The sequence below is a fragment of the Panicum virgatum genome, chromosome 8N, assembly GCF_016808335.1.
Source record: "Panicum virgatum strain AP13 chromosome 8N, P.virgatum_v5, whole genome shotgun sequence".
Taxonomy (NCBI): Eukaryota; Viridiplantae; Streptophyta; class Magnoliopsida; order Poales; family Poaceae; genus Panicum; species Panicum virgatum.
Window position 1 is genome coordinate 1,833,860 of NC_053152.1, and position 72,089 is coordinate 1,905,948.

The window sequence follows — 72,089 nt, forward strand, 5'->3', positions numbered from 1 at the left end:
GTAGTAGTAGTAACATGTTTCTTATCTGTCGGCCCTTGTAGTAATGCTGCTCACTGCTCAGTTCAACTGACTAAATTATTCTTTGGCTAGCTTCCCTACTTTATGATCCTCTTGGTTGTCTTTTACTACTATGTTTAATTTTGTCGTATGTTGCATGGCGTCATATCTCCATAGTCTAGTTTCTATTGGGGAACAATCGATCCAAGTTTCTTATTTTTTGGAAGCCAAAAAATCCCCATAGTGCAAAGTATAAGAGTTTGTTCATAATTTCAGCAACCTATGTTCGTATTCAAGCCTGATGAGCTTACTATACCAATCATGGCCTGATTGATATTGTCCTGATTTCTGATGTGCTTGTGTTTTTTTTTTTTTTTTTGAGTTTGTGGTGTTAATTGTAAGGTGCAGTAGTGTTTTGTAGCAATGTCGGCAATAAACCTTCAGAGGGTGGTAGTCTAATATAGTGCAAAGTCTAGAATTATCTTATTTCTTTTGACTAATAATAATATAATCGTGAAAGTGTATTTGAGATTTTGGTAATATAATAAGATATACGTGTGGTAAAATATGTTAATTGTTCGTATAGCTAGTATTCTATAGGTATACACGATACGTAGCTTGATGCAAAACGATTGATAGATTTATATTTATAAATAGAAATATATTTTAATACCACTGGTGGGTAATTTATAAATATATATATGGGTATTTTAGGCTAATTTTTCGTAATGCACTACTAGAAAATGGGCCAAAGGTACCGGCTGCTGTTGCAACCGGTACTAATATCACGCATCAGTACCGGCTACAACAGCAGCTGGTACCTTTGGCCAGCGGCGCTCAAAGGTAAGGGTTTTGGTAGCGGGTTAAAGCATCACCCGGTACCAAAACCCCCATATAGGCACCGGTTAGTGCCACCCACCAGTACCAAAAGAACAAGGAGGAATAGGTACCGGATGACCAGAGGTATCCAGTGGATGATATCACCATGCCAATAGCGTGCGAGCTACATGTGCGATCAAAGAATATATCCATTCATGTAGCATACGTGTCAGCCCTGCCACTGAATCCTTGTACTAGAATTCATGGTAGGCCGATACCCCCAGGCTACACCTCCGTCACAGTTGAGCAGATAGTTGGAAACAATTAGGATCTTGATCTCGACTTCGTTGGAGGGGATGGAGAGAAGACATTGGGAGACGCACTGCATGGGGTCGTTCTATGGCGCAAGGCTGACATCAAACTTACTGCAAGCACAACGTCTCCGCGGCCTCCCTCACCGCCGTCCCCATAACCACCTCCCTCACCACCGTCTCCGCCGGGGCAAAGGGCCACGAGTACTCCAACTCCTCCTGCACCTGAAAAAGGAAAGAAAAAGACACCATCCCTTCCAGCGGCTGGATCCTCAAAGAAGAAGCAGAAAATGATCGAAAGAAAATTGACCTACGAGAAGACCGCTGAGGAGTTGGAAGAGGAGACTGCTCGATATATAAAAGAACAGTTGAAGCCTAAAGTCCCCCCGCCGAGGGAAAAGGTATCTCTAGAATTAGGGAAAAAGATTCTCGCAAACCTAGACAACCCACCAAAACCGAAAATCTTACCCTCAGACTATGATCGTACTCTGACAAAGGCACACAAGGTGAGAAATGTGAAGAAAAAATGTGGCAAGACCATTCCTCATCTTGGCACACAACAAAAAGAACTCGAGGCCCTTCGAGTGCCAGGGTTGCCAGTCCTACATCCGGCGGACGTACAACACAAGGCGGACCTACAGGCGGCGATATTTCTTTCTGAAACTGGATTAACGCTAGAGCAGGCAACGGTGCAACAGGAGGCAGATATCCCTGTCGCTCCCGTTCTTACTCCATTTGAGCATGGAAAACCTTTGTCACTGAGGAAGAGGAGAAAAGTCTAGGCACGCAGATGTTCAATTTGCATAGATGGTACCTGCAAATGTCGAATGACGAAGGGAAAATGTTTTTAGTCAAGTATCGTGACTATGATTTCTTCCGCACAGAGGACTACTTCTGGGTGTGCTTCAAAGATTTATATCGCATTTACCATCGACAAGCCCTCGACGCCTCTATTATCACTATTTGGGTTCTGTAAGTATCACTTACCTCTATATTAATACTTTTTGTTACCAAGAACGTAATTATCTGTGTGCATTATATAATTTCTATTGTATCATTTGGACAAGAGATTCAAAAAAGCCGAAAACATGGATGGCACCATCAGATCGGCTTCATGTCTCCGTTGCTAGTCAACTAGAAAATGCTCAACGAAAATTATAAGGACACGTGCCAAAACATGTACATTCGTTGACTAGGCAAAATTACAAATCCTATATATACATATCATACAACCATGGGTAAGTTTTAGTCGACTCAATCCTCTGTTATATTTCTAAATAAATACTAAGTCGTCTAATGCATGTATGTATATATCCTATCTATATCTGCAGTTATCATTGGATTTTACTCATACTTTTCATAGAGACCGGCAATCTTGTAGTCTTTGACTCAATGAGAAAACCAAAGTCCGCAATCCAACATATCATAGACCCTTTGAACAAGTAAGTTCAGTTTGCACAATCAAATCTTTTTTCTGTTAATAACAATTCTTGAATATCAAACTTAACTTTGAGCGCAGGGTTTGAAAAAAAATTGTGAAAACGAACAAAGGACGTGGTCAATGGAGCCCCGAACTGAATGTTAAAATGGATTATTCGGTATGTTGATTCACAAAGATTTGTCTAGTTAAGTAATCCCAAATTCTCCTAAATTGAGTAATTTATTTGTTTCTCCTTAAGTGTGAGAGACAAAAATAAGAAACTGATAGGTGCGGGTGCTACATATGCGACTTCTTGCACATCATGACTCCATGCGGGAAGCTTACTACGGAGGACATAAGAGTACGTACAAACCGTTCACTAGTATATTTTCATAATTATACTAACGCACATGATGTTAATATATCAGTCCTTTTTTCCTAAATGATAGATATCTCAAATGGGGGATGAATGTTATTCTACCAATCGGATCAACGCCGTGTGCGAGCAGCTCGCCGGATTCATTTTGAACGAGATCCTAGATCCTAGAGGTGAGTTCTACCATGACGGTCACATCCATAGAGGACTTCCATCGACGTCCTGAGGGGCCCAATAGTTGGACTACAAACATGACTTGTATATTTATAAATATTTCTAAACGTGATGACTTGATGTTTGTATATTTGTAAATATATTAGTTTATCTAATTAGCTTAATTATATGCTCGCATTTGACTTTTAGTTAGTTTCAAATATTCTGTGAAATCAAACACGTATGTACGACCAATGAACATATAGTACTGTAGAGCTCGAGTGCGCTTAGTAATTATAAAAGAATAAATAGTAATAAATAAAACAAGCAAAACTGGATTTGGGGAAAATAGTGGGAAACCACATTGGTACCGGTTGGAAAGACCAACCGGTACCAAAAGGGCTGCCAGCTTGTGTTGGCGTGGCAGCCTCGATACCAATGGATGCCTAAGGCACCGGGTGAAAAACCCGGGGTTTTAGGGTCACGCCATTGGTCTCGGTTTGGGAGAACCGATTAGAAAACCGGTGCCTAAGGCCGTTTCCAACCGGTTCCCATGGGCTGTTTTCTAGTAGTGATGGCAGTGGTGGGTAATTTTAATTTCTTTTTTCTCCGATTAATATGAAAATTTCTAAGCCTTGAGAGCAAACGTAGAGGCTCAGTTTATTGGCTAAATTATAAGATAATAAATTAGCTCGTGCGGGAACACGTGTTGATAGACTAGTAAATAAAAATAAAAATATGAAATATCACTGTCGCCTCAGCGTGCCAAGTCATTGTGCAAGCAGCACGGTGACAGCGCCACCCCATCGGCCGGCAACGGGACTGATCAGTTAGGCTAGCAGGCAGCTTGGCTGGCCAGTCGCTGCAGTTCGTCCCATAGCAGTTGTTAGTGGGTGATTGGCGAATAAATTTGTACGAAAAGCTTGGCTCCTCCGTGCTCGAACAACGACGAACGGCCTGCCTACTATTCGCCTTGATCGTCGTCTTCCGTCAGCAATGTTGGCGTACTACTCTGCCATTAGCAGCCACTTGCAGATTAGATTAAGCCGCCATCGTGTAGCGGAGACTTGTCAGGGCAGCTCAATCATTCATCCACGGCACAAGGTTAGAGTAAAATTTCTTTTAGAAAAATTTGAGTACAACCACCGCATCTATGGATCAATACGCGCCTCTTCCTTTTACACATCGAGCATATGCAACCACGGCATATTCTGTACCATTATTCTTCGGAACAACCAAACAATACATCGGCATCGTGAACAAATTATTTTATAGGAGTAAAAACATTGTTCACATGTCAATGAAGCATTATATAATAAGTTACTAGCCAAACAACCCATGCTCCTACACCGGCTAATTAAAGTTAATATAAATAAGACTTACAACTAATAATTATAATTATCTCTCACATCACTCTCATCTATTAAATATTCTAACACATATTCTAAAATACATATTTATTATTATCTAGTTTCAATAGATTTTATTTTGCATCACACGGCCTCTATGTGTGTTTAATATATATTTAATTATACCATCTGTTTATAAATTGATATTCTTATCTGCTTTATCATACATGAATACATGATGTCACATACCCCTTAGGCAATAGATCGAGCACCTTGAGGGCACTGCCCAAGGTGAGAACGAGGGGGTCTGTAACGGCTCGATCTGTGACTCCGGTGCGCGCGCGAGTCTGCTATGGCGGTACTGTGATGAAGAACAGGCGGCCCTAGGCTGTGGTGAGCGGGCGGCGCAAGGCGGCGGCGCTAGGGTTTGCTGCTCGTGGATCTGGAATGGGGGCACGGCACGGTGGAGTTGTAGTATGGTGGCGCGGCTGTGGCGGTGGAGCGGCAGCGGCGGCGCGGTGGTGCGGTAGCACAGCGGCGGCAGTGTGGAGGAGCGGCGGTGTAGGGGCGGTGGCGAGTTGGGCGGTGTACGGGTGCGAGAGGAGATGGAGAAGAAAACCGACCAGCGGGGCCCACGGAAAGAATAAACACAACTGACAGCCTGGGCCCGCGAATTTTGAACACGTCGGATAGTCCGACGTGGTGCAATTACGAGCTTCGGAGTGACGCACCGGATGAATGTTGACTGGAACTGACGTAGTCAAAACGCTCCGCTTCGGATAGACCGACTGAGGGGCGTCGGATAAACAGTTCAAAGAACTCGGAATATCCGACACTTGAGCTTAGAAGGGGTCGGACTAAGTTTGACTGAGAGCTCAGAACAGGAATTAGATGATGGGATCGGATGATCCGACGTGTGAGAGTGCAACCGGTCGGATAATCTGGTCCTAAGGAAAAAATTTCTGCTGAACTAAGCCTCTGCTTCTAATCCAAATCTCGAAAATCCAAAGCAATAAACACTCAATCTGGACCATTTTCAAGTGACAACCTCACCCCTCAAACACTCATACTTATAGGTGCTCAAAGAGCTTTTACATAACTTAGGCAAATTAAGATCCAAGCGATTAAGAGCTTAAAAACAGAAATATATGAGCCATTTACCTAAGAACTTAGAGATTGAACCTTTAAGTTCGCTAGGACATGACTCAATAGGCATGAAAGCGCAACATTTGTCTCATCACTCTTGTTGAGTTGTCAAAACATATTGAGTATGTATGACATTCTCTAAGCGTGATTTCTCCTTTGTGATGCCACTAACGCAATGCAATGCTATGCAAGACAAGAATTTAACATGAATGCAATCTATATGACAAGAAGAATGCATTGCAAGAAATTTAAATCTATCTTGTCAAGTTTGAACCCTCGGTAAGCTTCTTCATTATGAATCTTTCTTCATGCCATGAGCGAAACAAGAGATCCACCGGCTCATGCAAAACCCATGTTCATCACTATCTTGACAAGGTTAGACAAGCCTCTAATATGTACATATGAGATGCAACTATATGACAAGGCAATTACATGACGTTAGAAGCATCTAAAACGTTAAGCCCACTTCGCAACCTACAAAAGGTGCTCTCATCAAGGGGTTTTGTGAAGATATCCGCCAATTGATCTTTGGAATGAACATCACAAAGTGTAATGTCATTCCTTGCCACATGATCTCTTAGGAAATGATGGCGAATATCTATGTGCTTTGTGCGAGAGTGTTGAACTGGGTTGTTAGCAATTTTTACGGTACTCTCGTTATCACAAAGGAGAGGGATCATATCTAGTTCCAGACCATAGTTTAAGAGACTTTGCTTCATGTAGAGGATTTGAGCACAACAAACCCCGGCTGCAATGTATTCCTCCTCCACGGTGGACAAGGCCACGGAATTTTGCTTCTTTGGGGACCAAGGGACCAAAGAATGCCCTAGCAAGTGCCACCCACCCGAAGTACTCTTACGGTCAACCCGACATCCGGCAGAGTCCGAATCCGAGTACCCTAAGAAAGTAAAGCTAGCACCTTTGGGGTACCACAAACCTATGCTAGGTGTGTGCTTGAGATATCTAAGGATCCGCTTCACGGCACTAAGGTGTGACTCGTTGGGATTAGCTTGAAAGCGAGCGCACATACAAACGCTAAACATAATATCGGGCCTAGATGCGGTTAGGTAAAGAAGCGACTCAATCATAGAACAATAAAAGGTTTGGTCTACCGATTTACCTCCCTCATCAAGGTTTAGATGTCCAGTAGTTGGCATTGGAGTCTTGATCGGCTTGCAATCATCCATCTTGAACTTCTTGATAATGTCTCTTGTGTACTTTTCTTGATGGATGAAGGTTCCTTCCTTCAATTGCTTGACTTGAAAACCAAAGAAGAAGTTGAGCTCACCGATCATAGACATCTCGAATTCCCTAGCCATCATGTCTCCAAATTCTTTGTAAAGGGTAGGGTTAGTTGAACCAAATATGATATCATCAACATAAATTTGACATACGAAGAGTTCCTTATTGATGATCTTGGTGAAGAGAGTTGTATCCACACTCCCGATCTTGAAGCCCTTGTTGATGAGGAAGTCACGAAGGCATTCATATCAAGCCCTAGGTGCTTGCTTGAGCCTGTAGAGCGCCTTGTGCAACCTATAAACATGATTAGGATATCTAGGGTCTTCAAACTCGGGAGGTTGTTCAACATAAACCAACTCATTAATGAAGCCATTTAAGAACGCACTCTTCACATCCATTTGATAGAGTTTCATGTTGTGATGTGAAGCGTACGCTAAAAGGATACGGATGGCTTCAAGTCTTACAACGGGGGCAAATGTCTCTCCAAAGTCCAATCCTTCAACTTGAGCGAACCCCTTAGCCATAAGTCTTGTCTTGTTTCGAACCACCACTTCATGTTCATCTTGTTTGTTGCGGAAGACCCACTTGGTGCCGATGATGTTCTTGTCTTGAGGATGTTCTTCATGAACCCAAACTTCATTGCGGGTGAAGTAGTTGAGCTCTTCTTGCATTGCCATCACCCAATCCAGGTCCTCAAGAGCTTCATTTACATTAGAGGGCTCTAAACAAGAGACAAACGAGTAATGTTCACAAAAAAGAGGCATATTGACGTCTACGAGTTCTTGTACCACCCGTAGGATCACCCATGATCAAGTCAATGGGATGGTTCCTTGAAGTTCTTGTTGGCATCTCTTGTGGTTGAGTTGTTGAATCTTCTTGTGGTTCGATATTTTGTGCTTGAGCTTGGGCTTGTTCACTTGAGATGTGGATATAATCAAAGTGGAGTTGTTCTTGAACTACTTGCTCATCTTGGACATCTTGAGGAGGAGGTTGTGGAGCTTCATCTTCTTCATCGGATGACTCATCATGAATGATTGTTGGTGAAGCTCTTCTTCGGAGTCATCCTTGGAAGGGGCTCCATCTTGAGTAGATGGTGTGATGTTCACTTCATCCTCCTCCTTTGGCTTGACTTGTCTAATGGCAATGTTCTTCATAACTTCCCTTAGTGGTTCATCACCTACATCATTACAAGCAAAAACTTCCCCTTGGGAGCCATTAGTCTCATCAAACTCCACATCACAAGCTTCTTCAATCATGCGGGAGGCATTATTGAATACTCGATATACTTTGGAGTTTGATGAATAACCAACTAAGAAACCAACATCACACCTACTCTCGAACTTACCTAGGTGTTTCCTCTTCTTGTAGATGTAGCATTTGCACCCAAATACTCGGAAGTAGGAGATGTTGGGCTTCCTCTCAACAAGAAGTTCATACGGGGTCTTCTTCAAGAACTTGTGGAGATACACCCGGTTTGCCGCATGGCAAGCGGTGTTGATAGCTTCTGCCCAAAACCTTTGTGAAATCTCATAGTCATCAAGCATTGCTCTTGCAAGGGTAATTAAGGTCTTGTTCTTCCTCTCCATAATCTCATTTTGTTGAGGTGTATAGGTAGCAGAGAATTCATGCTTGATTCCAATTTCGTTGCATAGCTCCTAAACTTGAGTGTTCCGAAATTTGGAACTATTGTCACTTCTAACCCTGACTACACTTGACTCGAAATCGTTTTGGGTTTGCTTGATGAATATCTTGAAGATCCCGACAGTTTTGCTCTTATCCTCTAGAAAAATGTCCAAGCATATCTAGAGTAATCATCAACAATGACTAAGCAATAAAGATTACCTCCAAGGCTCTTGTAGGTGGTTGGTCCAAATAAGTCCGTGTGTAGCAACTCCAAGCACCTTGATGTAGATAGGTACGCTTTCATGGGATGTGGTGAAGCAAATTGCTTCCCGGCTTGACAAGCACTACACAATTTATTTTTGTCAAATATAACATCTTTAATTCCAACCACCATACCTCTTTTGAATGCCTTGTTTAGTTGACTCATCCCAATGTGAGCAATCCATCGATGCCATAGCCATCCCATAGAGTTCTTTGAAAAGAGACAAGTAGCCAAATTTGCATCGTTAGAGGAAAAATCCACAAGGTAAATATTACCGTGCCGGAAGCCTTTGAAGATCAAACTCTTGTCCTCCTTGCTTGTAACAACTACACCACTATCACTAAAGGTACAAATCAAACCAAGATCACAAAGTCGTGCAATTGAAAGCAAATTAAAGCTTACCGACTCCACAAGCAATATATTTGAAATAAAGAGATCTTTGGAGATAGTAACCTTACCTAAACCTACCACTTTCCCTTTAGAATTATCATCAAAGGTGACATGCTCGTGATCGCCCATTTCTTCATCTAGTGAGGTGAACATCTTTACATAGCCGGTCATGTGTTGTGTACATCCGCTATCAAGCACCCAATGCTTTCCACCGGCTTTGTAGTTCACCTACACACAAATGAATTAAGCTTGAGGTTTGGGAACCCAAGCAACTTTGGGTCCTTTGATGTGAGTAACTAAGACTTTGGAAACCCATAGTTGACGGGGTAGCTTCTTCTTCTCTTGTGTGCCAATGAACTTGGCCTTCACCTTGCCATTCTTAAGCTTGCTCAACAAAAAAGTGATGGTTATCAAATTGAGACTTATAGTAGCTTGCTCAACAAAAAGTGATGGTTATCAAATTGAGACTTATAGTTGAAAGGTAAGCTAGGAAGAGGGCTATTAGGAAGAGGACACTCCCTTGTGTGATGTCCAACATCTTAGCTATGTTGACAATAGGAGCCTACTTCCTTGTTAAAGCAATCTTTGAGCTCCGGAGACCTAGGAACATTCTCCGGTGGCTTTGGGAAGGATCCAAGACCCTTAGTACCAAAGTGCCTTGCATTGTTGAAGAGAATCTCCTTGTGCAAGTATTCTCCTCTCGTCACATTGAACATGCACTTGGTCAAGCTTTCAAGTTTCTCTTCAAGTTCCTTTTCTCTATCATAGTTAGTCTTGGAAGAACAAGGGACATCATGATTAGGGAAAGCTTTGGAAGACTCCACATGTGTTTCACAAGAAGTTTATGCATTGATGTTTTTAGTTTTTAGGGTTTCAAGTTCATCATCAATAGCATCAAAAGCAAACTCAAGTTCTTGAAATTTTGAATTAATATTAGCATAATCAAGCTTAAGCTTCTTGTTGGCCTCTTCAAGCGACTTGTTGAGCACAACTACTTCATCATATTTTTCAATTAGTTCATTATGCTTAACAAGTAATTTATCATGATCCTCTCTAAGTTGCTTACTAGATACAACACATTTTTCATGAGTCTCTATTACCTCATTGTGTTTAACAAGCAACTCATCATGTGAAGACTTAAGCTCAACATGCACATTTTTTAGACATTTGAGTTTGAACTTAAACTTCTTGATCATGTCATTATATTCATCTAGGAGCAACTTAAGATCACTAGGAGATAACCCATTATCGCTATCATCATCACTAGAGCATGAGTCATCGGAATTCACCTTGGAGTTACCTCTAGCCATGAGGCACATGGGTGGTGGAGATAGCGGTGGTTCATCATCATGGATGGCGATCCCCACAATGACGTTCTTGGAGTCATCATCATCATCGTCGTCGCTTGAAGTTTCGCCGTCGGTGATCCACTCACCAAGGAAAGCCTTGATCTTCTCTTTCTTCTTGAAAGACATCTTCTTCTTATACTCTTTCTTGTCATGGTCTTTCTTATGCCTTGATTGATTGTCCTCATCTTACTTCTTGTTGGATTCTTGAGGGCAATCATATGAGAGATGACCGTAATTGCCACAAACATAGCATATTTTCTTGAGTGTATCTTTGGGCTTCCTTGTACGGAACTTGTTTTTCTTGGGGTCGAAGTTGTACCCCTTCTTGTTCAACCTTGACATGAGCTTTTGAAGCGCCCCGACCCGAAGATCAAGGCTAAACCATGTATTAATTACCGAATAAGGTCTCCGGCATAATACATGTTACATCAAGTGGAGTCCAGAGTCATACAGAGCTTTATTCAACACGTACACAAGGGGTGAAGTGACAACACAACGCTACACAGAACAACCATAGGATAACGACTAGCATGACGGCATGGAGGACTAGCTCTTCATCCATCACGGCTCCACTCGATCAGCTTGGGTGCGGACACGATCTACTCGTAGTCTTCTGGCATAAAGTCAGGATCCTCTGGAGAAAAATCAACAGGGGTGAGTACAAAAGTACTCAGCAAGCTCCACCTCGCCCTACGGGAGGGGAAATAACATGCACGACGCACATTGAGCACAATGCATTAGCAATGCAACTAATGGTATGCAACCCCTTCCCGACACAACCCACAATAGGTAGCTCACTAGTTGTCAGGACCACAACGTAGCCTGCCCATACCGTGGGCACAGACCATTCGAATGGATTATACACTCTGTAGAGGTCGTACACTGTACCCACATGCTCGGCTGCCCGAACGGACAACCGACATAGCCGACACCCAGCTATGGTCCCGCCCCAGCCCGGCCGCACAAACCCTCGGGCCCTGACCCCAATGGTCTATACCCGTAAACCATCCCCGCGACTGTCAGGCTAACTAGTGGGATTAGGCTAAGTCCGGCCCATACCGGAACCTGTGGTCGTACTAAAGTAAGCTAGGTGAGATGTCAAAACAACTCGGTCCTTATGGTTCACCAAGGCAGCAACCATCCCTCAACATACCAACTCGAGCCTACCTCCACAGTAGCACTCACCCGCCAGTCTACCACCACGGTAGCGCCGGCTCCAGCACACCCTGCTGCCCTAGTCTCAGCCAGATCCCTTCGTATCCTAGTCTCAGCTCAAGATATGCATGACTACTCAGATGCATGCATGAGCACACTCAATCACTCAAGTACCGGTATATGTAATCGATCCTAGACCCAGGCTACAGCTAAACATCCTCACATGGATGCAACCGCTCACGTAGGGGTCGATGAAACTTGCCTTCACTTGCGTACGCGTCGGCGGCGGCGGCTTCCTGCTCGTGGTACGGGTCTTCTGGCTCCTTGGCAGGCTCCTCCTCGGTCACTCCGTGATCTACGGGCGAAAACGGCACAACCGGCAAACAAACACAAGCAAGCAATAAAATATGCTCAAATGGAGATGAAAATAGGAGGAATAGATAGTATATGATTTGAGGAGAGTTAAGGAAAAAGAGTTACATGAAAATGAGTTGATATGAAGGAGATATTGAGTTTACAGTATTGATTGGTAGAATGATTTGGATTAAGTGCTCACGGCCTGGTGGGTGTTTTGGGCCTTCATTAGTGTTGTGGAGTTAATAGTCAGGGGAGCTGCCTGCCATCTCACCTTGGCGCGGAACAGCTCGAGGAAGAGGGCCAACTGTTGGAGCTTCGCCTCGTGAGTGAGCTGGGCTCGGGAGGAGTGGTTCAGCTTGCGGAGCGAAGCGGCTCGGTGTGCTTGGGCTGGTGACGGGGCTCGTCACGGCCTCGCTCCTTTTATAGGCGAGGAGAGTAGCAGCGGCGTTGCGCAAGGACGGGCGATGGCGTGGGCTGCCGCAGCTCGTCGTCAACGCGAACAGTGGCAGCGCTGAAGGCGCGAGCGCCGAGGCGGCAAAGCCGCGCGAGGACGCTGCTGCGGCGTGGGCGAGGTGGGGACGCGGAGGTGGGCTGCACGGCGAGGTGGGGACGCGGAGGCGTGGCGCCGGCGGCAGTGCGCGGTCCCGTCGTGGGGCCGGCGTGTCGCGCGTGCGCAAGCGAGAGCGAGCGGGTGAGGACGGCAGAGGGGGGGGGCGTCGGCTTCTAGGAAATGGAGTGAGTGCTGCCATGATGGGTCATTTCAAGGTTAATGGTGTGAGTACTCTGTGTCTTCCAAGGGATGATGAAGTTATGGCGAAGGAGGTAGGCGCTGCCATGATTGTCTGGGAATTATGGCGTGGTACGTTGCCGTCGAGGCGTGAGTAATAGCGAGTAGGTGCTGCCATCGGTTTACTGTGAGTTATGGTGTGGTACGGTGACTCAAGAGGCTTCTACGGAAAGAGACGAGATGATTTTTGTCGTAGGTGCAAGCATGCGTATGCTGGTTACTGGAGGAAACGAATGTACTAACGCAATGCAAGAGTATAAAATAATTTACCTAGTAGTTATGTAATACCTCGTATAACGTTAGTATTATTTTACGTTACTAGTTTAATTGCAATATGAGTTTTATTTTAGTGATTGTTGGAAATTGAGGTGGCCCTACTAAGTTGAGGATCTACACCAACTCACTTCAGAGTCGGTCAGCTTCTAGTTACTTAGTGTACCGGGTCCTTTTGACGGCAGAGCCGCCTTTTGCTTCCGGGAGGCAGAGCCTACCAACAGATAAAGCTGGCTTCCGGGTGGCAGAGCCAACCTTCGATGAAGCCCAGACCCTATTGTGATCCCGGGTGACAGAGCCAACCTTCGATGGATCACAACTTATACACTAAGTACTAAGCTTAACCGGGAGACTAACACTTATAAAGACGCTTACCTTATTGGAGCAACAAAGGAACACACAACTTGCACACTCTACCTAAGCTCACTTCTACCATGCCCTTGGATGTATGTGGGATGGAGTGGAGTAGTATGACATGGCAAGGGGTGGCACCCTCCTTATATAGGCACCCATACCCTCTTGGATGAGTGACACATGTCACACTCTAGGAAGTTCCCTACAAATATCTATTTCTAGAAAATTCTAAATTTTACCATGACAAGAAAATATCCAAGCTTCATGTCTTCTTATGATTCTTGTGGAACATTCTAGAACCTTGTCATGGTGAACACAATTATGCCATGGTTTATCCTTATTTTTATAGAACCTTCTAGGAGTTTGCATTATATATTTCAACACTCCCCCTTAATCGTGATGAAAATTGGGATGTTACAGCTTTGTGGTCTTCCTCATGAGGAGAGCAAGCTTGGTGTCTTCATCACCATCCTCATCACTTGAGTCATCACTTGCTTCACTTGAACTTGACATAGGTGCCTTGCCCTTACTTTTCTTGCTTGATTTGTTCTCACCTTTAGCTTTGAGAGCAAGATCACCTTTGGCTTGAGGAGGATCAATTTCACCCAAGAGAAACATCTCATGTGACCGAATCTTCTCAACCACTTCACTCACTTACAATGTTGAAAGGTCTTTCTCATAGAGCAAAGATGTCACAATGTTGTACTTGGGCTTGTGCAATGAGTGAAGAATCTTCCGGATGATATCACTAGAAGACAAAGGAGAAATTTCAAGTGCATTAATGTCTTCAACAAAAACATTCAACCTAGCATACATTTGTTCAACTAGTTCGCTAGGATGCATCTTGAATTCATTGAGTTTTTCCTTAAGCACTTGGTACTTCTCCTCACGGAGCTTCTTAGACCCAACATGAATGTTCTCAAGTTCTTTCCACACTTCATGAGCGGTTTTCTTGCTATGCACACGTGCAAAGATATCTTAGCTAATAGCATCAAACATAGCATTTTTAGCTTTAGCATTCCATTTTGTTTGGTCCTCATCCATAACACCCATAGCTTTGTCAGTAACCTCCCAAGCAAAAGGGTTAAGAGCCTCAAGGTAACCCGCCATGCGGGCTTTTCAATAGTTATAGTTTCGCCCATCAAACTTGGGTGGTACACTACTCTCCGGGGTCATTTCTCTAGGTTGTTAGACCCTAAAAAGAGAGCCTACGCTCTGATACCTTGAAAGGATCGCGGCCCAAAAAGAGGGGTTAAATTGGGACTTTTTAAAATTCCTACCAAGTCCTTAGCCTATCACTAGTGTTGCCCAAGCCTATAGCTCAAAGACCTAAAGTCTAGAGCACACTAACATGATGAAACTAAGTAGGTAACCACACTAACAAAGCCATTTTTCTAGGATGATCACACTATCATGCAAAGGCTAGCCCAAAGGAAGCAAACTAACAAGTGCAAGTCCTAGTCTCAAACAAACAAGCAAAAAACAAGAACTGAAAAAAAAACTAAGTAAATTGCTTGAAAGTAAATGAGAATGGACAAGAGACAACCGAATTTTTTCCCGTGGTATCGAGGAGTTGACGCCCCCCCTAGTCCACGTTGGAGCACCCACAAAGGGTATCACTCCCTTGCATCACGAAGAGCAAGTATCCAGTAAGAATACCCTTTCTCCATCTCCGGAATGGCGGGCTTCAAACCGTGTACAACTTCTTCTTCTTGGGGCTCCCACAACCTCCAAGAGCTCACCAAGAGCCTCCGATCACTAAGACCGGATAGGTGTCGTCAAACACCAAGAGTAACAAGCTCTAAGCCTTCACTTGACCATCACTCAGTTGGCCCTCAGGTTCTAGCACACTTGCACTCTTGCAATGTATTGATTTCTTGTTGAATTGCTTGATCTCAAGTTGTGGATGTGTTCTCTCAGCTCATGGGGTGGCCTCTGATGTCCAAGGGTTCAAAAGGCAGTGAAGAGACCCGAGGTACCCCCTTAAATAGGCTTAAGATCACCAAGTGGCCGTTGCAAACTTTCTAAAAAGCTGATCAGGTCGGATAATGCGAACTGGTAGGGTCGGATCATCCGAACCCACTGGTATTTCTATTTTAGCCATTAGGGTTTAAACTCCTGCTGATGTCATCCCTCCGAGTGTTTATCCGACCCAGTCTTGATCAAAGCGTCGGATAATCCGGCCTCATTTGATCAAAGCGTCTTGAGCAAGTGTGCATGAAAACTAAGGCCAACTCTTGAACAGTCAAGCTACTCACTTAGAACCCCCCCTTAATAGTATGGCCATAAACTAAAAACTATAAAATCTAAACTAAATCAAGTGTCCTTCATCTCCTTGTGACACTTGAATCTAGAAAGATCTTTAATCTTGTGAATTTGAGTCCATGACTTTGAATGTTGATTTTGAGGGTCTCCTTTCATTTGCGACTTTAACGGTTAAACGATAAGTGCTACAAAACACATGTTAGTCACAAACGTCGTCACTAATCACCGTTAAACGATAAGTGCTACAAAACACATGTTAGTCACAAACGTCGTCACTAATCACCGAAAGTTACCGTGTAGCATCTACGAGCCTAGATGATTTTATCACGTCAAACATTATTGCGTGTATATTATTATTTTTCTAATCCACCTTGTCTCGTACTTGAGAAGCCCGCCGACTGGAACATATAAATTTGCGAGATTTCTTTTTCTCCTTCAGCTTTCCATTATTTTAGAAAATCGAGATGTGCTTGGCAGAGGTAGCCATGTGCGTCAAGAATCAAGGCATTTGAATATTCATGTACCAGATCTTGGTAACGTGGAGGAGTGGATCTCTAGTTTGACCATTTGTTCCTATGCACCCAACGAGCATCTAACGAAGCAAGCAAGAGAAACAGAGAGTGAGGAGAGGGTCGAGCGGAGCATGGAGCTCGCCTTGGGGGCCATGGCCGGCCTGGCCCCCAAGCTGGGCGACCTGCTCGTGGCCGAGTACGTCGTGCAGAAGGGCCTCAAGCCCGACATCGTGTCCCTCTCCGATGAGCTTGTGATGATGCACGCCGCCCTCGTCGATGCGTCTCGGATCCCACCGGACCAGCTCACTGAGGTACAAAAGCTCTGGGCACGAAAGCTCCGGGAGCTATCGCTCGACACGGAGGATGCCGTCGACGACTTCGTCCTGCGCGTGGCCTGCGGCAACTCTGCAGCCGCGGACACCGACGCCAATGTCTTCAAGAAGATCCTTGGCAAGGCCACCGCCCCGATGAAGAAGTTCAAGGATCGGCGCCAGATCTCCGACAGGGTCAAAGACATCAAGAAGCTCTCCAACGAGTTAGCTGAGCTTCGTGACAAGTACACAGTTAGAGGCCCGGGAGCTGATCTTGCCGCGAGCACTGGCATCGACCCCCGTGTCATCAATCTGTACAAGAAAGAGTCAGATCTCGTTGGCATCGAGGAGTCAAGGGACAAACTAATCAGGATGTTGTCAATAGGGACCAAAGATGATGATGCCATCCAGAGGCTAAAGATAGTGTCTGTTGTTGGGGTAGGAGGACTGGGTAAGACTACTCTAGCCAAAACGGTGCATGACATGCTTAAGAAACAATTCAGCTGTTCTGCTTTTATTTCTGTTGGTAGGACTCCTAATCTGAATAGGACATTTGAGAAGATGCTAGTGGAACTCGATCATCAAAAGTATAGCCAAGTCGACATGGCAAGATGGGATGCAGAGCAATTCTCGAATGAACTGCATAAATTCTTGGAGGACAAGAGGTATAGTCCATGTCATTCTCTGTTCAGTTTAGTTCGATGTTTTCTCTTCGCTAGCAAAGTGTGAGAGGTTTATACATTCCTATTCTACGCCGAGCCCCTGGGTTTTTGACTTATTTGCATTGGCTGTGCCAACGCGCCTGACGTAGCAAAAGAAGGTATCAAGCTACATATGTTGGCGTAGCAAGATCTTTCATATTGAACAATGTTCTACCCGTCGAAAATCTAGCAGTAGTGTTTTGTCGCGTCAACAGAACGATGTGACAAGACTCGGAAATTATGAATTGAGTTTTTATCATTTGAAGTGGTTAGGATACTAAAAAAATAATATAAAGTTTCAGAAGTATAATAATTGTGTATAAGTGTTTGTCATAGTAGAAAAGTAATGTATGTCCTCCTTATATTATGTCAGATGAATATACGTTTTATATGAATCTTATAGCTTTTAATGAGATATAGAACTTTATAGTTTTTAAGCTTTAAGTTTTTTCGTGTATATATGGTGTCTAAAAATAATATAAATTTTCAATGATATATTAATGACGTACTAGGGCTTGTGGCCTCTTAAAATTCATATCTTTCTTGCATTGTGTCAAATTAAGATACTTTTCTGTCAGCGTCATAGCTATTGATCACACCTACAACTTTTGATTTATAAGATATTTTATCTGAGATAGTTAAAATGCTCATATAAATTTTAAAGAGATATAAATCACGTGCCATAGCATGTCTTTTAAAAAAATTATACCTTTCTTATATGATGTCAAATATCTTAGAAAAATCATATCTTTCTTATATGATGTCAAATATCTTTATCCGACATCATAGGCGAAAGATGATGTTTTCTAAAAAGACAAGCCCTAATACACCACTAATATGCTCCTTAAAGTTTATATTATATTTTGCGCATCTTAATGATCTCAAATCAAAGACCTCAAAAACAAGAAAGTTGCATATCTCATCATTTGCTACAACTTTAGTATAAAAGGTATCTTATTTTTACACCATACAAGAAAAAACTTAAAACTAGAAAAGACAAATCGAGTTGAAGATGTCAAACGAAAGACCCAGTAGCATATGTAGCTTAGGCCCATTAGAGGGCAAAATCCTACCACAACTCATCCATCCTCGGCTAGCCGCCGCCACTTGTATCCCTCCTAGCCCTAAAATTAGTGCGCTCGCCCACTAAATCTCCCTCCATGTCGGCTCATGCGCCTTAGTGACGGATCTAGGATTGAAGTTCAGGAGGATTAAAAGTTCAATTTTAACCTCCAGCCTCTCTCATATTCAAAACAATCATTGCAAAAAAAACTTGGAGGGACTCTGGGGGGCTCCATGGGTTCGTGAAGGTAGCAGAGGCTTGAGCCCCGCCCGTCTCACTGCCGGATCGATCCCTAACATACCTAGATGCTCGTTAGACCACTCCCCCACTTAACAACTCTCCTAGACCATTATCAATAGGGAGCTCAAATTCATGATATAGGTACCAAGATTTAATTTATGTTGCTAACTGTGACAATAGATTTCATCTGGATAAACCTTTCTCTATTTCTCTTCATAATTAATCTACCAACGCAACAGATTTGTTAATGTGTCATAATAACAAAATAGAAATGAAACTCCTTTGAAACTCAGTGGTCCTCACTACAATCATGGAGCCCGCGAAGGTGAGCCTCCACCGAGGTTTCCCCTGCAACAAAAAGCCCTCAACGATGGACGACAACATCACCATCCAATCTTGGAGAAGCCCGTGGCCTGCCAATTCCCTAAGTAGATCCAGCAACGAGGGACAATTTATGTTGATTTGTGCTTCATCCATCTAATTTTTCTGTATATACAAGAATAAAAGTTTGGTTTTGACTTTTTTAACAGCGTGTTAGAACTAATAATTACCTTATTTCTTTCTTTTATAGTTCTTTTTGTGTATGATGATGCATTTATTTCTTCCATGATTTGTGTAAGTATATTTTCCTTTTTTATTTTAAGTGCTTATTTCTTCCTTTTCTTATTGTTGTTGATTTTCCCACTTTATTATGTCCAATGTCCTCTCATCGTGTTTCAATTTTTCCTTTGTTTCCTAATATTTTGTGATTTTGTCATAAATTGTTAATGCACAATGCTTAATATCTCCTGCTTCTTACCTAAAACATTTGTTCGCATGATGCAGAGCATCTTATCCTAAACATGGAACAATTATATTTTAAATGCAGAACAATCTTATTTTAATATATAACAATTTTCTTATATACCTAGAAATGCACGATGGCATGAGATAATAGAAAGGATATATGCATGTGCTCAAATGTTGGGCCTCTTTTTTTCTTAATTCAGCAGCCTTTTTCACGTATGTAGATAGATAGACACTAATTAAGGGGTTAATGAACCCATAACCAACACTACCCCAGACAGGTTTTTCCATGACGGCAGATTCCGTCAGGGAAAGTACCCCAAATTCTTAACCCGATCATGTGCAAATTAAAGCGAACAAACTTAAAGCGAGATCTCGTCTAGATTGACTTTTTTTAGATAGTTATGTGGCTCAATATATAGATTACCCTCATCTCATGCGCAAATGGTACTTGTAGACTATAATAATGTGCTTCACTGTAACACCTTGAAATATCTCTGGAATTTCAAAACTAATAGATTAGATCTTTAAATTGTAGAATATTAAATTAGCAAATAGTTGCTAAGATGACTTGAACAACTACCCTTGAGTGCTAGACTTATGAAATATAGAATAAAGTAATGAGATGTAAACGTTTTTATCTTGCCATGCATTTGGTTTATATGGATACTCCACACAGATTTGCCAATTTATTCATAGCTTACATTCTTGTTTGATTATAGGTATTTCGTCGTTGTTGATGACATATGGGATAAAGGATCATGGGAAGCAATAAGATATGCTTTGAAGGACAATAGTTGTGGAAGTAGAATAATCATGACTACTCGGAATTCTGAGGTTGTCACCAAAGCAGAAGAGCTGTATCTACAAAAACATCTTTCTGATGAAAACTCAAAGAAATTATTCTACAAAAGAATACAGTGTGAGGAAGGAGAAAGTCTTGATGTATCAGGTGAATTGTCTAGAAAAATCATAAATAAATGCTGCGGCATACCATTGGCTATCATTGCAATAGCCAGTTTATTGGTTGAAAGACCACGTGAGGAGTGGTCAAAGATATATGACTCAATTGGTTTTGGGAATGGAGACAATACAACAAGGATACTGGCATATAGCTACTATGATCTACCTTCTTATCTAAAGCCATGTCTCCTGCATCTAAGCATATTTGGAGAAGACTACGTCCTTGAGACAAAGAGTATAATATGGATGTGGATAGGTGAAGGTTTTGTCCATCTTGAGAAAGAGGAGGGTAGCCTATTTGAGGCTGGAGAAAGATACTTCAATGAGCTTGTCAATAGAAGCATGATCCAACCAATGGGTTACTCAGATAATCCGTTAGCACAACATTTCCGTATTCATGATATTGTGTTTGATCTCATCAACAAGTTGTCGAGAGATGAAAACTTTGTTACGTTTTTGGGCAGCAAGGAGCAACATGCATCTCCAGATAGATTAAGAAGAGAGAAGAAAACCAGCATGCCTCATTCGGACAGCAAGGTACGCCGGCTGGCTGTCCGAGATCACCACGTGCAGCGCTTCCCTGAAGACACCATGGACATGCCAAAGGTATTGAGGTCACTAAACATTATGTATAGTGAGATTGAGATTATGACCCCACTTTATATCTTCAGATTTTGTCGTGTGCTATATATACAAGACAGCTATAATAACCGGCCGATCAGTCTAAAGCATCTAGGGAGGTTGTTGCACCTTAAGTATATAGAGATAACTAACACACTTGTTGATGAGCTTCCTAAGGATATTGGGCGTCTCAAGTCTCTCCATACACTGATATTAGTGAAAATAGGGGTAGACGAGCTGCCACCGGCTGTTTGTTCTCTTACACAGCTGATGTGCCTGGCAGCTATTGCGTTTAGAAGGTTGCCATCTGACAGGATGGGGAACCTAACATCCCTACAGCAGCTGGAGTTGGATACCGTAGTTGGCCGGAGTGCCGCGAAGGACCTTGTCGTAGAGCTACGCAAGCTGACGAGATTGAGGACGATCGCGATCACTTTCTCCGAAGAACTAGAGGAGACCTTGCAAAAAGCTCTGGTGCAGTCTCTGTGCAATCTACCGGAACTCCACGGACTACTGCTTAGATCTTCTCCAGGACTATTCCAAAAGGGAGCCACTGTGTGGGAAGACTGGGAGCCACCAATGCAGATCCGACGCCTGCTTATAGTAGGCATCCGCTTCTTGCAGCTGCCTGGGTGGATCAACCGCTCCCGCCTGCCACACCTCTGCTTCTTATCTCAAGCCGTGTACGTTGTTGGAGTACATGACCTAGATAACCTAGCGAGATTGCCAGAGCTGAGCTACCTCGAGCTAGGCAGTGCCAGCTGGCCTCCAGGTTATACCGTTGGTACAGACGGCTTCAGGAATCTGAGGGTCTGCGCTGTGGGCACAACGCTCAAGTTTCAGATGGGCGCCATGCCAAGGCTTGAAGAGCTGCAGTTTACAGTTTATGCAGGGTATTGGAGCTGGGTAGACGATGGTGTGCTGTTGGAGCAGTTGCCAACAAAGGAAGGAATCGAAGATCTTGACTTGGGTCTGGATAACCTCCTTTCACTTGAGCAAGTCACCGTCACAGTCGACTGCTCGGGTGCTACTGCCGCAGAAGTGCAGGAAGTGGAGGCTATGGTCACGTGTGCTGTGGAAAATCATCCCAACCGTCCAACCGTAAAAATGGATCGAGTATGTGAAGGAAGTATCTTATCTGATGAAGACAAGGTGGCTCTAGTGAGTGCTGTCTCTTCCAGTCCGTTAAGAAACATTTAATTATATGTTCTTGGGTACTACTTACTGACATCTATGTTGTGTTTGTGTATACTGCATCCTGCAATTCTCAGCTTCAGCGACACATTGAAGAACGTGTCAGTGTGCTCGAGTGCAAGGATGAACCTGATGCTCAGTTCATCAGCTTCCTGCGGAGGCGCCGACGTCTTCAGAAAGCCATTTTTTCCATCGACTGTGCGGGTGCCAGCATGTGTGAGGTGGAGAAAGTGGAAGCAGCTCTCAGACGTGCAGCCGAGGTTCATCGTAACCATCCGACTATCCAACTGATCAGAACAAACACCGATGAAATAGTCTCCTCATCTGACCGTCCCGATACAGAGGTAGCTGCCTGCCATGGACTAATTGTTTTTCCTCAGCAGTGAATGGAAACCTCAGCTTTGATTGAGTGTATATATAACTTACCACCAGCGCTTATTTTTCCTTCCCAACTCCAGCTGGACGACGATCATGATGATTCACCAGAAAATTTGCTTTGCAAACTCCAGATCAAGCATTGATAGCTCTGTGCACCCCTTCGAACCCAGAAGGTACGTGCATGCCAATGTGCGTTTATAAATACTCCAAATTTCATTACTTTTCTAGTTATATCATGATTCACTGTCATGTATACGTGTCAGTATGTATGAAGGATGTGTTTTTACATGTGCATGCATGGTTCATACATACATGTTTTCAGTTTACTTATTGTGTTGTTTTTTTGCTCGTTTTTTTATCTTAAATTCTTAAACGCATGCCTCTCCTTAATGAAAAAGAACGTGCTCAGCAAGTTCTCTAAAAGGAAATTTTAGGCATCACCATTCCGGAACATAATCGCCAACAACTTTTTTGGTACAGGCTCTATGAGTTTTCGGTTGCTGGATGTATGCTTAATTTCCTTCTTTTTTCAAACAAAGTTTGGTACAAAAGCTGATTCATAGATTACTTTCACTGAATAACTAGCCAATTGAAACGCACCACGTATGCTAATCAAATCAACTTCCTTGTGGTAGCCCTGATAAAAAGTGTGTTAATACCTGGAAAATAAATGTTAACGGGTTAAATGAAATGATCTAATCAAAGCACCATGGGAACAAATATATTATGTATCTGGATGGCGGTTCATGTTTTAATCTTGTATTAGTGTTTTTGCTGAATTGAATTGTTTTGGATTAGGCGTATTCCTTGGCAAACCCAACTTATCTTATTACGCTTTGCTTAAAGAAATTCTGCGATAACATTATTCTTTACGTGGTTGCTCCATCGTCCTTTGCTTTTCAACTTATTTCTATATATGCAAATCAATATTTCAGGTAAATGTGAGTTGTTGTACTGAAGAGACAAGTCCCATTCAGCAAGATGATTCCAAGCATTTGCAGGGCTTGTTAGATTTGTGTGGTCCTTAGTTTAAAATCACATTGAAGAGACAGATGAACCACAGATGATGCAATTTATGTGTGATCTATATTTGTCTCAATTTTAATAAGATAGGCCATATATTTCCTAGAGAGTGATATTGATTGATTTTGTGTGTGAAGCGTATTTTTAGTGACATGGGTCATGTATTTCCTTGGAAACGTCCATGAGAGTTTGTATGTGAGCTATATTTTTAAATTTTCTTTTCTAAGATGGATTGTGTTTTTTTTAAGACAAGGATGATATAATTTCCTTGAAAATAATCATGAGGGCATTTGAACTCTAGTTTCTTAAATAAAGTGATCACCCTATATGTATGTGTTTCGCCAGAAAAATCACTTGGGAGGCGAAGGGGCTTTAGCTCGGTTGGTAGCACGCCGTGTTGGGAAGCTACCGCTCAAGGGTTCAACTCCCGCTTCGCGCAAAAAAAACCTCCTCGCTCGTCCCATGTCCAAAGCACAGTTGGGTTCTGGCTCAGGCAATGGGCCACAGTTGTGGACCGGTCTTGCCCCTGTATACGGGTGGGGTGGGGGTTCAGAGGTTTTCTCGATATGTGTGAGAAAAGTTTCTTCTTAATACAATACCGTGGGGACGGTCTAACCCCCCGTAGGTCGAGTTTTTTTTTAAATCACTTGGGAGAACTCCCCGTGTTTCGTGGGTCGTACGTACTATTGAGTACTAATAATGGGACACAGGGTGTGCCGTATACATCCGTATACAAAATTAAGTAAATGTGCAATAAAACACAAGGAACAAAAGTTCGTGGAAATATCACTTTATTCATTCATTAGAGTATTACAAAGTACAATTTCTCACTTTAATATATTTTTGCGTCGAGTTCCATCTTACAATCAGAGAATTGTGTGACTTCGTGATCCTAGGACCTCTACTAGAGGTCTCAAGTTAATTACATCCATAGCGTTGGGCTGTAGAACACCTCGCTGTCGTCTCCAAATAAACTAGGTAGAACTAGGTGGACTACCGCGCATTTGCGCGGATAGATAGTATATAAGGTTACATCCTTTATTTTGTATTTTAACTTTGTGCCTTTTAAGCTTTTAGTACAAACTATATTTTTTACATGTATTTTTTTAATATTAAATTGTTTTGACATTTTGTAGATAAAAGTAGTATACAAAATTGTTTATTAAGGGTATGTGGAAACTCTGAAATGTTAATAAAATAGTGTGAACAGTTCACATGAGATAGAGAAATGATCTTAATAGCCTTATTAGCCTTATCTATTTCTCGTTCGTAAAATAGTATGGACAGTTCACATGAGATAGAGAAATGACCTTAATAACCTAATCAGCCTTATCTATTTCTCGTTCGATTTGTCCTTGTCTTCCATTACCTTAGGTTATCCGCACTCGTGGTACTCTATTTTCATCCTCTAAAAGAAATATTTCGTCCTGGTCATAGAGATTCTCTTCTCTATATCCAGTTCGACCGCACCCATCCATACTCTGTATTGTCCTCTATACCCACTACCCCATATTTTATTTAACTATCTCCAACTACCATATCCTTTCTTCCCCCCTCTTCTTTTTCTTTTCAGTATCTTTTCTCTTTTTTCTCCTTTTTCACTTTATTTTCTTTTCTTTTCCTATTTTCTACTCACCTCATTTCCTCTCCCCATCGCTCTCCTCTCCTCTCATTTTCTCCTCCCTTGCTTTCTTCTCATCTCCCTCTTCACCCAGTCCATCCCCGGCGATAGCTCTAGGCGTCATGGGTGCGGCGTCGGAGGCCGGCGGGTGGAGCTCCTCCCAGGATGTGGCGGCGGAGGACGAGACCCCGCCGGCGGCCAGGACGGGCCGTGCGGCCGGCCGCGGGGCGCGCCGTGCAATAAATAGATTAGCTCCTCTATGCCGCTACAGATAGAGAAATCGGAAAGTATGCCGCTGCAGCTCATTTTGCTCCAAATCTGCAGTAGCATCGATTTGTCCTTGTCTTCCAGTACCTTATCCCGTTGGCATCCCGTAGTCTCATTTCTGAATCTCACTCCGGCAACGCTAATGGCAGGCTGGTTTGCGGTCGAGAAGGCTTGTGTGGTGAGCGGGTGCTATAAAATGCGGCAACGGCCACAGCATGTGCGGCGAGGAAGTGCAGCAAGCAGGGGCAGGAAGCATGGCCGGGAGTCTGGATGCGGCAAGCAGGTGTGAGGACTGAGGACTTAGATTTCTGAATTTTTTTAACCACCAGCAATCTTGTTCATGTCCCTTAGCTGTCCCAATTGATACCCCTTGTTTTTTTTTTGCAATGGTAGTCGTTGAATTTCCTGAAGTGTAGTTAGCCTCGTCTATATTGGGAATATGAGAGGAAGAGCCTATTTATCTCACCACTTTACCAGTCTATTGTAACATCGTACCCTTCAAGATGTTTTAAATACGGAAGGTGCTTCGGTTTGCAAAGAATTTATAACATAATATATTACAAATTATTTATTAATGGAATCCATGCGTGGCTACACAAAAAATGAAGTTCATAGTTTAATTGGGGAAAGAAATGATTTACTCTATTTTCAAATATTGTTTTATGCTCTGCCTTCGTTTGGACTTTGTGAGCTGACGATGGGCCCCTTCAATTCATGACTAATAAGATAAGGGATATTTTTGACTAATTTTATTATAATAGCAGTGATTAGTAATTTAAATTTATCTTGTTTTCTCCGATTAACGTGAGAATTTCTAGGCTTTGAGAACGAATGTGGAGTAGATAAGAGTTGAAAAAAAATCCACCCATGTGTTTCGGGGGCGATCTGTGTTTCTGGCGCGATTCCGCCGGTCCCTTCCGTCTCCGGCGGCCGGGTAGGCGCCGGAGAGGGCGGTGGACCGGGCAATCGGCGCTCAGATGTGTATAGGTTAGTTTACCTAGGGTTTGCTCGCTGTCTCTTTTGATGGTGGAGCTAGGTTTCCGGCGTGCGGCGGCGGTGCTGTTGCTCAGTCGGCGAATAAATCTTCTTCTGCTGGTTGCTGCGGTTGGTGGCCCAGTGGAGTGGAGCATCTTTTGTCTCCGCTGCTTCTTCTCCGGCGGTCGGGGGGATGGCTGCTGCTTCGATGGTGCATGCGTCCCTTTGGTCTACGGTCAAGACAGTGTGAGTGTCTTTCTCCTGTTCCTTTGCGAAAGGGTGGGAGTTTGCAGTATCCCCATGGGTGGATGGCTTGTCTGGGTTGCTCGGCGACACCGGACTTCTCTTCCGGTCGTTGGCCTTTTGGCTGGCGACGGCGGAACTGGTGTTCCTCTTCTGTTTTGTCAAGGTGGTCTATCTTCCTACGAAGGGGATGGATCTGATTTGCTCCCCCGTGAGCTTTTTCTTCTGCGTTGGCGGCTCTGTCGTCGGCGCCCGACTCCTGTTCCGGTCACTGGTGTCATCATCAGTGATGGCGGATCGCTTGCTGCTCTTCCTCGACCTCAACGATAATGGCCGATGTGCTTGGGAGGCCGTTTACTCGGCATCGATGCCTGGCAGTAAGTCCTCCTCTGCGGTTTCTTCCACAAGCTGGGGGTCTCGTCAGGTGGCTTGGGTGAGCTGCTCTTTTGGACGGTGTGCTTCTTCCCCGACGCCGGCGGATTCTGAAGAGGTGCGATGTCCAGGAGCTATGCGTGAAGATCCAAGGACTTTATTCTTAAATTTGAATGGTTTGAGGGTCTTGTACGCAAATCTGCATCTCTGGAGAATGGGGATGACAGACTTTATTGTAAATTTCTTTTCCTCCAGGGTACTCGTTGTAAAAGCCGGGCTTTTATAATATGGATTCCAGGCCCCTTCGCAAAAAAAAAAAAAGAAAATGGTGAAGCGCTACAACCTCGTCGGCCTCTAGCAAGTTTCTACTCCATCCGTTCCAAATTGTAGGTCATTTGACTTTTTCAACTCCAAGTTTGATCACTCGTCTTATTCAAAAATTTGTACAAAATATCACTTCTTTTGTTGTGGCTTGCTTTATTAATACAAGTTTTTGAAGAATGGTCATAAATTTTTTTAAATAAAACGAGAGGTCAAACTTTGTGTAAAAAAAATCAAAACGCCTTAAATTTGGAACGGAGGGAGTACATGAACACCGTGGTTGACCTTGCCCGCATGTGACTGCCACGTGAGATCGGGTCGCAAGTTTTGGCATCCGCTGATCCGCATATGCTCTCTCTTCCGTGGCCGCCAATCTACTACAGAGACCAGAACACGGGGTCCACAAGAAACCTGCCTGAGGAAACAACGGAAATAAAGAGAAGTATGTCTGGCTTACAAACGGGCCCTCTAAAAGGATGTCCCCACTTTCATCGTAACAGGTACGCGCGGGTAACGTGTCTCGGACAGCCGCCCAACCTCGCCTCTCCCTCCCCTCGTGGAAGACGAACCACGAGCACAACTCTCTCCAGACCCAAATCCCCAATCCCGCCCCCGAAGACAATCGCATCCGCCGCCGCCGCCGCCCCACCATCCACTCGCCGACAGCCAATCCTCCGTCCTCCGACGCCCAACCCGACCTCGCCTCCACCTGCCCTGCGCTGCCTCTTCTCTCGCGCGCTCGGCACCGCCGGCGGCCGCATCGACAGGCGCAGCAGCTCGAGACCGAGGTCGTGCGAGGGTTCAGCCATGGCGAGCGCGGATTTGCTGCGGAGGGAGGAGGAGTTCTACTCCTCCCTCTTCGATTCAGCTAAAGGTAACCCCTTTATTTATTACCAGAAAAGCCCTCAAAGATGGCGATGCTGATTTTGCCCCCAAATTGGCCAAATGTGGGATTTTTTTCCTGAAATTCTAGTGGATTGGACGCAGGCGACGGCGTTGGGTTGCGCTCACAGCTCATTGAGAGGAAGATTGAAGCCCTCGAGGATATGGCCACCAAGGTGAGAAAGCTGTTCCTGATTGCTGTTGCGTGGATGGTTAGGTCAAATTGTTGTGCACTTGTGCACGAATGTGATGAGAAATAAAGATGAGTGTGCTGAAACAGCGAAGTTTTTTTTTTTATTCTAACCCGGCATGCGTGCAGGTAAGGAACATGGTATGTTGTGTATTAGGGATCTGCAGGTTGATGGTTCACATGTTATTACAATGTTACACAGGTCAGTAACAGGAGATCACGTAGATGGTTGAATGATCGCTTGCTGATTGAACTTGTTCCACGCCTTCATGTTGAAGAAATCAAAGGCCTCTTCGCTCCTCCGCCATGGGGTAAGCTCCAAGTGCTGCTTGAAAAGCTCCAGTCTGTGTTGACCGAAACATAAAGCGAGGGTTCCCCCCCCCCCCCCCCCCTTGAACATGCCCATTTTATATGTTCAGAAGTACTATAGCACTGAGAAACTGTACGTAAATCACATTCTATCATCCGAATGCTTATGTGAACTTGCTCTTCCATTCACCATGGGCATTACAGGCACGATTTTTCCCAGTTTATATTATGGAAAAGCTCATCTCTATGTTATTATAATGATTTTTTAGGTGAGGAACTGCCCTTGTCAGCATTCTGCAGGACAAGTGTTGGTGAATGGGATGCCTTCAGGAGCATTGACATGGATGCTGAGGTAGGTAGCACATTATTGCCTACCTTGTTACCCACATGATGTACATGATTGGCTGACAATATGATTAAGTGAAATGTAAAAAGGAAAATAAGATTTATGTATCACACAATCTTGGCATTCATTTGTTTATGGATCAGTTACAGTTCCAACTTTTTCTTATTTTTAGGCAAGATTGATGCAACGCATGAAAAGTTCATCAGAAAAACAGAGGACTCATATGGATGAAGATGAATTGGTCGCGCTGAATTCTTGGCGTCGTATAGATCGCCAAACAAGAGAAGCTATAAAGAGAAATTTTCTTCCCGACCTGCTTGAAATATATGAAGTACTGTCTTATCTCCTCCAGTTTAACTCAACTTTTTCCCCCAAAAAAATGATTCTATATTTTTTCCTGCTCCAAAAAGCAATCATCTTTCGAGTTTGTTATTGAAACAATTATAATCACTTCAGATACTAGTTAGTTTTTCTTGTAAAGATGACATATATCAGTTGTTGATTATGTAGTTTTATGTCTGTGTCTACTATAGTTTGTGCGGATAATTCATCATATCCATACCACATCTAACTGTTTGCTATTTATACTTTCACGACTCAAAAGGTTAAGTGAGCATATAAACAAAATATTTAATAGCTGTTTAATAATTGTTGAGTTTCTAATATCAACAAATATCAGTTTAGCATCTTGCTTGTAAAAACAATCTTGTTACTTCTGTAACCCTTTCTATTGTTCTTTGGGATTTGTTACAAAAGAAAAACGCAGGAGAAAGATGTTTTGCTGTGGAGTTTTTTTCCGGAGCCCAGTAACTATTTGTTGAACATTTTGCGTAAATACATTTACAGGCTTCAAAGGTTGTCTAGAGTCCTAGACTCCTAGATAACTAAAGTTCTTATCTGCCATCAGAATCCAGAGCAGAGTTATTTTCACTTAGAATCATGATTTTCTTTGCTTTACTATGCCATTTCTACCAAATTTTCTTCAAGCAGATTTGTTTCAGCTTGTCAGTTGCTTACATTGCTGCTTCTGCTTTTTTATGTTTTCAGGAACGAGTTAGGACCTTCATTGAAGATACTAATGACAAAGATGTGCTTGTGCTGAATATCCAGGACCCATTTCAGAGGTTGCTTCTGCATGGTGTTTGTGAGGTCAATATGTTCCTAAAGTCGAATATAATCCAACAGTTTCCTCTGGAAGAATTTGGTTTCTCGGATTAATTGCTGTAGTCTTGATCATGGCTTGCTTGTATGCAGTTCTACAATGTAACATCAACAACCATGACTAGTGTAAGAGATGGGAAGCCGTGGAAGACCACCACCATCAAGAAGAGGCAGGGCACGGGCGTCCCCTCCAGAATCACATTAGTTAGCTTCCTGAGGATGAAGAAGAATGGGTCCCTGTAACATATAGTTGCAGGAGGACCTGAAGCTCCTGCACTCATCTCTCCTGGGTGTGTCCTGAAGCATCTTAATGTTGCTTAAGATGACAACCTTTGTCACTTTATGTTCCATTTAGGATGTAGGCAGATGTAAATTATCCATGTATTCGTTTGAAACACATTCAAGTGATGGGTCAGGGTCACGGGCAACCATGCTCCAATTTCGCATTAACAGGTTGTACAATTTGAATCCATGACGTAACTTCAGGTTCAGTTGAAAGGCAAACATTTATTCTGAAGGCTTCCCAGTTGCATTGTTTGTCTTTGTTGTTTTACCAAACTAGTGTAAAGTTGCATTCTGAAGGCAAACTTTGTTGTTTTACCAAAGTTCAGAATGCGTTGCTTTCAGAATGGACCTTTCTGTTACAGTGTAAAGTGTGGACAAACAAAAACTATTACAGTATTAGCTACTCTAAAACAAGAATTAGTTCAATCAGGCATAATTTCAATTTAGCTGGTTCTAGCGAGAATAAACACTCCTCATGAGCTCTCACAAATTACCTCTGTCGTGGGGGGGGGGGGGGGGGGGGGGGGGGGGGGGTCTGCGGACTTTAGCCTCAATGCAACACTTGCCTTTTATGAATAACCTTTTGATGAGTCCTTATTAAAATCCTCCAGCTCAATGAAGTTCACTGATCCTTTCTTAGGATGTTTTTTGCTTCTACACGAACGACATTATACATATAATTTGAACGCCATCCTGATCCTTTCTTAGGATGTTTTTTTAGAAAAACCCTTAGATTTTAATTAAATCAAACTGCAACCCGTTACATCTGTTACGTGTACACGAACAACATTATACATACAATTTGAACACCAAAACATGTTGGAATCAAAAGGTGCTCAACATAGACATTGATCAAGACTTCAAAAACTACAACTTAATTATAGAGTAAATTTTAAAGTTCAAAATGTTTTCACAATTCCTTTGCACAAACGCTTTCATGCAACCCGTTGTACCTACAATTTGAACACCAAAGCATTTTCAAATAAAAAAATGATGGACACAAAAGTTGCCTACAATTTCAAAATCTAAAAACTTTACTATATAGCAAAATTTTGTAAATTCAAATTGTTTTCATAATTCATTGAACATAACATCTTATTTTGTTAAACATATAATATCGTACCACCGTTTTTATGGCTTCTCATGCTACCTCCATATTAACGCCTCATATTTTAATATAACCACTACTTTCTTAATAATAACACATCTATTAATTGCAATATGATTTCGCAAATACTTTAAGTTTCTGACTAATTGTGCTCCGCCCTCCCTAATAAATTATTTTACCCCTTCTTTCACCACAATAAAATACTGCTACAAATGTCATAGCTCTATTTCAATACCCAAAATAATATACTACTTAAACAATGAAACGATAGATTTATATTAACTACATTGCTTAAAAAAACTACTACATGCATCAATTAAAGTTCGCTTCCATTACAATCCTACGGCGCGAGATACGGACCTCGCGCGGCAAAGCCGCGGGCTTTTCTAGTCTAAATGGAGTCATGGAAACAAACTTATTAGGGTAGTACCAAAAATTCCCTGCATGCCACCAGGATAAATTATAGTGACCCCTTGTGTGCCTCTAAAATTCCAATCCTATTTATTTGCCCTTCCCTGCCATTTCTGTTGTTGAACTGTTAGATTGATGTTGTGTTTGTATGAAAAGACCCTTCTGCCACTCTAAAAGTTACATACCACTCCGTATTCATATGTCAAAACAAGAAACTGTGCCGTTTTTTCAAAAAAAAAAATACAGCACGTTCAGCACACAGAACTACGCCACGCCTTTATACTTTTTTTTTTTTGCAAAGACATGTGATAAAATCTGAATAACCACGAAATCATTAGGTATAGCCATGTGGTTTCATCACAGAACTTATTACAAATGGCTCATAGAAAGATGAGACTACGCCGTCGTCGTGTTGCAAGCAGCAGCATCAAGCCAACATATATTAACACCGTACCATGATCGCCCACCACAAGTGGCTCCATGTCTGTGGTTCCAGTGTACCCAATGATAGTAGATTCCAGTGTGGATTTTTAGATTTCAACTCTTCAAAAAAAATTCAGATTTCAGATTAGTTTCGGCTGGGAGATGGTAGGCGTCTATTTCTCGCTCGCGCGAGTGTGAGCCGACCAATCGCGGACGCCTCTTGTCCCCACCGGCGGCCACCGCCCATCAATTGTCCAGTCTCGTCCAGCAGCGCCGCCTCAACTCCACCGCCGGCCGAACAGTTTCCACGTCGGACCGTCACCGCAGACCTCCTCCTCTAGAGCCGGTGGCTATTGGAGCTCCAAAAATCTGACACCCAAAGCTCGGCCGCCTGGACAACCACTGGCCGCCGCCGGCCGCTCCCCCACCTCTCACCCGGCTGACCTCTCCCACCTCCCACGTCTCGCCGGCGCAATCGTCTCCGCAAGGAAGATAATCACGTGCAGCGAGCCTCTCGGAATCTTCTGCGACAGCCTCGCGCGCAGCGCACCCGAGGAATAGAATTCCCTGATTGAAGGGAGATATGCTTTGGAATTCAAGTAATGCCAACCATCCATGACCTGTAGATTGTCCTGGTCTTTGCACCGGAGGACACAATGACATCACTGTAGCTATAGCACAGACCATGCATGCGTATCTGCCATAACGGACTGTAGCCACAAAATCAATGTAGTCCCGTTTGGTTTGTGGACTCTTGGTGGATACTCTTATATTTGTGTGAGTTCATTGTCAGGGCTGCAAAGATATACAAAAGATTTTCCTTTTTTAGCAGTAAAAAATGGCATCAGTCCTTTTTAAAAACCAAAATGACACCACTCTAGCAATAGCAGGCCATGCATGACAATCATATCTCTAGCGGAAGCAATGCAATGAATTATTGCAGGAAAAAATGAATGTGGTGGTTTTTGGGTTGGAAAATCTCTAGATATACGTATTAAATTACCTATAAACATATACAAATAGTAGAACTATATATATATATATGACGAACCTCTCTTTCTCTAGATTGTCGTTTTTAGCACTTAAAATGACATCATTCTAGCTATAGCAGACCATTGACCATGCATATTTAATTGAATGATTGAATGCAGTAGCTGTAAGCATATAAAAATACTAAAACTACTTTATGAACCTCTCTTTCTCTAGATCGTCATTTTTAGCACTTAATAAAATGACATCATCTTAGCTACAGCAGACCATGCATGCATGCATGCATATCTCTAGCTGTGGCAATAAATTGCTAAAAAAATTAATGCATTGGTTGTGAAAATCCTCACAGATATTTGTATGCTTGCATGAATGAAATGCCAAATCTGCAAAGATTTTTTCATATCAGCACTAATATGTAAACCTCATATTTTAAGATATGAATTAATGTCTTCCAGAGCACATACATATCTTCTAATATGACAAAGCAACACATAATTGCAACCAGCAGTGACGTGTATCTGTTCTGTTCGTGAATTTTCGGCTCCTTTCGTGCCTTGCTCCCGTTGTCACTAGGGAAACACTCTTGACACCCCTCGCCGTCAAAGCGATCAAAAAAGTTTAAAACAGACGTTGGACGTATTTGCAGGAACCTAAACACAATGCTTGTCAGTGTGAGGTGAACTTAAACGGAGTACAAGAAAAGGAGTTATTTGCCAGCTAAAAGACACTAACAAACCAACAGAAAAAAGGCAGGAGTTGTCTATCTCTAGTAGACCATGCATGTCTATCTCTAGCGGCCACAATGGACTGTAGCCACAAAATCAATGCAGCTGTGTTTGGTTTGTGAACTCTTGGTGGATACTCTTATATTTGCATGAGTTAAATGACATCTGTTTATAAGATATGCAGAAAGATATGCAGCACTAGTGCTCCATATATAAGATCTGCTTATTTAGATATCCTTTTATTTAGCACTTGAATATATTTTGGCATATCTGTAACGTTGGCAATGAATAGTATAAAAAAATAATGCATTGGTTGTGAAAATCTTCATAGATATCTGTATGCTTGCATGAATTAAATGGCAAATCTGCAAAGATATGCTCATACTATCACTACCATGTAAACCTCTGTGTTTTCAAGATATGAATTATATTGGTGCCTTCCATAGCCCATACGTTTCTAATATGACACGCAACACATAATTGCCTAGAAAAAAATCTTGATACCCCTCAACACCTAATCAATCAGACGTTATTAGTATGAACCTAGACACAATGCCTGTCAGTGTAAGGTTTAACTTAAACAGAGCAGGAGAAAAAAGAGAATTACTTGTAGCTAAAAGACACTAACCAACAAATAGAAAAAGGCTAGCAAAGCTTAGGAGTTGTTGAATAAGAGTTACTTCTACTAGTAGAAGACATTAACAGACTAACAGAAAAAAGAGAGCAAAGTTTAGGCAGGAGCCTAAATCCAAAACACCATAATGGAGTGAGAATTAATGTTCCCAACTCATCACCACCCTCCTCTGGCTCACTAACTGACGCACAAGACATGCAGGCCGCCCGCTCCCGCGGGCTGCACCGGATGCTGTGGGAGGTCTGCACCGGCTGGACAAGGCCTGCATCCACCTCCACCATGGCACCACGCCAACCACGTCTCCAGGGACACAAGAGGACGATGATGGTTAGGGGGTGCTTGGACTGTAGCTAATTACCATGGGCTGCAGCTTCGTGCATCCATTCCCTAGCCTTTTGCACCCAGGCCCCTCGTTCCAAGATTATTCCTAAGCAGGTTTCTTGGTTAACCTATTCACTGGATACGGTTGGGGAAAAACCCTGGTTGACGGCATAAGCATGGGTAACGGTGTTTGGGAAACATAGCATGGTAGAACTACTGTTCGTATAGGAGCTTTGCCAAAAAAAAAATCCATGCCAAGAGAGACGCTTCCACCTCTTCCTGATCCATTTTCCATCAAATTTAAATACTTAATTGAATTGTTTTGAGAACATGCTAACGGGTATTTGTGTATTTTTCAATGATATGAGTTGGCAAATCTAACGCCATTGACCGCTTATTGTCGTGTACTAGATAAAATAATTCTTCTCAATGATTGTGTGTAACGACAATGGTGTGTCACACTTATGACTTTAAATCCATGATTTGGTTGTTTTCATGTATCGAGCCTATAGCGGGAGCGTGTAACGTATATGCTTTGCCAATTTTGGCAATTTTGCGGGACATATAGCTAGCATGTCTGACATATATTGTACGGGCACCTTGCATTGCTGCGATCATTAACCGAAGCATGCGATGATGACAACTAACTCGCCTCCACGTGCTCTCATCAAATAGGATTAGTAACGTAGCGAATTGAATGCGTTAATGCATCGAGCTTAACAAACTTGTCGATTACGTTATTATATTATTGGGTACTGTGCATTACATTGCATGTTTGCCGTGCAAAGATATAACGTCTTCCATAAAACGACACGACAAAATCCTACATGGCATTTATTTCCATGTAAGAGGCTTTTCACTAGACACGTACGTAGCGACACAGCATAATTATTACGTCGCATAGTTTTTTCCATGCAAGATATAATATTTTGCATGAAATGCATAACGACATTGCATGATCTCTACGTAGATGAATATCTATAGCTTGTGCTTACCTTATGGAACATAGAACCGTTGATATAGTTTTCCTACTAGAATAGTTTAGCCTGTGTGTGTTAGAATTTTAACACTATAATGCTACATTTTACTTTCTTTCTTTTTTTTTGAGTAGAAATAATAGTCACTGGTTGTTCCCATCAAATTTTCTTAACGGAATATTCCCTGTTGAACAGTTATTTGCAGAGCCCAAAAAAAATACTGACATGGTGTAAGTCACAGAGGGACTGATATATAAAATTGAAATTTTGAAAAGAGAACAAAGAAAAACTGACATTGGTAAGCGCAATACTTCACAAGTTCTACACCGACTAGCTAGTGGCATAGCCTATTTAAAGGCCCCTTGGGCTAGTCTTTTTTTCACAACACCGTTTCACAAATCTTCTGAAGAAGAAAGGCAAAGGCTTTAGCTTCCAGGGCCATAGGCTTCCTGAAGGGAAAAAAGGGGGGTAAGCATAGACTCCTCCATGTGCTTACCTTGCGTTGGTAGATATATAGAGATAGGGAGGGGATTTCTCTTCTTCCTCGTACCTCCATTTTTTTTTGGTCTCCGGACCAAACTGCAGGATCTTAATAACCTTGCTCGTGTTTTTCTGAAAATACAAACTCTAACGAGGTTGTATAGGTTGACTATGTGAAAGGACGGTATTTTGTTAGTAGATTTATTATTAGTGTGATTATGTGAATGTTCAGTATTTTGTTAGTAGATTTATTATTTGTGTGATTATATGAATGGTCAGTATTTTGTTGTCAGATTTATTATTTTTGTGATTATGTGAATAGACAGTATTTTGTTGCAAGCCCAAAGTCCTCTCTCTCTCTCTCTCTCTCTCTCTCTCTCTCTCTCTCTCTCTCTGACCGCTGTTTTCTCATAGCGGGGGTGAGAAATTTTTTCTGGCTGCTGCCGTTCTTGTTCTTCTCTTCCTGATTTGAGTGCTCCAACACCCGATCTGAAGCCTCTCTTATTTTGAAACACGTTGATCTGAAGCCTCTCTGGTGCTTTTATATTTTGGCGATTGCAGGCTGCGGCATTTTTGAGGTGGTCAGGATGATCCGGGACGACATCCTCAGGGTGAAGGTGAGTTTGTTCAAGCGTCTTCTCAACTCATGCAACGCACTGTCCATGTTCCTTCTTGTGTTCGATAGGCGATCTGATCTCATATCACCGATTCACCGTGCATGTCTCCTGCTGTCCTGCTGCCTTTTCTTCTCAATTCCAGTAACAACAATTTTTTCTTTTTGTTTCTGTTTGTTCCTAGGTCTGCGTGCTGAAGGTTGGGATTCACTGTGAAGGCTGCGCGAAGAAGGTTAGAAAGGTCCTCAACAAGATTGAAGGTAAGAAGTTAAAGAAAGCTTTTTTAAACGCAAACTGCTTGAATTTTTTTGTTTACGTTTTCACGGTCAGGTCTGTCTGTTCACGCTCTACTTTCTTTTTTTTCCCCCTAAGAGATGTGCTGGATTGATGTGCAGGTGTGTACCAAATCAGCATAGAGAAGCCGGAGGGGAAGGTGACGGTGACCGGCCAGATGGATCTGGAGACTGTCTTCACGAAGCTGAAAAAGGCCGGCAAGCCCGCGCTGCTGTGGGGCGCCACCGCCAACCCTGGAGTGCCAAGCCACCAGGTCCAGCAGCTCCAGCTCGGCGGCGGCGACGACCAGCAGCCGAAGGGTGGAGCGGGTGCTGCGAGCAGCAGCGGTGGAGGAGATGCAAAGATGGCGATGCCGCAAGCGACTCCGCAGCAGCTTCGCGAGCAACTGCAACAGCAGCTGATGCAAGGGATGAACCTTCCTCCGCAGCTTCTGGGCCTGGGCGGCAAGATGCCGCTCCCGGCGGCTGCGGCGCCGCCGGCGAACCCCAAGTCTGTCAAGTTCAACATTCCCAACGGCGGCAACTCCGGCGATGACGACGAGGAGGGTTTCGAGGATGACGGCGTCGACGACGACATGTACGCCGACGACACTAAGATGATGAAGCCTATGGCCATGCCGCTGGCCGCCGGTGGGGCCGGATGCAGCGGTGTCAAGAAAGGTGGCAAGGGAGGCGCCAACAACGGCGGCAAGCTGAACCTGGGTGGCGCCGACGGCAGCGGCAAGAACGGCAAGGGCGGCGCCCCAGGCGGTGCGAACCTGCTGCAGCCCGGACAGGCCAGGAAGGCCAGCGGCGCTGGTGGCCCGTCCGCTGGTGTCGGCGGGCCGATGATGGGCATGGGCGGCATGCAGCCGCCTCAGCAGGCGGCCATGACGACGAGGCCTCCGAACATGATGGGCGGCGCCGCCCGTTACCCCGGTGCGGGACAGATGGGCGGCATGCACCCCCACATGGCTGCCAAGGGCATGCAGCCGGGCGGTGTCAACGGCATGCAGCCAGCAGGCGGCGCCGGCATGCAGATGGTCCACCCCCACATGGCTGGCAATGGCATGCAGTCGGCAGGTGTCGCCGGCGGCATGCCGATGGGCCACCACAACATGGCTGGCAATGGCGTGCAGCCGGGAGCGGGAGGTGTCGCCGGCATGCCGGCCGGCGGCAGGCCGATGGGCCACCCCCACATGGGTGGCAACAACGGCATGCAGCCGGGAGGTGGCGCCGGCTCGACCCTTGCGCCTGGATTCTATCATGCCGGTCCTGCTGGCGGCGGCTATGGTGGTGGCATGCCTTACGGGTCGGAGATGATGCAGGCGGCCGGGAACCAGAATGTCTATGGCAGCAGCGGCGGGTACATGCCCATGATGCAGCAGCAGCCGCCACAGATGATGAATGGCTGCTATGGCGTCTCTCAGGGCTACTACGGCGACCATGTCCATGGCGGCGCCGGGTACTACCAGCAGCAGATGGGGTACGGGAGCAGCTCCGGGTACGGGTACGGCGGGCACCAGCAGCCGATGCCCTACCCGTCGTCCTACTACCCGCGCCACCCGCATGACAACATGTTCAGCGACGAGAACCCCAACAGCTACTGCTCGGTGATGTGAGGCAGCAAGGTGGTCGCCGCCGCCGCCGGCCAAGCTTTCTCCTGCTTCTGAAGCTTCACCAAAGTCAACCAGAAGGAAGAAGGAGGGGAGCCAGCTCAGGTCACAGGTGGTGGTCATCCTACTGCGTCGTCGTCAACGTGATCCAAGTAACAACCAGTAGTAGTCATATCAGTATGCAAGAGAAACCTTACCACCTATCGAACCCTAAACCCCCCCCCCCCCCACCCCACCACCCCCACCCTCATTTTAATTCGTATCCTAGCTTGTTTAATTTTCACCTCTTTATTTCGTTGGACAAAAAAAAACTTCCTTGACGAGGAAGGCAGCAGCTATCTGGTCGTGGTCGTAAGGTCGTGGTCGTAAGAAGTCTAAGTTTCAAGAGTCAAGAAGGTGATGCTCTGGTAGCTTCCCCTTCTTGCTCCGTACTGTGATGGGTAGAAGAATGCTTGTGCCTTTTCCATATCTGTAATCTGTGGATTTATATATGAATGAATAATGTTCTAGCTGCATATCTTTGCAATGCCTGTGGAATTAATGTTGTCAACTGAAAATGCAATACTGTATCTCTCCATGGTAAGGAGATGATGATGAAGCTGATGATGGCAACAATGGAGAGTGACGATCAAGATGGTGGTGGTGGTTTTAGAAAGAAAAAAAAAAGATATGAACTGGTTGTGAAACCTTCATAAGTAGTGTCTGTTTGCTTGCATGAATTAAATGCAGAACCTGCTGCACATATTATTAGGACTACCCTGGAAACATCTGTTTTTCTAAGACATGAATTAATGCCTTCCATAGATATCTTTTCTACAATACTATATGACAAGTAGAACATAATGGGAACGTATCCGGTGCAAACCAAGCATCTTGTGCAAACCCGTGCAAACCTACTAAAAAAGTTTCAAAAAATTCTGAAAAAAATCATGAATGTGCTTCTCAGCTTACCTCATCTATATATAAAATTTCATGGTCAAATTCGTCTTACTCTAGAAGTTACAAAAAAGACAAATTTTCTGACAACAATAATGGTTCAAATGCATCTCAAATTTGTCTTTTTGTAACTTCTAGAGTAAGACGAATTTGACCATGAAATTTTATATATTGATGACGTAACGTGAGAAGCACATTCATGATTTTTTTCAGAATTTTTTGAAATTTTGTTTAGTAGGTTTGCACGGGTTTGCACGAGGTCCTTGGTTTGCACTAGATACGTTGACGAACATAATTGCAAGCAGCAGGGACGTTTGACTGAAGTTTCGATCTACCAGCTTGTATGTGCATGGACAGACGACCGTTCGATCTCTGTATGTTTGCGCTTGATGGCGATGCGCTAGACTGGCTCAGGTGACATCACCGCGCGTCTCTAGCACAAGAGGACGATGATGGTTAGAGGTGCACTAGACTGTACGTGATCGATGGGGAAATCACCGCGCGTCTCATGCCTTGCTCGCCGGCCGGCCGCCGCCTTTACTGTCGCGAGCTCGACTGGTTGTCATCATCCGATCCGTCACTGTGTCTCTCGACGCCTGCAGATGCTGCACCGGCCATCCATGCCGACGGACGCCGGCGGCGAGGCGGCGAGCGCCGGAGCAACCAACCAGCCGAGGCAACGCAGCACGCCACGCCAGGCTACGGGCCTCCAACGAGGTCGATGGGCTCTCACGGAACTGGGCCTTCACTTCGCGCGGCCCAGCTAACTTTCCCGCTCCAGCCCGCGAGGATCGATCCCAGCTGCACAGGCCCCATCCTACGGCTGAAAATCACTAAAGGGCGGACGGTAAATGAAATAACCCCGCCCCTGGTCGGTCGGGGACGCCGTCGCACGCAGCCGGTCGCCGCGTTGCTGGCTAGGGCCGCCAGAGGCTCGGCCACCGCAACCGGTCGGCACGGCGCCGGTCCTCTGCTCGGGGGCCGGGGCTCGTCGCACGCCGTCGCCTATAGCTTGTATCTATAGGAAGCTAATGATGATGCCATGATCTAAGAGAAGTCTAGAAGTGTCAAGCTTATTTGCCAAGTCACGGCCCGAGTGAAGACCAAGGCCAAGACTACATAATAGCTGCTAGGCATATTCATAAACATCGAACAATCATAATTGAGAAATAGAAGAGGAAAAGAAAGAGCGTCTTCCTCCTCAGGTTATCGAGATCTTATTAGATTTTGTCTTGTGACTACTCACGTCCCGGAGTTGATCTCGCCGGTGGCTACGGGTTGTTACAATGGTATCAGATTCGGCGATTCTAGACGGGTGTTGGTTCCATCATCGGATTTTCTGGCGGAGATTGGGCGACGAGTCTGTGGCGGCATGTGGCGGCGGTAGACTCCGGCGTTTCTGGTGGCGAGAGGCGGCGGCAGACCGACTTCCTGTAGGCGGCGATTGGTTTGTACGGTGGCAGTACAATCCACTCCATTCCGTCTATCGATTTGGTTTGCGGCGTAGTGCTCTCGCATCCAGCGACCTGTTGTCCTGCCAGATCGAGCTTGGCGGCGGGCAGCGCAGGCGGTGACAGACTGGAATCTTTCGATTGGAGGTGCAAGCCACGGTAGACTAGGGTTTTCTGATGCTGGAAGTGATGCCGACGGCGACTGCGCAGGTGGCGGCGCGGCGTACTCTCTCTCAGATGGCGATGGCGAGGGATGGATTCTCTCCTGCGCTTAGCAGCTGGGGCGTGGCCACGGAAGCACCAGCTCTTCCAACGAAGTTTGGGCAGGGGATATTAAGCGTACTGTCTCATTCAGATAGGGAGGTGCTCACCAACTGTTCGATGAAGGAGCTCAACCATGATCGTGAAAAGAATCCAGATGGAAACTGTGACAGAACTGCCAAATTAAAACTTAAAATTAAGCGAAATGGCCATCATTTGAACACATCAAGCACATTTGGCTTAACGGTTTAATTTGACAGCCCTTTCGGAACTGACCTTCCGATCGAAACAAACACCAGTAATCTCACACGAAGGTGAGCGCAGGCACTACAAACATATCGAGTACATGCAAATACAACTACAATACAGAGTAAAGTGCATTAAGTTTTACAAATCTGGTTTACTTACATAAATAATATACAAGTGCACTACAATTTAAAACAAAGTTCGATACAGGAAACCTGACATCTATAATACATGAAGTGCAGAGTCGAATCACACACTCAGCCCACGGGTGTGTGATTCGGTAACTAACAGGGACTAAGCATCTGGTCCAGCCACCTCCCATCCATCCGCGTCAAGCCGGATGAATTTGGCACAACAAGGGCAGAAGTCTATCTCATTCTGACCTGAAATAGTTCGAGCCACAACCCTGAGTATACTAATACTCCGCAAGACTTACCCGACTATGGGTATACATAGCCCATTATCTAGACATACAAGACTTTCTGGCTGTGGATTATTTGCAGAAAAGCGTCTAAGGGTGCATCCTTACTTTCAATATTTTAGCTCAGATTCTATATAAATTAATATCCTCTAGGCATTTACAGAACCCTTTCTAAAACAAACATAATAGACGATCAATTAGTAATCTCAACATTTCCTTCAACATATACATTAATATTCCATCTCATTACTACGATGCGGTGCTGCGATCAAGGTGCTCATATCCGAGAGCGACTGACGGCGAATCGATCCGATTTAACCTTGCAAGGTGGACCTAACCAACATGGCACGTATTTGCCCCGTCGGACAATACGAACCAACCATTCCCCTCCCCGCCTCGAACTACAGAACCGCCCCACCTGCATATAGTGAACCGAGCCCTACGAGAGACCACCAAAAGTAAACATATGCATCCCAATTCTCCGCGGCCACTCGACTGCCCTAAGGGGTGGGTAGAAGTTTTGTACTTTCGAAACAAGGCAGTACTCGGCTTACCGGTTTCGACTACCTCCTACTCCCGGCATGCGGCTAGTACAATTCAAACTCGATCACAGGGCCAGACAACGAACGGACCTTAATCGACACAGACGGGGCTAGCCTTTCCCCGCCCGGTCTCCATTTTCTTTTCCTTCTCCAACCTATTCCAATATTCCATATGCTCAAAATAACGAGATATCCTATATCTCGCAAGTGACCAGAAATCACTCGACTTCTACCGAGATCTTATTAAGCATAACATTTCTATCGTCCTATACATACTAGTATAACTCCAGGGAACCTAGGGATCATGCAACTAGAGTTCCAAACAATTCCTAAACCTAATGCAAAAGTAATAGAACATATATATGTGTCATAAATTTAAAATAATAGGATGTGCACCGGGGCTTGCCTTCGGGCTGCTGCTCAGTGCTAGTGTCCTCTGGGCCTTGGGCCGGGTCGTCACGGAACTCCTGCGGGGCTTGCTCCGTCTGCTCCTGCGGCTCTGCGATCACCTCGTATACGACTTCCTCAGTCGCGGATTCTATATGTATGCATATGAGACAATGAGTAAATGCCAACACGACTTTGTAATTAGAAGATAAACATTAAACAAATTAAAATTTTACATAAAATGACGCAGGTATGGTGATAACAAACTCAAATCCCAAGTGCTAGGAACAATTAGATGACCTAAGTATCGAATTAGAGTATAAATAAATATAAAACATAATCTAAACAGTGGATACACTTTTAACATATTTCTCATAATCTTTACAGAATTTACATGTAACATTACTTACCCCTATTTAAGTACCTACTATAATCATGTAGTAAACTATGTATTATGATCATAAAAATTTTATAGTGAACCACTCATACTTAAAGTAAGCTACTGCAAAAATTTCGTAATTTCTGGATGAATAGATTTATAGAAACTAATTAAGCAAGACTAAACACAATTTAAATTATTGCAGGGGTAAAAAGGTTATTTTGCCAGCATGGATATTTTTCCTCCATAGATCTTATGCTAACAAATTTATCAAAATTTATTTCATATTTTTAATATTTTTCCTTGATTTTACATGGATTTTACAAGCTGCAGCCAAAATTAACCACAAAATAAAAAGAAAACCCTCCTAACTATTCCCCCCTGACCAGTGGGCCCCACTGGTCAGTGGGAGGGCAACTTGCCCTGTCCAGGGCAGCGGCGCTCGGGCGCAGGGGAGGAGAGGCCCGCGGCGGCGGCGCTGGTCGGCGGCGAGCAGCGCGGCGACGGGGCCTCTGGCTCGCGCGCCTGGGCCCGCGGCGGTGGCGCGGTGCGGGGGTGGGGTAGAGGCGGTGGTGGCGGCGCGGCTGCGCGACGGCGACAGTACCAGAGCAGGGGAGCGGCGGCGCAAGCTCGTCCCAGCGGCAGTGGGGCCAGGCTGTGGCAGTACCGCCCTAATTAATCCGGCTCAAGTGCGCTAACCATCATCTTAAAGGCAATCCCGGCTAACACGCACTTCAAACGGAGTAATTCGGCAGTGCTGTCGGGTAAAGTCCCGAAGAATCCACCTAAGCGTCGATCGAACCCAAAGCTTACATGTAACCCACACGAAGGTGAGTCCAGAGAGTACAACATTTCACAAATATATTACATTACAGGGTCTTAACTTAATTATTACAAACCAAGTCCGAAGTCTTTGAAAGGTACTTGAAATTCGAAATGAAAGTAGTTCAGAGTTCATTGCAGCGGAAATAAAACGAGTTCTAAACGACGATACATGATGTCATGATGAAGCCCGTACATGACATCACTCGGCATTGCCATCGTTGGCCGGAGTCGTATCCCACTCCACCGACCAACCAGGGGGTAAGGTACACGGCCAAGTCAAGCTAGCAATCATGTCCTCAAAAGTATTACCTGAAACAAAAATTGAGCCACAAGCAAGGCTGAGTATACTAATACTCCGCAAGGCTTACCCGACTAGGATATAACTAACCCTCTAACTAGACATGCAAGGCTTTTGGCTTGAGGGGTTTGTCTTTGCCGAATAGCAGTGAGTCCTTATTTTTCCGATTTTAGCTTTCAAGTTCTATTATGATTAACCACTCTACATTAGCATCTATCCTAAAGCATACATGGTGGAAAGCAATTATTTTCATCAATCAACCAAATTTCTCATCATCATTGTTCCACTTCTTACTCTATGTGGCAAAAGGGTTAAGCAGTCTCAATATCCGTGAGAGACGGACGATTCGAATCGAATTTGTTAACCTGGCCAGGCAGACCTAAACACACGCATGGGGAATGCAATCACCCACGCGACTTTTCCCCTTTTTTCCCGGGCATGAAACAGGCCCACCGTCCTAGGGTGCCCTGCACCCGTGCGTGACCATAGACCAGACAGTGGGGAGTATGTTCCACGGCCGGTTCCATCAGGTACTTAAGCTTACCGATTACCATATTCTCGGCATGTGGTTAGTACGTTCAAATGCTTAACCACCACTACCACACACCGCGGCCTTATCCATTTTGACTAAACAGACGGGGTATCACAAGTACAACAACCCCGCCCGTAAACCTTATATTGCAGTGTGTAGTAAGCATTCAACTCCTATGAGCTCGCGAGTGACAGGCAATCACTCGACTTCTACCGAACCATTAGCATAGCCAACTAGCGACCTACACATACTAGTGTTCAAGCATAGGTGCCTAGGATCATGCAACTAAGGTTCCAAACAATTCCTGCAACTTAAATGCACAGATAAACAGGAATATACATAGTGCATAATTTCAAATAGGTAGAACATGATCCGGGGCTTGCCTTCCTGAGCGGAGCTAGCCTTGGGCTCTTCTGAACTCTGGTTCAGGTCTTCAGTGGCTTCAGTTAGATTCACTTGAGCTTCACGCTGCTCACTCTCGGACTCCGGCACCAACTCGTACGTACCGTCAGGGAGAGTAGTCGAATCTATATGAAATGCATATGCGTGAGTTATATTAGTAACACGAATTAATCAATTCTTTACTATAGAGTTGTAATTCAACGCAACTCAAGATGATTTATAAAGTATTCTGTTACATTGCTTGGGCAACCATTTATAGAGTAATAATCATTATACTGACTCCACAAAGTAACTCGGATGGGTTGTCTCTTTTATCCCTATGCAGCAAAAGAAAGATTTTTCTTATTTAATGCTAGGTTAAGCATGTCCTTATCATAAATAATGTTAAACAGAGATTCTGGGTTGGAAATTTTTATGTATGATATATATCTAAATAACTTGCCTACTGTGAAATTTTCAGCCCATTTTATGCAGCCTATTTACCACGAAAAATAAAACAAACAGATACTGCTGGAAACAAAAATGAATTTTACAGGTCAAACTATGCAAGTACTGGTAATGAAATTTTAACTGAAGGTTTTATACCTAAAGGTAAGCCTGCCATAAATTTTTCACAATTAAATAAGCATTTTACAGGGCATGAAAAATAGCACAAAGTAATGCTGCATGGATCGAAATTAAATTCCATAGGCTGTTATACTAAGTTCCAGAGCCTCATATCTTATCAGTATGGTTATAAACTCAAGGTTAACCCCTAGAAAAATTATTAGAATTTTTCATGTACAGAAACTATTTTTCTTGATTTAGTGTAAATATCTATACTATTAATTAGTTGGACTGGTTCCATCTATCTAAAATTTCTCAAAAATTTTGTACAGTAACTAAATATCAAGATAAAGTCATTGTAAAAGTTTGAGCTCATTAAACCAAGTTAAACAGTATGTACAAACAAACTAATTTAAACAAGGCATAAGGCAAGATTTAAATAAACCGATAGCTAGGCATGTCAAAAGTTTATGAAACTTTTACACAATGTTATACATCTAACATGTACCCCACTGACCAAAAATGGCTAACAACACATGCTTGTAACTTGGGATCTAATATAAACCACATTTCCTTTGCATTTTAAATGAAATAAAAACTATTGAGCAAATGAAAAAGTGCATGTAACAAAAGTTGTAGATATCTTTTCTAGGATTCCATAACAGTTGAGTTTGCATTTTTCCGATTTTTCTATGATTTTTAAACGAATTTACAAGTTCACTAGAAAATCTAGAAAATACAAAAACACAGATTGCAAAGGGACCCCTGGATCTTTCACTTAACCCCCTGGAAACCTAAAACAAATTGCGCTGGGGTCCCTGGCCGGAGGTAGGAGACAGGGGATGCGGCGGCGGCCCGTTTCCCGGCGAGGAGGGGCTTGCCGGCGACGGGGAGGGGGTCCTAGGGCAAGAGCTCGCCGAGATCTACCTAGGGGTGGGTGATGTGGTCGACGGGAACGGCCGGAGCAGGGTCGGCGGCGGCGTCCAGGGAGCGGCGGCGGCGGCTGCAGCGAGCGGCGGCGCTCCGGTGCGGGAGGAGGGGCAAGAGCAGGCCGGGGAGCTTCACTTCGCCCTGAGGAAGCTAGCTCGGGGCTCGACTGGAGGCGGGGAGGGGCGGAGCAGGGAGGTCCGCGGCGGGCGGGCGGCCGGCGGTGTTCACGATGGCGGCGGCGGTGTTCCGCGGCGCTGGGAGGCTCCGGGGGAAATTGGGCGGGCCTGGGAGCTGCCTGGGGGTGAAATAGAGCTCGCTGCGTGCTCGGTGGGGGTGGAGGGGCGCTGAGCTGGGCCCTCCACGGGAGCCGTGGCTCGGCGGGCGGGAATGGGGGCGCGGCGGCGCTGCGCAGTGGCGCGGCGGCGCTGGCCGTTCTGGGCGAAGGGGTGGGACGTGGGCGTGGGGAATGGGGTGCGGGCGAGCGGGCACACGCGCGGCGCGAGCTAAAAGGGGGAGTGAGGGCGTGAGGAGGGGCTGGGCGCAGAAGAGGGCAGTGGCGGCGGTGCGCGCGGCCTGGCGGTGGCGTGCTCGCCAGGCGGCCTTCAAGGCGGGCAGGGCGCAGCAAGCGGGCCGGTGGCGTGGGTAGCGAGCGGCAATGAAGGCTGGCCGTGGTCCGCGGCTCGGCAGGGCACGGCCGGCCTGTTTGGGCGACTTGGCGACGATGGCGGCGCGTCGCCGAGCGCTTGGCGCGGCGCGCGCGTCAACGGCAGGGCGCGGCAGCGGGCGGCGTCCGGGAGCGTGCGCACTCGAGTGGGGCGGGGGTCAGTGGCGCGGCGAGGCAGTGCGGGGCAGCGGCTTCGCGGCAGCGGCGCAGCGAGGCAGCAAGCGCACGCGCGCTCAAGTGCCTGCGCGCGCAGAGCAGAGAGGGGAGTCAGCGGGGAAGAGAGAGGGGAGAGAGAGAAAGAGAGTGAAGAGAGAAAAAGAAAGTCCACGGTTTGACTTAGCAAAAACTCGAAATTTTCAATTGAAACTCGAAAAATTTTGAACACGAAAGTTGTTCAAAATTAAATTTCCTACAACTTTCCTTTCAGGCAAAACTTCATTTGAGCGATGGTTTGGAAGTTCAAATTTTGAATTCAAGTTTAATGATCCCGCTTGTTTTTCGGGGTTAATTCAAATTTTCATGTTAGAACTTGAAAAACTTTGAACACGAAAGTTGTTTGTTTTGTCCAACTCTACGACTTTCGTTTTGGGCAAGAGTTCATTTAAGCAAAAGTGTGAGGGTTGACTTTTTGGCGTGTTTAAACTGAATTTCGGCTTTGCAGTAATTGAGAAGTTGGGGGAGGGTTTAACGTGTCATCGCATGTGAATTGCCTGTTTTATATAGTGTTAAACACCGGAGGTGTTACACAGGCGGCGGCGGAGCGGCGCGGGGTGAGCGTCTGCGCGGCCGGGCGGCTCCGGTGCGCACGCAAGCGTGGCGTGGGGCGGCGTGAACGCGGCCCACGGCGTACGGCGGCGGCAAGCAGCTCGGCCGGCAGTGGCATGGCGTGGAACGAGCGCGGAAACCTCGTGGACGTGCGGGAACGCAGAGAGCACGAGCATCAATGCCTCACCTAGAGTCGATTCGAGCTGCTGGGCGAAGAAAACGGGAACCGGAGGTGGGAGTTCGACGTTGAGGTGGAGCTCGGGCGACTCCAATGGCTAACGGCCGGGGAATCTCTGATTCCCGGCGAGATAGGGCTTGGGGCTAGGTTTGGAGGGACTGGAAAGAAAGCTAGGGAGGTGAGGGAGCTACGGGTGCGATGGATTTGAAATCCATGGAAAGAAATCCGCGAAATCAGCCGACGAGCGCGAGCTGCTCAAGCGCCGTTCATGGCGAACCGAGGAATGAGAAGAAGAGAAACAGGAGTGCGAGCGAGAGTGAAGGCAGGTGGCGAGCTCGGGAAGATGTCATGGACGACTTGACGATGTTTGACGGCCAAGCAACGCGGCGACGCTCCTCGACGGCCACGCATGGCTTCGGGAGAACTCCTCCCGCCATACCGTGCGTTGTGCGCAACAGGGAGAAGAGAGGGTGAGATTGACAGGTGGGGGCCACGTGTAAGGTTCAAATTTGGCTAAACTTCATTAAACTTTGGTGAATTCGTATTTTCATTTGAATTTTAAAAATCGGATTGTTACAATCCTTCCCCCTAAAAGAAATCTCGTCCCAAGATTTAGGAGAAAAGTGCTGAATTGAAAGGAAGTCGGAAAATCATATACCTTGGTATAATTGGAGCAACTCAGGACATTTGGACTGAACAAATTCCTCCGTTTCCCAGGTAGCTTCTCGCTCGGAGTGATTACTCCACTGAACTTTATAGAAATTGCTGATTTGATTTCGAGTGACCCGAGTCTTGTGATCAACAATTTTCACTGGATGCTCTGGATAGACATGATCGGGCTCCACTTGTAACTTCTCTATGTCAATTATTTTGCTTGGAACACGGAGGCATTTCCTGAGCTGGGAGACATGAAATATATTATGAACCGCGGATAATTGGGCAGGAAGTTCCAGACGATATGCTACTGGCCCACATTGTTCAATGATAGGAAAAGGCCCAACATAGCGAGGGGCGAGCTTTCCCTTCACACCGAACCGTTGGACTCCTTTCATTGGAGATACCCGTAAATAGACATGATCTCCCACTTGGAACGAGATCGATTGACGTTTCTTGTCCGCATAGCTTTTCTGCCGGGATTGGGCTATTTTCAAATTCTCCTGTATAACCCGGACTTGTTCTTCCACCTCACTGACCATATCAGGGCCGAATACATTTCTTTCACCGGCTTCTGACCAATTCAATGGAGTTCTACACCTTCGCCCATATAATGCCTCAAAAGGAGCCATTTTGATGCTTTCCTGATAGCTGTTATTATAGGAGAATTCAGCTAAAGGTAGACACTCATCCCATTTATGACTATAAGTGAGTGCACAAGATCTAAGCATATCTTCAAGAATCTGATTTATTCTCTCAGTCTGACCATCGATCTGAGGATGATAAGCCAAACTGCGAATGAGTTGATTACCAAGGGCTGCATGGAAGTGCTCCCAAAAACGTGCAACGAATTGGGTACCCCGGTCAGAAATGGTAGTCCTGGGTACTCCATGCAAACTCAGGATACGGGTAATATACAGCTCAGCATAATGTTGTGCCCTATAGATGGTTTTTACTGGAAGGAAATGGGCTGACTTCGTGAGACGGTCCACAATAATCCAAATAGAATCATAACCTTTAGAAGTCTTGGGAAGTCCAACAATGAAATCCATACTAATATCTTCCCATTAACCTGATGGAATAGTCAGCGGATGAAGAAGACCAACTGATCTCAAGTGGCTCGCTTTAACTCTTTTACAAATGTCACACTCAGACACATATTTGGCGATTTCTCGCTTCATTCTTGTCCACCAAAATTGCTGTCTAAGATCCTTATACATTTTATTGCTGCCCGGGTGGATAGAATACCTAGAGAGATGAGCCTCATCAAGGATTTGTTTTCGGAGCTCTAAATCTTTAGGTACCACCAAACGATTCTTAAACCATAGAATTCCAGTCTCATCTAAATGAAAACACTTCACCCTCGGGTCATTTTCAGCAAGTCTTTGGTGAATCTTTTCCATCCCGACATTATGTTTTTTAGCAGCGCTAATCCGATCTCTAAGAGTAGGTAAAAGGACCAAATTATTAAGACTGCCATGCGTGATGATCCCCAAATTTAATTTTTCCAGTTCATAACAAAGGGTTTCATTGGAAGGCACAATAGACAGGCAGTTGCACTGAGCCTTGCGGCTTAAAGCATCTGCAACAACATTAGCCTTATCTGGATGATAATGAATTTCCAAATCATAATCCTTAATCAATTCCAACCATCGCCTTTGGTGTAGATTCAGTTCATTCTGGGTGAAAATATACTTGAGACTTTTATGGTCCGTATATATGTGAACAGGATTGCCCAGAAGATAATGACGCCAGATCTTCAAAGCATGAACCACTGCTGCTAGTTCTAAATCTTGAGTGGCATAATTTTCCTCATGTCATCGGAGTGCTCTGGAAGCATAAGCAATTACTCGACAGTCTTGCATGAGGATACAACCTAAACCCGTACCTGATGCATCACAATATACCTCAAAGGGTCGAGTAATATCAGGTTGGGCTAAGATAGGGGCAGATGTCAAAAGTTTCCTCAAGGTCAGAAAAGCCTGCTCATATTTATCATCCCAATTAAATTTCACCCCTTTCTTGAGCAACTCAATCATGGGCTTAGCAATTTTTGAAAAATCCGAAACAAACCGCCGGTAATATCCTGCTAGCCCAATAAAACTCCGAATTTCCGGAACAGGTGTAGGAGCTTTCCAATTCAAAACATCATGGATTTTACTAGGGTCAATAGAAATTCCATCCTCTGATATGACATGACCCAGGAACTGAACCTTCTTTAGCCAAAACTCACACTTAGGGAGTTTGGCATACAACTGGTGTTCCCGAAGACGCTAGAGAACAATGCGAAGGTGCTCAGCATGTTCTTCTTCATTCTTGGAATATATAAGAATGTCGTCAATGAAAACCACGACAAACTTATCCAACTCGGGCATAAACACCGAGTTCATGAGATACATGAAATGAGCCGGGGCATTTGTCAACCCAAATGACATAACCAGATATTCATAAAGTCCATATCTGGTAGAGAAGGCCGTCTTGGGAATATCTTCAGCTCGAATTTTTATTTGATGGTAACCCGAGCGAAGATCAATTTTCGAAAACACCTTAGCCCCGACTAGCTGATCAAATAGAATATCGATACGGGGAAGTGGATATTTGTTTTTGATTGTGACGGCATTCAAAGGCCGATAGTCCACACACAACCTAAGGCTTTGATCTTTCTTTTTAACAAAGAGCGCTGGACAGCCCCAAGGTGAAGTGCTAGGATGGATGTAACCCTTATCAAGCAACTCCTGCAATTGCTTCTTTAGCTCTGCTAACTCATTGGGTGGCATACGATAAGGTCTTCGAGAAATTGGTGCCGTTCCCGGCTGCAATTCAATTGCAAACTCCACATTCCGATCAAGTGGCATGCCTGGTAAGTCATCCGGAAAAACATTCGGATATTCACACACCACTGGTATTTCAGCTAGACTTTTGGCCTCAACCTGATTCACCGTGGGTGTCGAAGGTATATGGTCCATCAGATTCAAAATCATAGAACCATGCAGAGGAGAATTAATGTGCACAGACTGAGAAAGAGTGTCCAGAATGACTCCATGAACCCCCATCCAATTCATGCCAAGAATAATATCATTTTCTGAGTTGGTAACACTATAAGCTGTGTGGCAAAAATCTTTCCCTGTAACTGTAAGGGTACTTGCCTAACAAGTTGATTGGTAATTAAATGCCCCCCGGGTGAATGAATATTGTACGGCCTTGATATATTTTCCACTTCCAACCCAAGTCTATTGGCACATTATTGCTAATGAAAGTGTGAGAGGCACCAGAATCAAATAATACAGTAACAGGGAGATTGTTAACTGAAAACGTACCCGCCATCACTTGAGCTCCCTCAGGAACATCCTCTAGTGTGGTATAGTGCACACGTCCTGGCTTGAAATGAGCCACTTTCGGCTTCTGATTGTGCTGATTAGAACCCTGAGCTTGTTTAGGTGGCATATGACAGTCATGTGCAAAATGACCAACTTGACCACAGTTGTAACAGGGAGGGAAATTAGGGCGTACACCCTGCGGCTGCACCCACATTTTTTGCACATTCTGCTGAGGCACCGGAGATCTGGCTACCCCTTGAGGCTGTGGGTACTGAGGTGGTCTATATCCCGACTGGTGCTGTGTTGCCCTATAACTTGATTGCTGTTGCGGAGGCCGATATATGGTCTGATACTGTACTGGCCGGTACACCGGCCGATGCTGATAAGGTGCACGAGGGGGTCCGGCCTGAATTAGACGAAACCTCTGATTAGCCTGACTAGAAGACCCACCCATTGGCGCCTTCCTCTTTTTCTCTGCTTGGTGAGCTATACGGGCGTCCTCTTGAGTGATAGCCCCATTGACCAGCTCACTAAAAGTGTTGAATTTGAACATAACCAAGCGTTCTTGGAGCTTACTGCTAAGCCCCTGCCTGAAACACGCTTGTTTCTTTTCATCTGTTTCCACGTGATATCCAGCATATTGAGACAAAGTGTTGAAAGCTTGAGCGTATTGTATCACAGTATTATTGCCCTATTTCAGAGCCAAGAACTCATTGAGCTTCATTCGAATAACCCCTGCAGGGATATGATGTGCCCTGAAAGCTTCCTTGAACTCATTCCAAGAAAACTGAGTGCCAGCAGGGAACATAGCTACGTGATTATCCCACCACGTACGTGCAGGACCTCTGAGTTGCTGAGCTGCAAATGATGCTTTGTCATTGTCATTATACTGATATAGAGTGAACTTGGACTCGATGGTCCGGAGCTAACTGTCAGCCTCCAGTGGCTCATCCGCCTTATGGAAAAGCAGTGGCTGAGTACCCAGAAACTCCTGATACCCAGGGACAGGCGGCTGATGGTTGTTATGATTTCCATGCCGTGGCGCCGAACCTTGCTGCACAAGTTCACGGAGCAGTGCTGTCTGCTCATCATGCCCAGCCAACATGGCCGCAATTGCCTCAACCAAATTGGGAGCCGGTGGCGGCGCATTATCACCATTGGGCGCAGGGGAATCACTACCGGTGTTCGGCATTCTGCAATTAATCATGAATCGATTAGTCCCAATATCTTGATTAAATTAAATAATCATGATAGCAACTAATATTCAATTCATGAAAAATGCTGAATTTAGAACACTGATTAAATAACTCAATATTTGTATCACCACTTTTATGCCCCACAATTGCAACAAGAATAGCTGGACTATGCATAAGGAATTTACAACCATTTTTGCATCCACTAGTAAATACAAAATAGGCCCCAACTAAATCACAAAATCACAAATCTTCGTAGTATAGATTTGACAGTATCTCCCAAACTATACATCCAAAAATTCATAACTTTTGCAAGCGAGTGGCTATCAAAATACTCTACAACTTTTGTATAACTCGCTTTTACCGCATGGATTATCTTCACGAATTTTTACGTACTGAACTTCGATGCTACGAAAATTTTCAGATTTCACACATCGGAATTACCATAAGTCGAACACTAAGATGAGATTTTACAATGGGATAACACACCTACAAGCTCAGTCCAGACATATACAAACCACATTCCTATCTTACATCAGAGTTATTCTAGTCAAACTACAAGATCTAGTTGTCCCTAAAATGTTTACCAAATTACAATACTCTGTTAGCCCTTCCTTCATCCAAAGTCTAGCTACTCAACGCGGTGGTTGGTACTCAAAGACGCGCTCAACCTCGATCCCACGTGCACGTAGCTCCTCCTGCAGTCGTGCCACGTTCTGCTTGTTCACTAAAATGGCCGTGGACCTTGCCTGAGGTGGGACGTCATTCTGACCGACTGAACTCTCCGCATCAGACATCTCCTGAGGCCCAACTCCTGACTCGACACCTGACACCTGAAGTGGTGGCTCAGGTGGGGCTGCGGCCTGCTGCTGCTGAAGCTGCAACTGGTGCACGTCCCCTAGTGCAACCTGAAGCGCGTCCTGTAAGTGGTCAACTAGAGCCTCCTGGTCGTCCACCTGCTCAGTCAACTCCTCAATCTGCTGAGCCTGCTCCGCTAGCTGCTGTGACTGCTCCTCTAGCTGCTGTGACTGCTCCGCAATCTGCTGAGCCTGCTCAACTATCCTCTACTCCTGCTCCAAGAACTGTTGTGCCAGCCACACTACCTGCTAACTCTGGTCTGCGAGCTGCTGGCTCTATCCTAAGATCTGCTGAGTCTGCTCCTGTGCTATGGTGTGAGCTGTTCGGAGTCCCTGCCGGTAGAGCGTATTCTCACTCCTAAGCTGGTCGCACACACCCAACATACCGGCTGCGTAGCGGGTGATCCTGGCCAGAGCTGGGATGTGGCCTGGAAGAGTAGAGTCCAGCAGAAGGGAAATCCGCTGCCTCGAGTACTCGGAAGTCACTCTGATTGGAAAACCAACTGTCAAAGCAGAGTAACTCGCAAAGATGGGCTCCTGCTCACAAAACTGGGTAATGGCCATCGCAGCTGCACGATCCCAAACGCTCAAAATCTCAATACCGTCAGTGTGCACCTCCCAAGGGTTTGACGGAAAAACACCGAGGCGTGCCGGAACTCGCAGGCGGGCCTCCCAACCAGAGATGCCCCCCTCAGAGGACACGCGACCGTAGTGCTGGGGAGGCTAAGTGTGGCCAAACTCCTGGAGCACCTCCCACAGCACACGGGAAGGCCCTCACGGTGAAGACAAGTGGAACGCACCCACCCGTCCTCGTCAAAGTGGAAGTCCGTCAAGGCCGCCATCTGCGAAAAAAGCCGACAGCGGTAAGGAACGATCCCTAAAAAGATATGAACTCATGACTTATAGAACATTACAGCACTCTAAAAAAATTCTTTTGATTTCAAACTTACTATACAAAAATCGCTAAAATTTTAAATTCACAACACAAGTAACTCGTTAACCCACTCTCATAATGCAATGAATGGTATTATGCATGATCGTCCTACGTCATCCTTCCAACAAAAATTGCCGACAATTATAGGGCAATATACGTGGTCCTTCGGTGGCAACATATGCTCTCAATTATATAATCGATTTCTACACGCCTTAACTTACGCGTTCGTTTGTTAGTGTACCTGCAGAAAATCACATGATATACAAATATATACATATATCCACGACTGGACCCTTCGTGCCAGCACACACGAACGGCCCCCATGTGTCCTATGCCACATGGGTAACGCATATGCAGTTGCCCACATATTCACACATACATCACCATCCACTATAGAGACGGTGCCCATGCGTTCAATGCTACATGGACAGCGCCGCATACGTTACTGAGGCAATGTATTCACTTCCCGTACAAATCGCCTTACGGGACACCCAAGGGTAAATGTGTTCCAAGGTACACGGTCATGACCAATCGCATGACAGATTTACATCTCGTAACATTGCCTTACGAAATGGCTGTGCTCACAATCACACGGTGGGAAGTCCGCGCTCCATATCAGGCGGCAAATAGCGACAGGCTCATTTGAATGGAGCCTTATCACCTCCTCGTATGCTCATCATACGGGACCCGCGCACGTATGAAACACGTGGGCTATTCTAAGGACTACCAAGAATGCTCACCTTGCTTACCTTAGTGTAGGTGCGTCGTTACAATATTAAGTAAGGGTTATGCAAGAAATTAAGGTTTAACAGAAAGAAATGTGCTGGAAGTCAGTGAATATAAATATTGCCACCAATTTATAAATAACCAAGTACTATGTAGGGCTTAATACGGATTTAATCGTAAGCGTGACTGAAATGATTTTCTTTATACCCCAGAAATTCATTTTTAATCTTGAAAATCTAGAAAATAGTCACATCCGTACCACCTCTAGTGTATTTCGGCTCTGATACCAGCTGTGACAGAACCGCCAAATTAAAACTCACATCCGTAACTAACAGGGACTAAGCATCTGGTCCAGCCACCTCCCATCCATCCGCGTCAAGCCGGATGAATTTGGCACAACAAGGGCAGAAGTCTATCTCATTCTGACCTGAAATAGTTCGAGCCACAACCCTGAGTATACTAATACTCCGCAAGACTTACCCGACTATGGGTATACATAGCCCATTATCTAGACATGCAAGGCTTTCTGGCTGTGGATTATTTGCAGAAAAGCGTCTAAGGGTTGATCCTTACTTTCAATATTTTAGCTCAGATTCTATATAAATTAATATCCTCTAGGCATTTGCAGAACCCTTTCTAAAACAAACATAATAGACGATCAATTAGTAATCTCAACATTTCCTTCAACATATACATTAATATTCCATCTCATTACTACGATGCGGTGCTGCGATCAAGGTGCTCATATCCGAGAGCGACTGACGGCGAATCGATCTGATTTAACCTTACAAGGTGGACCTAACCAACACGGCACGTATTTGCCCCGTCGGACAATACGAACCAACCATTCCCCTCCCCGCCTCGAACTACAGAACCGCCCCACCTGCATATAGTCAATCGAGCTCTACGAGAGACCACCAAAAGTAAACATATGCATCCCAATTCTCCACGGCCACTCGACTGCCCTAAGGGGTGGGTAGAAATTCTGTACTTTCGAAACAAGGCAGTACTCGGCTTACCGGTTTCGACTACCTCCTACTCCTGGTATGCGGCTAGTACAATTCAAACTCGATCACAGGGCTAGACAACGAACGATCCTTAATCGACACAGATGGGGATAGCCTTTCCCCGTCCGGTCTCCATTTTCTTTTCCTTCTCCAACCTATTCCAATATTCCATATGCTCAAAATAACGAGATATCCTATATCTCGTGAGTGACCAGAAATCACTCGACTTCTACCGAGATCTTATTAAGCATAGCATTTCTATCGTCCTATACATACTAGTATAACTCCAGGGAACCTAGGGATCATGCAACTAGAGTTCCAAACAATTCCTAAACCTAATGCACAAGTAATATAACATATATAGGTGTCATAAATTTGAAATAATAGGATGTGCACCGGGGCTTGCCTTCGGGCTGCTGCTCAGTGCTAGTGTCCTCTGGGCCTTGGGCCGGGTCGTCACGAAACTCCTGCAGGGCTTGCTCCGTCTGCTCCTGCGGCTCCGCGATCACCTCGTATACGACTTCCTCGGTCACGGATTCTATATGTATGCATATGAGACAATGAGTAAATGCCAACACGACTTTGTAATTAGAAGATAAATATTAAACAAATTAAAATTTTACATAAAATGACGCAGTTATGGTGATAACAAACTCAAATCCCAAGTGCTAGGAACAATTAGATGACCTAAGTATCGAATTAGAGTATAAACAAATATAAAACATAATCTAAACAGTGGATACACTTTTAACATATTTCTCATAATCTTTACAGAATTTACATGTAACATTACTTATCCCTATTTAAACACACTAGTTAAGTACCTACTATAATCATGTACTAAACTATGTATTATGATCATGAAAATTTTACAGTGAACCACTCATACTTAAAGTAAGCTACTGCAAAAAGGTTAAATTAAGCAAGACTATTTATAGAAACTAATTAAGCAAGACTAAACACAATTTAAATTATTGCAGGGGTAAAAAGGTTATTTTGCCAGCATGGATATTTTTCCTCCGTAGATCTTATGCTAAAAATTTAACAAAATTTATTTCATATTTTTCACATTTTTTCTTGATTTTACATGGATTTTACAAGCTACAGCCAAAATTAACCACAAAATAAAAAGAAACCCTCCTAACTATTCCCCCACCTAACCAGCGGGCCCCACTGGTCAGTGGGAGGGCAACTTGCCCTGTCCAGGGCAGCGGCGCTCGGGCACAGGGGAGGAGAGGCCCGCGGCGGCGGCGCCGGTCGGCGGCGAGCAGCGCGGCGATGGGGCCTCTGGCTCGCGCGCCTGGGCCCGCGGCGGTGGCGCGGTGCGGGGGTAGGGCAGAGGCGGTGGTGGCGCGGCTGCGCGACGGCGACGGCGCCAGAGCAGGGGAGCGGCGGCGCAAGCTCGTCCCGGTGGCAGTGGGGCCAGGCGGCGGCGGAGCGGCACGGGGTGGGCGTCAGCGCGGCCGGGCGGCTCCGGTGCGCGCGCAAGCATGGCGTGGGGCGGCGTGAACGCGGCCCGCGGCGTACGGCGGCGGCAAGCAGCTCGGCCGGCAGTGGCATGGCGTGGAACGAGCGCGGAAACCTCATGCACGTGTGGGAATGCGGATAGCACGAGCATCAGTGCCTCACCTAGAGTCGATTCGAGCTGCTGGGCGAAGAAAACGGGAACCGGAGGTGGGAGTTCGACGTTGAGGTGGAGCTCGGGCGACTCCAATGGCTGTCGGCTGGGGAATCTCTGATTCCCGGCGAGATAGGGCTTGGGACTAGGTTTGGAGGTACTGGAAAGGAAGCTAGGGAGGTGAGGGAGCTACAGGTGCGATGGATTTGAAATCCATGGAAAGAAACCCGCGAAATCAGCCGACGAGCGCGAGCTGCTCAAGCGCCATTCATGACGAACCGAGGAAGGAGAAGAAGAGGAACAGGAGTGCGAGCGAGAGTGAAGGCAGGTGGCGAGCTCGGGAAGACGTCGTGGATGACTTGACGACGTTCGACGGCCGGGCAACGCGGCGACGCTCCTCGACGGCCACGCATGGCTTCGGGAGAACTCCTCCCGCCATACAGTGCGCTGTGCGCAACAGGGAGAAGAGAGGGTGAGAGATTGACAGGTGGGGGCCACGTGTAAGGTTCAAATTTGGCTAAACTTCATTAAACTTTGGTGAATTCATATTTTCATTTGAATTTTAAAAATCGGATTGTTACAGAAACTACAGTAGCCTTCCAAACATTTAGTTCCCAATATTCAAAGGTGATCAGCTGCAAACTTGGAAGGCTAATTGTCTCACTTACTTCCATGTTTACAATATCAAAGGATGCATGTGGGTGATTGCGGCGACTATGCATATGGAGGGCAAGGCAAAGCACTGGTTGCAAGAGTACAAGATGCAACACGAGTTGGGGTCCTGGAACTAGTTCATCGATGCTGTGCAAGAGAAATTTGGCAAATATGGCCATTGCCAACCAATGATTGAACTATCTGAAGTGAGGCAATGGGGAGAAGTGAAGGAAGGCACATTAGCACAAGCTGAGCAGATCAGGTCCAAAACTCAAACGAATGTTGCAGATATGATTCGGGATAAGGAAGTGCAAGACATGCTCGAGCAGCACGATTTACTGAAGCAGCTAGCTCTAGGCAGGAATAACTTTCTTTGTGAGGATATGGTGTCTGAAGAAGAAAAGGAAGTGCCTATACAAGATTCTGTGGTGTGGGATCGTGCTGAGCAAGAGGAACTTGATGAACTGCCTTGTATTGATGTTGTTTGGGATAAGGTGTTGTTAGATGTTACCACCCATGAAAGCTTATTGCAGAAACTAGTCATGGGGACAGAGGACTTGACTGATGAGAAGGTAAAGCTTAGTGTCAAGATTGTTGATGCAGGCCAAGAGTTTGAGGAAATGTCGGACAAGGTTGCAATGTGGGATGACGAGAGCCCATTCTGCCTAGATGCGCAAGATGGATTATTGCAACAGCTAGCCCTTTGGTGGGGAGTGCATGGATGACCAACATACAAAGCCAATTTTTGTGCGGGATGTTGATGAGAAGCTTGAGCTCAAGGTGGTTGATGGTGACAAATCCAATGGGAACTTGCAGCTGGGAGAACATGGAGCTGGCTTTGGTATGATGGTGCTCTCGACAGGGTCAAGGGGTGGTGCTGATGACTTCTCTCAACAAGATTGTTGGTAACTGATTTTGCATGTAACTGAATTGACTAGTTCGTGCCTTGTATTTAGCTGACTTAGCTCTTGGTTGTTAGTTGGTTAGACGTGGCTAACAGCCTCTAAACATGTATAAATGTACACTGCACACATCAATGAGATTAATGTTGCATCAGTCATTCTTTTGAACTCCTTCATGGTATCAGCTTAGTTACTCCGATCCGTTTTTTCTGCTGCACTCTTTTGCTCCTCTCCTCGTCCCTCATGGCCTCCTCCGATGGATCCTCCTCTCCTGGCGGATCTTCGTCCTCCTCGGATCTTGACATCCCTCCAGTCGTCACCAACCCTGCTCCGGCCTCCCAGGTTCAACTGATCAACATCAAAACCCACGTTCCCATGGTACTCAATTTTGACGAGGCCAACTACGGTCCATGGCGTCTCTGCTTCCTCGCCGTCTTCGCCAAGTTTGGACTGTGTTGATATCCAATTCTGGTTGTTCAGAGGCTGACCGATCTGACCGGTTGGGCCGACCGGTCAGACCGGTCTGTCTAGTTGTAATCCGAGTAGGCTTCGTTTTATTTTGGAAATTCTTATATAAATCGACTTGGAGAGGGGTACGACTTATCCGGCCTATAAATATAAAGGCTAAGGCCGATTGAGGTATTCCCAATCGAATCAATAAAAATATCGTATTACTTTTTATCTCTCAAACCCTAATCTTTTCCAACCCTAGATTGCTTTCTTCTTTCATCTCGACAATGTTTGAAGACGTTCTGAGTGGCCTGCCGGCCTCAGAGCAACCCTAGCCGCGCAAGCTCCGACGGGGTCCCTCCTGAGCTCGCGTTTCCAGGTCTTCGTGGTTCTCTGCTCCACACCAGTCAGGCCGGTCTGCGGAACCGGTCAGACCGGTCAGACAGGGCATCGCTGGTTCAGATCGTTTTGACGATCTCCTGCGCATTCTAGCGCATTCGAGTGTGTTGGCGCATTTCTGTGTCAACACACTTTTTGGCGACTCCGCTGGAGAAATATTAATCTGGTTTTAAAACCGATCTAATCTACTCCTTGAAGAAGATGTGCTCTTCAGAGATCGACAAGGAAAACATCATCACGGCTACAATGGAGGAGCTCACCGAAGAGGAGCGCAAGGCCTACCTTCTTGTGGAGGAGCACGTCATGGCACAATTCTTGAAGGGCTTCAAGAAGGATCGTGGTGGCCTCGTCAAGAGGGTGGAGGAGTTCGTACTGCCATCTCTCAAGCTTAGCAAGGATAAGATTGAGGAGATCCCCAATGTAAGCCTCTCTCCCTCTAATATGTTTGATAGAATGTCATCCATGATGGATCAAAAGATTATTGCTGCACAAGCTGCTGCGGGTGACGTTTTAATTAAATTGAGTAGTGATGTTGACGCGCTTAAAGGTAAACAACCCATGTCAGATCCTAAATCATCAGGTCCGAGTTCGGCTACCCTTGAGTTCACACCTGAACCACTCTATGGTATGCCGCCGAACTCGTTCCCAGGGCAAACCCCACCACCGTCGACCGTGCACACTGCACCTGCTGGACCGGTCCCACAGACCGGTCAGACCGGTTATCAGACCGATCAAACCGGTTACTCAGTACCATCGCCGACGCCTCTCGAGACAATTCCAGGTTCGGCTGCCCCTAGCCAAACTAATGAGTTGTCACTGTATACACCATCCGAACTAATGAGTTGTCACTATATACACCATCTCGCACTACTACTGTAGCGGGAGGGCCACGAGGATCTGGACCTAACCAAGGACCGATCCCGACTTCTTCACAGATGATGGCGCATGGAAATTCTAATGCACACTGTTTTTCTGAGTTTTATATTAGCCAGCACTATCAGTCCGATCTCCTTAAGTTCAAAGAAGATCTGGCAAATGCGATTAAAAGTAAGCTTGGGGTGGATATGGGTACTACGCGTTTGTATCAAAAACCTTATCCCGCCGAGTTTGATTTTACCCCTTTTCCTGCTGGTTGGCGTATTCCTGAGTTTAATAAATTTAATGGTGATGATTCTCGTATGACTTGGGAACACGTTAGTCAATATGTCTTGCAGTTGGGAGAAGCCGGTTTCGATGACACATTGCGTGTGCGTTTATTTTCTTTATCGTTGACTGGAACGGCTTTCTCTTGGTTTTTCTCGCTTGCTCCTAATTCTATTCGCAATTGGGCTCAGTTGGAGCATAAGTTTCATGATCACTTCTTTAGCGGGGAGACCGAAGCGAAATTGTTGGACTTAACATCGATTAAGCAAGGACGTGATGAATCTTCTTCAGATTATTTCAAAAGATTTAAGGAAATTAAAAATCGGTGTTTTAGTTTGACGATTTCTAAAAAAGATTTGGCGGATTTGGCATTTAATGTTTATGTTCTTATTTGAAAGAGAAACTCGAGGGCTTTGAATATCATACCGTGAATTTCTTGCAAGTCAAAGTCAAGGGTTTAGAGTTTAAACTTAAAAATGCCAAAGATACCTTCAAGCCTCATCGGTCCAACATGCATATTCTTGATCATGATTTAGATAGTTCGGACGATGATAGCAAGGAGGTATACGCTGCTGAATTTGTTTGGCCATCAAAGGCCAAACCCGGTTCAGTTCCGTCTCTCAAGCCGATTCAAAAGAATCGGCAAGAGGAGCTGAAATTTACTTTTGATGTTTCTAAATGTGATTGGATTTTTGATGAATTGCTTAAAAACGGTAACATCCGATTGTCACATGCTATTTCATCTCCCGATGAGCTCAAACGACATGCATATTGTAAGTGGCATAACTCTACATCTCATGCTACTAATGATTGTAATGTTTTCCGTCGACAAGTACAATCGGCCATTAATGAAGGACGATTGGTACTCTCTGAGATGCAAATTGACAAAGCTCCTTTCCCCATTCATACGCTGGAATTGAACAATCCAAAGGTGCTCATTCAACCGAACAAGCCGAAAGAGCTAAGGGGAAGAATGTTGTCATCGGTGATCCAAGACCGATGGATACAAGTGACAAAATCCTTGCCCGGGAAGTCATCAAGGAGAAGACTGATGATGGCAAGGATACTCTGAAGATCATAGTCAGAAATCCCAGACTCGGGCGGCAAGGAAGCTCTCCACTAGAAAATCGGTCTGCTGATCAAGTACGACCGGTCATCATGGTGTCTCCGACCGGTCAGACCGGTCCGACTGGTCAAACCGGTTCCTCCAGCCGGTCAGACCGCTCTAGGGACTGTCCCCGGACTTTCAAGCCAAGGCGTCCGAAAGTGGGTACTTGGAAGACCAACGAGATGAATGTGCAGGGAAGAATTGCTAATCAGAAGCCCACCTTCAACCAGTTGTTGAACAAGTACACAAAGACCGTTCAAAATGATCGGCCGCTAAAAAAAAGACCGCGATCACCACCGCATCAAGACCGTCCAGTGTCCCCAAGGAGGGAATCTAGCAGGCGCAGGGGTGATGTTGTCACATTGTATCCTCTCCAGATGTGTGCTACCATGCCATGGGTGCCTCCGGCTTCAAATGCGACAAATCCGGCATGGGAGCATGGGGGGATATGGATGCAGTGCTTTCCGATGCATTATCCTCCACATTATCAAGAAGGAAGCTCCAAAGTACCCGTGCATGACCGATTGGGGCCACGCCAATCTGGTCTAGTGCTGCAGGATGCACCGGTCTGACCGGTCGCCATGGACCGGTCAGACCGGTCTCACCAGAGGCCAGGCCAGGCTCCTGTTCCAAGGTTTGAGTATCGCGTCAAGGGGCAGAAGCCTGTTGCTGATCCAGAGAAGTCTAAAGTCGATGTTATTCAAATCGGTGAAATCAAAGTGCCCATAAAAGACACGGGCAAAAAGCCGATGGATATTGAAGAATCGGCTGATGTTCCTTCACAAAAAACGGTCATAGCTAATGATCATGAGGCCGGTAGCAGCAAGAGCACAGTGGACAAGTACCATCAGCCTAGGTGGTGCCCTTCAGGTTTAACTCATACACAGAAGAGGAAATTGCAGCGCCTTCGCAACAAAGAAAAGAAGGAGCAAGAGAAAGAGAAGATGAGGGATGAGGACTTCAATAGATACAGGCCCATGTTCCCTCAGAGCAAGGTTTGGAAGGTCAAGACAGCTGAGCAGCCAGCCAGACCGGTCGGACCGCCGCAGCCGACCGGTCAGACCGCTCTGACCAACCAGTCAGACCGGTAGAGCCTACTGCAGAGCCAGCAGCCGAATCGGCACCGCCCGTTTCGGTTCCTTCTGCGGACGGAGCCCCAGCTGTTCCTCTAACAGCAGAAGACGAGGAATTGGTGGATTATGAAGCGTCTCCGGAGCGCACCAACTTGGAGATTAATGTGGTGCACTTGTCTTCAGATTACTTCGTGGTTCCGGAAGAGGATTTGGCTCATCTTCAGTTTAGGCCCCGTGAAGCTGTGTTCCAGAAGCCAAGCGAGAAGGACAACCATCTGAAGGCTCTTTACCTGAGGGGACACATCAACGGGAAGCCGGTGACTCGCATGTTAGTGGATGGTGGGGCCATTGTAAATCTTATGCCCTACTCGCTGTACAAGAAGCTCGGTGGCTAAGACGAGGACTTGATCAAGACAAACATGACGGTTAGTGGTGTTGGAGGGAGCGAGCCCCTTAGCGCCAAGGGAGTTGCTTCCATGGAGCTCACCATTGGGAGCAAGACACTTGCTACGGCTTTCTTCATCTCGGAGGTGCAATGTAACTATAATTTGATTCTTGGGAGGGATTGGATTCATGCAAATCAGTGCGTTCCTTCTACCTTGCATCAGTTTCTTGTTCAGTGGATCGGCGATGAGGTTGAGATTGTCCATGGGGACACTTCATCCTTTGTTGCTTTAGCCGATTCGGATTCTATTAGTGCACACGACAACGTCAAGTGTTTATCGGGCGTGGATCTGTCTGATTATGATTTGATTAGTTGCACTAAGGATGGTTTTGTTTCCGCTATACTAAAGCCGATGGATAATTGGCTAAATCATTTAATGTAAATCAAATGAGTACAACAGAAGCTCCAGAAGCGACCGGTCAGACCGCTTGTGCCGACCGGTCAGACCGGTCCAGTCCCGTTCGGTGCACAGAGCCGACCAGTCAGACCGGACACCCCGACCGGTCAGACCAGTCCAACACAGAGTGGTTACAGCAGAGCCTAGATCAGTATCGGGCGCGTACGAACGATATGTGTGAAGCCATTGAAGATTCTGATGATCTAGACAAGCTGGGCCAAGGGTTTGCATCGGCCGATCCTTTAGAAAAGGTAGACATTGGTGATGGAACTATCCCTAGGCCAACCTTTGTAAACAAAAATTTATCGGCTGAATATAAAGCCGATTTGGTTAATTTATTGAAGGAATATGTTGATTGCTTTGCTTGGGAGTATCATGAAATGCCTAGTTTAAGTCGTGATCTTGTTGAGCATCGTTTACCGATTAAAGCCGGTTTTAGACCTTATAAACAACCGGTTAGGCGTTTCAATCCCATTATTTATGACCGAATTAAAATTGAAATTAATCATTTACTTGATGCTGGATTTATTCAGTCTTATCGTTATGCTGATTGGATATCTAATATTGTGCCCGTTGAGAAAAAAGATTCGGGAAAAATTAGAGTGTGCATTGATTTTAGAGATCTTAATAAAGCTACTCCCAAGGATGAATATCCTATGCCTATAGCCGATATGTTGATCAATGAGGCTTCCGAACATCGTGTCATTAGTTTTCTTGATGGTAACGCCGGTTACAATCAAATATTCATGGCCGAAGAAGATATATCTAAAACGGCCTTTAGATGTCCAGGATTTGTCGGCTTGTTTGAGTGGGTTGTTATGACTTTTGGTTTGAAAAATGCGGGTGCTACTTATCAAAGAGCTATGAATTTAATCTTCCATGATTTACTTGGTGTCATCTTGGAGGTGTACATTGATGATATTGTCATTAAATCGGCCGGTTTGGATCATCATTTAGCCGATTTGAGACTTTCTCTTGAGAGGATGCACTGGTATGGTTTGAAGATGAATCCACTCAAATATGCTTTTGGTGTATCGACTGGAAAGTTTCTTGGCTTCATTATTCATGAGAAGGGAATAGAGGTTGATCCTAAAAGAATTGAAGTCATGAGGAAGGTTGAAGCCCCTACATGCAAGAAGGATTTACAGAAGTTCTTGGGCAAGGTAAATTTCTTGAGAAGGTTTATATCTAACTTGTCCGGGAAGATCGATGCTTTTACTCCTATTCTTCGGTTAAAAGATGAAACCGAATTTACTTGGGGGGCAAAATAGCAAGAAGCGTTTGAGAAGATCAAGATTTATTTGTCTTCGTCACCCGTACTCAAAGCACCTAGGAGAGGAGTACCTTTCAGACTTTATGTGGCTGCTGAAGACAAGGTTATTGGGGCTGTTTTGACTCAAGAAACCAAAGGGAAGGAGTATATCATTACATATTTAAGCCGACGACTTATTGATGCGGAGACGAGGTATACGTTTATTGAGAAGTTGTCTTTGTCTCTTTATTATGTTTGTACCAAATTAAGGCATTATCTACTATCTAGTACTTGCATAGTAGTATGTCAAACCGATGTGATCAAACATATGTTACAAAAACCGATTTTGAGTGGTAGAATCGGTAAGTGGGCTTATGCTTTGGTTGAATATGATTTGGCTTGTGAACCTTTAAAATCTATGAGAGGCCAAATTATAGCGGATTTTATTGTTGAGCATCGGATTAATGACAAGCATGATCTAGAAGTCGGCTATATTACTTGCACACCATGGAAGTTGTACTTTGATGGATCGGATTGTGATGATGGTCAAGGGATTGGTGATGTTCTTATTTCTCCGAATGGTGCTATTTTTGAATTTTCAAACCGATTGGAAGAAGAGTGTACAAATAACCAAGTTGAATATGAGGCTCTTCTATTTGGCTTGGAATTCTTGCAATCCATGGGCGTGAAGCATGTTGAAGCCTTTGGAGATTCTCTTCTGGTGGTGCAGCAAGTATCTAAGGTATGCCAGTGCTATAATGGTTCTCTAAATGTATATCTTAGTAAATGCCTCGATATTATTTCTTCTTTCGATGAATTTATTATCAAACATATTCCGAGGGAAGAGAATGGAAAGGCAAATACTCTGGCTCTGCAAGCATCTGGCTATAATGTTACGAAAAAATATTTCAACATTCGCAAGCCGATGCAAACGAAAGCCGAGTGTCTAGTTCTAGATGCACTGGTCCGACCGGTCAGCGAGATCGGTCTGACCGCCCAGACCGGTCTGACCTGTCCAGAGACCGGTCTAACCGGTAATGCAGCTGTTGGTTCTTATTCGGCCAAGAAAGATGATTCAATTGTCTCGGCCGAAGCTCACGATTGGAGGGTCCCTCTTATATCATATTTGAGAGATCCTGGTCGTGGAGCAGAGAGAAATATTCGGCGTTTGGCTTTTAAGTATGTTTTAATTGACGATGAGCTTTATCGTCGAACTGCCGAAGATTTGCTTCTCAAGTGTTTAGACTCGGATCATGCCCGGGTTGCTATGGGTGAGGTTCATGAAGGTATTTCTGGTACTCATCAATCGGCTCCCAAAATGAAGTGGTTACTTAGAAGGGCCGGTTTCTATTAGCCCACCATGCTATCCGATTGTTTCGAATACTATAAAGAGTGTGAAGAATATCAGCGGTTTGGTGATTTGCAATTGGTGTCTGCTGCGTTAATGCATCCTATTATTAAACCATGGCCGTTCCGAGGTTGGGGTTGGATTTCATTGGACAAATTAATCCTCCATCTTCAAAGGGGCATCGCTTCGTGTTGGTTGCTACGGATTATTTCAATAAATGGACCGAAGCGGTTCCTTTAAAGAATATGACACATAAGGAGGTAATTGAGTTTATTACTGAGCATATTATTCATAGATTCGGTATTCCACAAACTTTGACAACAGATCAAGGTTCTTCATTTATATCAAAAGAGGTGCGTGCCTTTGCCGAATCTTATAAGATTAAGTTGCTCAATCCATCTCCATACTATGCTCAGGCCAATGGGCAGGCCGAGTCTAGTAATAAGATTTTGATCAAATTTATCAAGAAGAAGATAGAAGAAAATCCTAAGAGGTGGCATGAAGTGTTATCCGAAGCGTTGTGGGCTCATCGTATATCTAGATATGGTGCTACTAAAGTTACTTCTTTTGAGCTTGTGTATGGTCAAGAGGTCGTTTTTCCCGTTGAGGTAAATATGGACGCATATAGATTGGCAAAGCAAAATGACCTCTCCGCTGTTGATTACCATGATTTGATGATGGATAATATTGATGAGGTGACCGACAAGCATTTGAAGGCTTTGAAGGAGATTGAGAAAGACAAGCTTCGGGTGGCCAGAGCTTACAACAAAAAGGTAAAACTTAAATCTTTTCAGGTTGGGGATCTGGTTTGGAAGACAATTTTGCCTCTTGGGATGAAAAGCAATAAGTTTGGCAAATGATCGCCAAGTTGGGAGGGTCCATACAAGATTATCAAAGTTATCTCCGGTAATTCGTATATGGTGGAGACGGTGCAAGGTGAGCGTCTACCAAAGGCTATCAATGGGAGATACTTGAAGAAGTTCTATCCTAGCGTATGGCAAAGTGCGTGAGGACGAAGATGGTCGGTATTGGATATCGCCCTTAATTTTATTTTTTTAGACTTGTATGCTCTGTGTAAAACATGTACATCGGGATAGTTCTTGCTTTTTTGGCTTCTGAAACTCACCAAAAAACAGGGGGCATATGTTGACAGCCAATTCTGGCAGTTCAGAGGCTGACCGGTCTGTCCAGTTGTAATCCGAGTAGGCTTCGTTTTATTTTAGAAATTCTTGTATAAATCGACTTGGAGAGGGGTACGACCTCCCCGGCCTATAAATATAAAGGCTAAGGCCGATTGAGGTATTCCCAATCAAATCAATAAAAATATCGCATTACTTTTTATCTCTCAAACCCTAGTCTTTTCCAACCCTAGATTGCTTTCTTCTTTCGTCTCGACGACATTTGAAGACGTTCTGAGTGGCCTGCCGACCTCAGAGCAACCCTAACCATGCAAACTCCGACGGGGTCCCTCCCGAGCTCGCGTTTCTAGGTCTTCGCGGTTCTCTGCTCCACACCGGTCAAACCGGTCTGCGAAACCAGTCAGACCGGTCCGACAGGGCATCGCTGGTTTAGATCATTTTGACGATCTCCTGCGCGTTCTAGCGCATTCGAGTGTGTTGGCGCGATTCTGTGTCAACAGACTGCTCTACCACGTCAACAGCTCCGATGCCGAGGGCACCTCCGACTGGTCCAGAATGACTACTCCATCGTCTCTTGGTTGTACTGCACCATCTCCAACGACATCCTTCGCACCGTGCAGACCAGCCGGGACACGGCGTACTCTCTCTGGCGTGCCATCCGCGGCCTCTTCCGCGACAACAAGGCGACACGATCAGTCTACGTCGGCGCCGACTTCCACAACGTCTACCAAGGCGACATGTCCGTGATGGCCTACTGCTCCAAGGTGAAGCAGCTCGCAGATCAACTCCGCGATCTCGGCTCGCCTGTGTCGAATCAGGATCTCGTCATCACCTTGCTGCGTGGTCTCAACGAACGTCTCCACAATGTGATTCCCAGTATCACCAGTCACAAAAGGCTGCTGTCGTTCCTGAAGGTGCGATCTCAACTTCGCCTTGAAGAAAATCGCGTCGACACTGCGGCCAAGCGGGCTCAGGCCGCCGCCTTCTTTGCCCACATGCACGGCTCCGGTGGCGCTGCATCCGTCATTCTTTTGAACTCCTTCAAAGATCTTAATCATTGAAGCAAGGATTATTTCTTCCTTGTTCTTTATGAAGCATGTGTTGCCCAGGAGATGAATTGTAACCATCAGAGATGGGTAATCTTTGATGAGAGGCAAGAAAAAGGTAGTGCTCAATATGTGATAGCTGAAATGCCATCATGGCAGCGAAATGCTTTCAGTCCAGGAAATCATGATATGGAAGTTGCTCATTTGGTTTTCGACAAAATTCCTTCATGGAGCAGAAATGGTTTCAGCCCCGGGGAATGTGAGCTGCAACCTGAATACAGACCAGTCAAGCTAGACTACCATCAGGAGTTGATCATTATCAAGGTGGTGTCTTCATCAATAGTGGTGGCTACTATATACTTCCAATTAGGATGTTCTATTGCAATGAGACACCGTAAACTGGTACAAAAGCTAGTCTCTTCAATTCGAAGGCAGTGGGATCTGATGCAACTTATATCATGCAATGGATTGGGTGCAAGTGTGTCACACCCTGAAATTTTTGAATTTCAGGATGTGATTAAAATTAAAAATAAAACAACAATTTTCTCAAAATTTTAAAATTTTCTCAACATTTATTTTTTCTTCACAGAGAATTTAGCGTAAAAGAAAATAAATATTGGTTGTTTTTCAAATTAAATGATGTTGTTCTTCTGGTGGTGCATTCATGTCATATGCATAGTGTTGTTGAGTGTGAAAACCTTTCAAAACGTGTTCTATCATCAAAAATTCTTCCCGGGAATTTTCCGGATTTTTCTGGATTCTTTTCCCATTTTCCCTAGAGCAAACTCTAATTTTTAGAGGCTCTTCCAAATCTTCTCATGAGCTCCAAATATTTTATTTGAGTTCGTTAGGTCCCAATATATTTCTAGGATTTTTCCTAGAATTTTCGGGCCATTTGGAATATTTTTCGGACTTTAAATATGAATTCTAGATTTTTCTAGAATTATTTTAATTTCGAAAATAATTAATTCCGAAATTTTAAATGGGCTAAGTCTATCAAAAGTGCATAAATCCCTAATGGACCTCAAGGGCCCATTCATGTGTTCCCTAATGGGCTAAAGGCACGTAAAGCCCATTAGCATGGGAAGGAGGTTTAGTACCACATTGCTAATTGATGTGGGATGGCGAGACTTTTCTCTCTATATATTAAACCAACCTCTCATGGCAACTCCACACAAAAATATAGACTACCCGTAGGGAGGCTCCTTGTTTGGGAATCCCTAAAATAATCTTTTCCCCAGAATCCCACCATCCTCCGCATCCGTGCATCTCTGGTGAAATCCGACGCCACCCCGGTGCTCAGCTCGTTGTCCTCTTCGTCGTGGTGTCTTCCTTCTCGTGAGTCGTCGCCTTTTCACCGTCGACCCCATGCCTTCTTCCTCGACTCCGACGATTTCCTTCTTCTCCGGTGAGCAACTTCCTTCGTCTTTTCTTCCCTCTCTCTCGCTCTGCTCCGCTCGGTCTTGTTCGCCGTCGCCGCCATCCGCCATGCGCCGCCGCGAGCTCCGCTCCGCCCGCTCTAGCTCTGCGCCGCCGCCAGCCCACCCCAATCCACTCCCGCCGTCCGATTTAGATCCAGCGGCCCAGATCTAATATGACCCGAGTCAACTAAACCAAATACCGTTCAACTGTGGTCATTTTTGCAAATAAACCCCTCCGTTTTTCCAAAATCAACCCTCCGTCCATCGCAGTTCAAAACTA

General features: G+C 44.9%; 3 protein-coding genes across 3 annotated transcripts; all 3 read left to right on the forward strand.

The window, feature by feature from the left end:
- Positions 1 to 16,210: 16,210 nt before the first annotated feature.
- Positions 16,211 to 23,720, forward strand: LOC120685279 (disease resistance protein Pik-2-like). The gene is made up of 5 exons (XM_039967106.1): positions 16,211 to 17,116; positions 19,964 to 21,986; positions 22,097 to 22,363; positions 22,478 to 22,570; positions 23,333 to 23,720. The coding sequence occupies exons 1-4, from the start codon at positions 16,272 to 16,274 to the stop codon at positions 22,538 to 22,540; spliced, it is 3,198 nt and encodes a 1,065-aa protein (XP_039823040.1). The 5' UTR covers positions 16,211 to 16,271; the 3' UTR covers positions 22,541 to 22,570; positions 23,333 to 23,720.
- A 3,997-nt stretch (positions 23,721 to 27,717) lies between these two features.
- LOC120685280 (R3H domain-containing protein 4-like) lies at positions 27,718 to 30,637 on the forward strand. Its single transcript, XM_039967107.1, has 7 exons — positions 27,718 to 28,093; positions 28,207 to 28,277; positions 28,494 to 28,602; positions 28,870 to 28,952; positions 29,119 to 29,277; positions 29,994 to 30,095; positions 30,201 to 30,637. Exons 1-7 carry the CDS (start codon positions 28,027 to 28,029, stop codon positions 30,348 to 30,350), a joined length of 741 nt encoding a protein of 246 aa, XP_039823041.1. The 5' UTR covers positions 27,718 to 28,026; the 3' UTR covers positions 30,351 to 30,637.
- Positions 30,638 to 34,878: 4,241 nt separating this feature from the next.
- LOC120686560 (heavy metal-associated isoprenylated plant protein 33-like) lies at positions 34,879 to 39,149 on the forward strand. Its single transcript, XM_039968772.1, has 4 exons — positions 34,879 to 35,029; positions 37,023 to 37,078; positions 37,260 to 37,335; positions 37,471 to 39,149. Exons 1-4 carry the CDS (start codon positions 34,879 to 34,881, stop codon positions 38,967 to 38,969), a joined length of 1,782 nt encoding a protein of 593 aa, XP_039824706.1. The 3' UTR covers positions 38,970 to 39,149.
- The last annotated feature ends 32,940 nt before the right edge of the window (positions 39,150 to 72,089 follow it).

Bases quoted from the DNA above. Each gene is read 5' to 3' on its own strand.
- LOC120685279 (XM_039967106.1), top strand. From the start codon at position 16,272: ATGGAGCTCGCCTTGGGGGCCATGGCCGGCCTGGCCCCCAAGCTGGGC. The intron at 17,117-19,963 runs GTATAGTCCATG...GTTTGATTATAG, and splicing joins AAATTCTTGGAGGACAAGAG to GTATTTCGTCGTTGTTGATG. The intron at 22,364-22,477 runs GTAGCTGCCTGC...TCCCAACTCCAG, and splicing joins CTGACCGTCCCGATACAGAG to CTGGACGACGATCATGATGA.
- LOC120685280 (XM_039967107.1), top strand. From the start codon at position 28,027: ATGGCGAGCGCGGATTTGCTGCGGAGGGAGGAGGAGTTCTACTCCTCC. The intron at 28,278-28,493 runs GTGAGAAAGCTG...AATGTTACACAG, and splicing joins TCGAGGATATGGCCACCAAG to GTCAGTAACAGGAGATCACG. The intron at 28,603-28,869 runs GTAAGCTCCAAG...ATGATTTTTTAG, and splicing joins CTTCGCTCCTCCGCCATGGG to GTGAGGAACTGCCCTTGTCA.
- LOC120686560 (XM_039968772.1), top strand. From the start codon at position 34,879: ATGCAGGCCGCCCGCTCCCGCGGGCTGCACCGGATGCTGTGGGAGGTC. The intron at 37,079-37,259 runs GTGAGTTTGTTC...GTTTGTTCCTAG, and splicing joins ACGACATCCTCAGGGTGAAG to GTCTGCGTGCTGAAGGTTGG. The intron at 37,336-37,470 runs GTAAGAAGTTAA...ATTGATGTGCAG, and splicing joins GGTCCTCAACAAGATTGAAG to GTGTGTACCAAATCAGCATA.